This window comes from Dermochelys coriacea, chromosome 18, assembly GCF_009764565.3.
Source record: "Dermochelys coriacea isolate rDerCor1 chromosome 18, rDerCor1.pri.v4, whole genome shotgun sequence".
NCBI lineage: Eukaryota > Metazoa > Chordata > Testudines > Dermochelyidae > Dermochelys > Dermochelys coriacea.
This window is the reverse complement of record NC_050085.1, coordinates 10,357,663-10,429,751: the sequence shown is the minus strand read 5'-3', so window position 1 is coordinate 10,429,751 and position 72,089 is coordinate 10,357,663. Positions and strand designations below refer to the sequence as shown.

The 72,089-nt window shown below is 42.7% G+C and overlaps 1 protein-coding gene and 1 long non-coding RNA gene across 2 annotated transcripts; one reads left to right on the top strand and one right to left on the bottom strand.

The window, feature by feature from the left end:
- Nucleotides 1–25,392: 25,392 nt before the first annotated feature.
- On the top strand, nt 25,393–56,205 carry LOC122457079. The gene is made up of 3 exons (XR_006276397.1): nt 25,393–25,423; nt 29,726–29,728; nt 56,091–56,205. It is a non-coding gene; the product is annotated as an uncharacterized LOC122457079 (long non-coding RNA).
- Nucleotides 25,417–48,770, bottom strand: LRRC38 (leucine rich repeat containing 38). The gene is made up of 2 exons (XM_038376987.2): nt 47,826–48,770; nt 25,417–28,501 (listed from the first exon to the last, which is right to left on the bottom strand). Exons 1-2 carry the CDS (start codon nt 48,448–48,450, stop codon nt 28,251–28,253), a joined length of 876 nt encoding a protein of 291 aa, XP_038232915.2. The 5' UTR covers nt 48,451–48,770; the 3' UTR covers nt 25,417–28,250.
- Nucleotides 56,206–72,089: the final 15,884 nt, after the last annotated feature.

Below are 72,089 nucleotides of genomic sequence, written 5' to 3'. Positions count from 1 at the left end.
CAGAACCAACACCACACTGAAAAATAAAATACATGGGGTAAGAGGGAGTCTCTGAATTCACTTGTTGATAATTCTTTCCTCTTCAGCAAAAAATGGAAATAGGATTTCTATAGTGAAGCTTTGTAGAAAAAAAAAATCTATTTTTGTAAAACACAGGAAAACAATGGAGTCTCCCCTCACCTTGCACAGCAACACCCAGGAAAGTAAAGGACATCTTCAAAATAAATGAGTTTCCAGGCATAAAATGTCACAGAGGTCACAATTTAGCAAACTATCCCAAGTCAGGATACCTGCTCATGGAAGTCAATGGGGCTTAAGCAGATGCTTACAGTTAAGTGTGTGTTTAAGTGCTTTCTTGAATAGGGTTCAGAATCACCAAGTGGAAGTAGTAAGGTGTACGAACAGAACTTTTCCCTAGACTTAGTTTTGAATACAGCCCCTGATCAATGCTGAGATTACTGACCAAGTTGGTAACCAATGCTCACTATGATGTTGCTTTTTGTGATGTGGACAATTGACCTCTAAGAACTAGGTGGAACACATCAACTCATTTCACCCAGGCCACCTAAAGCAATGGTGTTTGGCCAAAAGAAATGATGCACCTAGTTTTGGGGAACCTTGGTTATCTGGCACACATGGTTTACATAAGATTATCTCAGTTCAGGGACATTAAAAATAACCCATAGATGGGAAATGTTCACCCTGAACAGAGATGCGCATTGTGGAGTGTTTGGGCAAAATGCAGATTCAAACCCCATTTTTCCCCCAAGCAGGCGTCATTTACAGTTGTGGCAATGTGTAGCGGACATTGCATGTTCACAAGAGACGATGTCTTTAATTGAAAATTAGGGTTGGCCACCACAGTGGTTTTATGAGGGAAATAAGGAGATGCAATTATCTGAGCTTCATAACACCCTCAAATGGGCATGGAGAAGTTCAGACAAAAATGAGTAAATTGTAAGAGCGTAGAATTCAGTACAAAGCACTGGAAGTGTCTGACTGCAGAACTGTGGTATGTGTGTTGGTGGGAGGGGAAAGGGGAGAAGACAAAGGCCATTTACAGACTTCAGCATCAGGTGCTGTGGGCACCATGCAGGTTGCAAAATGCCAAATCTACATCAGCCCCCGTTACTTCTGCTAGTGTTCTGAGGTGTGATGTACAGACACCGTTGTTCAGATATAGCCCTGCTACCTGTGCATATGACAGCAGAGGTGTTCAAATGCAGCAGATATGCACTACTAGGAAATACCAAAGAGGTTTTCTTTGGAATTTGTCACCCAGTGCAACCCTACCTGCTATGACCTGCTGTAATGCAACATGTTTGCTTAAACAAAGATGAAAGAGGCTAATGGAGTAAAGTAGCAGATACTTAGCAGCTGCATTCAATGAGCAGCAGAGGAGCTGCTAGCTCTGCAGGTGCTTATTACTCATCCATTACAAATGAGCATGTCCACCACCAAACTCGCTTGAATTCAGAACCCAGGACTTGAAAGAACCAAGGTCAGAGAATAATAGCGTTTTACATTTCGAGCACACCTTTTACACTGCAGTAACCCAGAGTGGGTTATAAACTCACATTACACTGGATACATTTTCTGCATCACTTATGGGTGGATCATAGCAACTTTTTAACAGCACTCTCCACTATCTGCTGGCCAGTATTGCCGATTACTGTATCCATGGATCTAGGAAGGCAGAATATGTGTCTGAACTGGAATTTAGCCAAGCTAGAGCTAACCAATAGCCCATCTCTTGTAAAGTATTACAAGCTCTTTAATTACTGCAAGCCCTCTGGACATTGCTTATGTCTCATCTGAGAGAGGGTGGGAGAGTATGAATTCATTTGCTTAGGCAAGAAACTCCAGTCTGGGGATTTACCTGGAGCTATCACAAGTGAAAAGCAGTGCTGCCTAGAAGAAGGCAATTATTATAACTATGGTTTATATAATAAAATATAAAGCCACCTGCATCACGACACTATACACATGCCTAATGAACAACTGGAATCTTACCCTTCCCCTCCCTGCTGTTTGTTACTTTCACTTGTTGCATCATATCTAAAAATGAGACTGAAATCATGGGGACAGGGACAGTGTCTTCCCAGTTCTATATTCTATAAAGTGCCCAGCATGCCATGACAATGGCTCAACAGGTGGGGAGGTATTGCTAGCCCTTATTTTGCAAAACACGCTTCTGTTACTGTCCCTGGTCTTCTCATTCCCTGAATTGTTTCTTCTGCCTATTGCATTCTTGTCATAATCAGGCAATGAGTGTCCTGGGGCAAAGACTGTCCTGTTAACTTGTCTGTGCAGAGTCTAGCACAATGAGGCTCTGATCCTGGACCAGGACTTATTGGGGCCATTGAAGTAATAAAACACCAATCACAATATTAATAGTAAATTGTGCATACATAGATAGGGAGGGAGCTACTAGGGTGAGAGGGCCTCAGTTTGTTGGCTTCTTTGGCAGAATTCTTTAGCAAGCACTTTCCACATGGGAGCACCTCCAGTAAGCCTCAAATAAGATGGCAGATTTTTGCCCGTCCCTAATGGATTCTAGTTTTCCCTGCGGAGAAGAAAGATGCCTGGCCAGGATTTAGGCCCACCAAGGTATTTTATAAATTGGGAAGCTCCCAAGCTGTCTGGAGTAAAGAGCTCTTGATAGTCTGTTCCGATGAGTAAGCATTACTGCTGCGGACATTGAATCTCCTCCTACCCTCGCAATCCCTCCTGAAAGTCACTCCTCAATCAAATGTCCTGGGCTTTCATAATAGTAATTTGCCACACTCAGAAATAGGCTTATCCTGCTGCTATCATGTGAACATCCCTGCCGTCTGTTGTGCCCTTCAGAGGAAAGCCAGAGCTCACATCCTCTGTGTGTGTGTGTGAGTTAAAGGACATTAACTCTGTCTTTCAAAGGGCTGGGACTCCTTCCTCCTTCAGATACACCTAGCATCACCCCCTCTCAGGGCCCCTACCTCAAATAAGGTGACAGGACGTCCTAATGTTCGGGGCTTTGTCTTATATACACACACCCCCAACTACAACACCCAAAAAAAGTGTCCTGATTTTTCACTTGCTGTCTGATCACCCTAACCAGATAGGACTATCATGTGGTTTCACTGCATTAAGAGGATTTGTTATATCCTAGCATGTAGGACGCCAATTCTGAATGCCTGACTGGCTCCCAGATTAGGGGTGTCTCATCATACGTGGCCCTCCAAGCTCTGAACTGTGGTCATAGAATCATAGGACTGGAAGGGACCTCGAGGTCCAGTCCCCCTGGCCCTCAAGGGTGACTGTGTTAAGTGGAAAACATGCCACTGAGTATTAATTGAAGATGTGCTACCCAGGTCACTCCCTTGGCTTTTTAAGCAGAAGTGAATCAGCACCCTCAGTGCAGGGAGACAGCTGGGGGGGGGGTGCTTCTGTGACTGCCTCCCCTGTAGCCTTGGAGCAGCTCTCGCGGGAGCCTGGGAACGCAGCAAATCCAGCTGCTCAGAAAGTGGATTTTTCCCCTCCCACAAAAAAAAAAAAAAAAATGGAGATTGCTCAAAATGATTTAACGCAAACTGGGACAAAAAACATTTCTGAAGTTTTTCACAAAAAAAATTTGTTCGCGCGGGGGGGGGGGGAGAAGACATTTTGGCTCAATTGAATGTTTTGTTTTGATATTGACCTTGGTTTAAAAAAAAACTATATAAAATGAAGTACATTTTGCTGAACTTGACTCACTTCTGTGCAGCGCTCCCGCCATCCTGCAGAGTCCTTGACTTTAAGGGGGCTTCCAAGAACAGCAGCCAGGGAAGCCAGATTAGCACAGTCCCACTTGACCCCGGCTGAGAGGGAGCTGGGGAGAGCAGCAGGAGGAGAGTGGGTGTGCGGCTACCATCCATGCCCACAGAAATGAGGGGGACCCAGGGACTGGCCTACCGGCTATACAGGGGTGAGCCCTGCTGCCTGCGGCTCTCCACTAGGTGGCAGCTCCAGGCAGCATTGTCTGCCTCTCCCGACCCCCACCTGGCTGGCCAGGGGCTCCAGCCCTGGACTCACCTGCACTGACCCCTGCTTTGGCAGCCCAGACCTGCCAGTTTGCAGCACTCAAACAGCGCCCCCTGACCACAGCGCCCTGGGTAGTCACCCACCATAAGGCCAGCCCTGCGTGAACACTTAAATGAACGCTCACAGAAAGCAGCTCACAATCAACCCATAGACTGATAATGTTCATAAAAATTCTCCAGCAAATTGTTTATTTTTTAAAAATCTCAGCCTCTTTACAGGCAGAAGATTGGGCTAACTGCAACTAATTTGATCAGCTCTTTCCAGGAAGCTGAAAACTAGAGTCAAACACCGTTTACTTAGATCCTGCTTGAAATTTTCGGGATTTTTTTTTTGTTAGTCTTGAATTCTGTGGGGCATGCAACGAATGAATTTGTGTGACAAGGAAATCTTTTAGGTGGTTCCATGCCTACTTAGGCCCTGTAACTGGTTTGAGTTACATGACTTATAGAGGTCGTTACTGAGCAGGGTCTGAAAAGAAAGGGGAAAAAACAAGGTCTGTTAAAAAACTGGATAAAAAATATTAGTAATGACTAAAATGTTTCAGGAATTATTTTTATGCAAACTATTTTGCATCAATTTATGTTTTAAAAACAGGAACCAAGATTTTCGAGTGTGACTAATGATTCTGGATGTCTATCTGGACATTCCTTCTAGGCTCCCAATTGCCAGAGTAGGGAAGCTCAGCACTCCCTGAAGATCAAGTCCTTTAAGGGAAACCAGAATTGGTATTTATTTTTGAAATTCTTAACGAAGGATATGTTTTTAAAATGTCTATTATAAATTGTAACAAGGCACCATCAATTCTTTTGGGGGAACCTCACTGGGAATGAATTGGCAGGAGTCAGCACTCACAGTCAAACGGATGCCTTTTATAATGGCAGTAATGCTTTAGGGTACATTTTCTACCTGAATTCTTTCCTTATTGCAGAACAAGCTATCCAGGTTACCAAAAAGTTGAATTCTCCAGGTGACTTTACAAAGGGTAATGAAAATCTTGCTAATTATTTAATTACATATTTGTCTTTCTGTAACCTCTAGGAGCCCTAGTTACTGCAGTGCCTAGGAATCCTAAGTGATCGGCCAGGACCAAATTCTGATCGGCTCAGTCCTAACAGCCAACAGAAAGATGGTCCCTGCCCTAGAGGATTAATGATCCCAGCCAGTGTAATGACTTCATATTATAGCAGGTCTTTAGTCAACCAAACCCAGTTTCCAGTCTCCATGCACATCCTGCTCATCTATGGTTTAAAGGAACTTCCACTTTCCTGCTAAACACAGGTGGTGACATAAGAATTTGCTGTAAAGTGAGGTTCTCAATCAGAAGAGCGACTGCACAAACCACTTCAGAGACCTGCTTCCTGTCTGCACTCAGTCAGGCCTGCTGTGGTTGGTGACAATATCTGTGACACTGGTTGGTCAGGGACAGAGTCTTCCTCTGTACTGCACCTAGCATGATGCCCCCTGAGCACTTATGCAATATAATAATAAAAATATAGTTGTAGTTTGACTGGTTTGAAGACAAAAAGGGTAGCACATGCAAACCTGAGGGCCTAATCTGGCATGTGGAACCTCTGTTCTGCTGCTAATGGGGCAAGGTGGAAAACACAGCTTCACCCTCCGATCCCAGGCTGAGTTTGCAGAGTTGTCAAAAAAAAAAAAAAACAAAAAAAAAAACCCAACACCCTTCTACTTATAAGCAGAGCACAGTTGATAGGAGGTTTGAGAGATGATAAAGATGAAACTTCACAATCCTAGGTGTGCAGTCACTTTTCATAGAAAAACTGCACTTCAAACGTTACACTGCTCTATACACAGTAATTTTATACGCGATTGTGGGTGCTAAAGTACTGACATTGTCAAGTTTGTTTAATGACATTAGGCAAGCTTTGAATAGCATATCACATAACTGGCAATTTGGCCATAACTCATTCTCTGGCTTCTTGGCTGTTACATTTAAGCAATAATATTTTACCCTAAACATAATTCCAGCACTGAATCAATTACTTTATTAGTACAATTAAATACAGTTACAATCCATTTCCAATTTTCTTGGGGGGAAAACACCCAGGAAGGTTGCTGGTCATGTTACATGAACAATCAGCTTGAAATGCAACTTCAAGCCCTTTCACAGAAATTATTCATGATGAGCTCTGCTAAGGTGTAACATTACTTTCTGTTCCCTCTCACATACACAGGAAGTCTGTGTTGTGAATGACGGCCTCCTGTGGTTATAGAGATGCGTTCAGCTAGGTTGTCCATTTCCTGTCTATCCTAGGGTTAAAATTAATTCAAAGGAATGTGTGCCAGGACAGAAGTCTTAGGTTATGTCGACATGTTTTTAGAATTGCATTAACAAGTGGCTCCACATGTATAATTAATAGAGAGGAAGAAACCCTAGATTGTCAGAGAGCTCAGCCTCTATCCCAGCACATCTTCCTTCCCTAGACCATCTTTTCTCTTCTATGTTGTTTCTTAGAATGTGGACAGGGCTTTGCATATTATACAGCGAGAGGAAGAATGTAGACGTGAACAAAGAAAGGTTGCATTATCTGTGGTGCTAAAGAGAGGGCAGTGAAACTATTTTGCAGCGCAGTTAAAGAGCATCTGTTACACTGACAGCTTAAAGTGCCTTACAAAGTTTAATTAAAAATTAAGCCTCACTACACCCATGCCAGATAGGCAAGTAGTCTCATATCCATTGTAGAGATGGTTAAAATGCAGCATAGAAAGGTTAAATGATGTGCCCAAAGTCATACAAGAAGTCAGTTGCAATGCTGGGAAAAGAACCCAGGAATTCTGGCCTCTACTCTACTGTTATGATCATTAGTCTACAATAGAGGAGAGTCACTCTGTCCTGTGAAAATGATTCAGGGGACTGGTTTTTGTATGAGGCGTCTTTCACCACTGATGGTTATTGGTAAGTGGACAGGACAGCTCTTGGGGTTGAAACTGGGATATAGTCACTGGCCTAGATCAGTAGTGAGCAAGAGTCTTATTCTCTGTCTGCAATGTACCAATGCTGTGGCTAGAAAGAGAAGGTCTCCCCCCCATATCTGTGAATCTGGAATCTTTGAAAATAGATCCAAAAGTTCCTGCTTGCTGGTATTGCTGTAAAACATCCAGACCAGGATGCAGCAAAGCCCTTAAGAACACACTTAACTTTAAGCTTCACTTAAGTTCATCTCTATTCAGCAAAGCACCTAAGCACATGCTGTTGATTGGGGACCTCAGGGAGCAATTTCCAGCTCAGACAAGCTCAGCAGCAGCTTGGACTGTACTGTCTCACTCAGAAGGAGACATCCCTTTCCTTAGCTCTCCTGGTAGAGCTGCCTTCTACAGACTACAAGAGTCTAGTTCTAGACTAGGGGCTTGTCTTCATGTATAGCACTACACGGTTGCAGCTATGGTGCTTTAGTGAAGACGCTCCTATGCCGACAGGAGAGCGTCTCCAGTTGGTGTAGCTAATCTGCCTCCCCAAGAAGCAGTAGCTATGTCAATAGGAGAAGCCCTCCTGCCAACATGGCACTTTCTGCCCGGAGCGTTAGGTCGGTATAACTACATCGCTCTGGGGTGTGGATTTTTCTCATCCCCAAGCGACGTAGTTGTATTGAGAAAGGTCTGTAGTGAAGACTTGGCCTAGGCTGGGGTCCTGGTTAGAGGGCAGGCCACACACCCAGGAAATCCAGTCTCTGGATGGGGGATTCTGCTAAGTCTACTCAGCAGCTGGCAGAAACAGCTGCTACCGTTAAAGTTCTGACAGCATTATATGATAAACCCTTATTTTGAAGGTTTCATATCTTGGCCATTTTAAAGTCACATTCATCTGAAGTGCAGCAAGCAGGGAAATCATTGTGTAAAGACTAGCCCAAAACAAAAGCACCATGTCAGTGTTACACGATGCCAGGCTGAGCTGAAACATTTTTTCCTTTTCCATTTAACATTGCTACTTGCCTATTTCTCCAGCACAGTCACAGGGGGGGGGGGGGGGGAAAAAAACCAAGACAAACCCCTGAGAGCCCTGTTTGCTCTATCAGTGATCGTGTAACCCATACACCCCTAGTGTAACCCACACCTCCTCGGTGTGGGGTTCTGTCCCATCTCGTGGCACCCAAACCACTTAGAGAGATAAAATGAGTTTGCTTCACAGCTTTAGCTAAACTTTTAGCTCATGTAGTAGAGGATCATGCACTAAGCTCCAGAGGTCCCTGGTTCAATCCCACTCACTGACGACTGGGGTCTGTTGGCGTTACAATAGCAGCAGCAATGGGGATGGCAGGCAGTTCTGGGTCCCAGCTGTACGTTAGCAAACATCATTCTCTTATTTGCATTAAAAACAAAGCAAGCAAACATAACCAGTGTGAGTTTAGTGCTGCAGAAAGGTGCCAGTCTATTGGAATCCTGAGTCGGTAGGTAGTGTCCACCAAGATAACATGAATAGTCCCCCCCCCCTTCAGATGAGCCACAGAGCCCAGAACTCAACAAAATAGGAGAATACAGTGAATGCAAAAGACAGGGACTAGGTGTAGGTCACAGGGTCAACGCAAAAGATCCAGACAGGGACACCGAGCGGAGAGCTCTGGACAGCAACCTAGGGAGTCCAAGGAGTCAGTGGTTGCTGCCCAAAGGAACTCTGCCTGGACGTGAGCATGGACAAGGGATTGGAGAAAGACCCCACAGTCGCAGAACCCCCCCCCCCAAACCACCTCCACCCAGCTTTGTCCTGTCAGGACTGATAAATGGTTCTCTTAACCGCTGCTGGGAGGTTGTCTTGGGACTTTGTGGGGCAAGGAATGGGAAGCGCATAGAAGAGCAGATGCAGGGAGAAGTGATGAGGAAAGGGGCTCCAGTCTGCTACACTACAGGTAGGCATGAGCCAGGCTCTCCCTCTTGTTGCAGAAGGGAGATGTGTGGGGGCCTTAGTGCACAGGGCTAGAATGACAGTCCTGGAGATAGAACTTCTGCTTGCATCCACCCAGAGCACAGATATAGCAGCAAACCAGCAAACTGTCCCCACACAAATAAAGGGGATAACTCACACCTCCTTAGAAGGATCCCAAGATACTAACAACTGAGTTCCTGGTCCAACAGCCATTGAAGTGAATAGGAGCCTCGCCATAGATCTCAGCAAGCTTTGGAACAGGCCCTAAAGGAGGGAATGGTGGCCAAGCAATCCAAACAGAAAAAATGGAAGTCAGGACTCCCAGACTTATTCCCACCTGTATCACAGTCTTGCTGGTTGACTGGCATGGGGTTCACTCACCACTAGCAGCACCTCCTGCATTGCACTCATGCTCCGGCAGTGTCTTCCCCCATGCTGTCTCACTCCAGGGACTGCAGTCTCCTCTTCAGGGCTTGGCCCTCCAGCCAGGTCACTACAGTCCTCCCCTTCTGGGGAATTCAAAGTCCTCCCAGACCTGCTCTCTGGCTGACAGCTCCAGCACCCTTGACACTTTCCAGTAGCAGATAAGGGAACCCAGGTCCATCCTCTACACTGTGTTCCAGCTCAGAGACCCTATAACAAGCAATCATATTCTCTGCACAGACCTACCACTTGCTGCTATTTCCTGGTGCTTCTTCCTACGTCACAGGCCCCTACCCTCTCTGGGTTTTGTAGCCTCTCAACTCACTACACCTAGGGAGTCACTGCAGTCTATTTCCCTACCGTCTTCCCCAGCAGCAGCACTCTGTCTGCACTGCAGCCAGCTACCTGGCTTTATACAGGTCCTGCCTGTTCCTAATTAGCTGATTCCAACCTAAAGCTCCCCTGTTTGCAGCCTCATTAGTTGATTGGGCCTGCCTGCCCTATTTCAGCTCTTCTTGGGCTAGTGTGGGGAATACACCCCATGACAGTGACCTTGGATGGGATACAGGCATAGCTTCGTGCTTCAGTGTCCTTATTTCTAAAATGGTGAGAGTGATATTTGCCTGCTTCATATGAGTATGGTAAAACTTTCCTAGCTAGGGCCAGGCCTTCCTTCCTTCCACACATAAAGCCATTTGTGTGAGTGAAAGCAGTAAGATTTGGTCCTAAATTTGCAAATTATATTGAGACCCTGAGATGAAAAGTGTTTTGTCAATTCAAAGCATACATGATAATGACAAAATCATTTTATAAAGACATTCACAGGGCATTGTACTAAAGGGTTCTAACCCCGCCACCCCCACAAAACAACCTTAGGCCAATTTATGTTTTCTGACAGCTACCTCAGCTCCCCGGCACTCGGTGAGGGTGTCTGGCTGAAAACAAGATCAGAATAATGGCCTCTTAGCTACAATCATTTTCACATCCATCTATCAAATGAAAGGTCTTTAAAAAAATCAATCAAAAAATCCCTCTGATGCAACATTCAGAGAAGTAATAAATTAAACCAGGATGGCAAAGCTGCTCCTCAGAGAGATTAGGCCAGACAAAACAATGATCTTCTGCTTTTTTTATTTAATCTGAGATCAACCCCACACAGGAATATCCCTCCCTTTCATATGTCGCAGAAGTTGGACAATCCCATAACCTAATACATTCCGTGGCAGGATTAGTGTGTCGTCTGTCTGTGACTTGGCTGAGATTCAGTCATGCTAAAGTTTGGGGCATATGTTCAGTAATACATATTCCAGGGAATTTGCAGTAAAAGAGAATGGGAGTAAAATTGGAAACAGTTATCCACTTTCCCTCTCTGTACATTACATTTGAGGGGCTCTGATAAAAGATCTAGCTAGCTACAACCTTGTAACGCTTGGGAGTCTTTCCATAAATGTCAATGGGCTTTAGATCAGGCCTTTCCCGCACTCTTGCTACCCTTCTATTTGCTTATATGGCCTCTATCCCCAAAGTATCTGACCCACCCCACAGTTATGGTCTTGGTTAGAGACGGGCCTAAAATGTAAAATCCTCAATAAACATATACAAAAGCTCCTAAGCTCCATAAGGGTTTACATTTTCCAGCCTATGTCCTCATCAGCATAGCTCTGTACCACTGAAGTCAACAGATCCATGTTTGTTTATATCAGCTGAAGAATTGGTCCTGTATTTTAGTGTGAGGCCATACAGGGGATATTGGTCTTCAGGAATTTTTAAAAAGTCCTGTTTGAAGTTTAATAGAAACTAATCATCCGATGAAGTGGGCTGTAGCTCACGAAAACTTATGCTCAAATAAATTTGTTAGTCTCTAAGGTGCCACACGTACTCCTGTTCTTTTTGCGAATACAGACTAACACGGCTGCTACTCTGAAAGAAACCAATCAGTTCTTTTTCTTTCTCACCCCCCGTCACACATGCACAAACGTGCACACAGATATACGCACACACCTTCAAACATCAGTAAGTAATGTGTGCTCTGCAACTTTACAAAGAAATCAGTCCCCATGGTATATTTTCTTCTGGAAACAGTAAAAAGCTCTCCGCTTGAAGTATATTGTGCTCTTAGGGGTTGATATTAATTAGACCATGTTAAATTTTATAGTCATTATCTTGTCATATCATAGTTTTATGTTAATCAGACTATGGTTTCCTTTAAACCCTTTCATGCATGAACCAATCTCTCAGGGTGTATTTTCATTCAACGGCTTACAAAAAAAAAAAAAAAAAAAAAAGCCATTCCAGACTGAATAATGCAAACAGCTGCTTTTTCTTGCAGGTCTGGTTTAAAGATTACTTTTTACAGTTTTGAACAATGTTCGTTAAGTTTGGACACTCTCTAACATAACTTCAGCTGTGAAATTTTGTCCGGCAATTGGATTGTGAGAATTTTTGACACCACGTTATACGATGCTAAAACATTTCTGGCACTAGGTTTTAGATGTCACTTTTCTTGTCACATTTGCCAAACGAGCTGTTAGCCAAGGTCAAAAAGTAGCATGGCACTTGGGATCTGCCATAAGAAGAAAAGAATTAATCCAGTTCATGGCAAAGTAACATTCCCTCCCTTCTCTTTTTAAAGAAGCAATGCACATTTTAAAAACAAAAGTTGTGAGTATAATGATCATGAAACCTGAAGGGTGAATTACACCTGTTGAGTGGGAAGACAGCATGGACAGGTGGACAGTTTAGGATTAGGAGTCAAGACACTTGGGTTCTAATCCCAGCTCTGTTACTGCCTTGGCATGTGACTTTGGAGAAATCACTTTGGTCCAATTTTTCAGAAGTGGCCTCTGATTCTGGAGGTTTTAATATTGGCATACGCAAGCTGAGATGCACCCCAAAATCAGGCCACTCAAAAAGACCAGCCAGGTTTGAAAATGTTGGCCATAAATCTATTTGCGCCTCAGTTTCCCCATCTGTAAAATAGGGATAATAATGCGTATGGTACCTACCTTTGTAAAGTGCTTGAGATCTATGGATGGAAAGCCCTATAGGTGTGCTAAGGGCTCAGCGTTGTTGTACACCCTTAATAAAATAATAATAATAATAATGTATAAGAAAAATAGACCACCTAGCTTTTATAGACATGGATTTAGGTGTAAAATTTGACACTTAATAGAGAAATCAAAACATTGTATTATGTTTTTCCTGTCTCAAGTATAAATAATGAATCAGTAAGAAACTAGATAACTTGAAAATGAATATTATTATAGCCTTCCATGGAAATAAATTAAGACATAATTGCTTAAATATGGAACCAGACAAGGTAATTGAAATAGATCGAAATAGACTCCTTGGGGCAGAGACCATGATTTTGTACCTGTTTGTTCAATGCCCCAGTACATTGTGAGCACCACCAGAAATAAAGAATAGTATTTAAACTTTTAAAATGACTTTCCTTATGGATTTTAAATATGCAGTTAATGTGCTGACTCTGTCCCCCAATGCACCGCTTCAAGTAAATGGCAAAATTCTACACTTTTTTGGACAGATTGATGGCTCAGAAGGTAGGTTCAGCCTTTAAGTAACACAGGGTTTTCAAAAACCACCTGAGTCCATATTTATATGAGAGACTGAACAGGTTACAAAGGAGCTCCCCAGCCCGGCAGGTGCAGCGTGTACATTTTTAATAAAGGTCTCAAATGTGTTTGCCCAGCTGATCGAAATGACCTTAAGGGATTTTTAATGATCATTTTCTTCTGTGACCTAAATCCATGTTTGAAGCCAGATCTTCGAAGGATGAAGGGTAATACTTTAACCCGCCACAGATTGTACGACCTAATCTACTCTTGAGAGAATGACAGAGTTACTCAATTTGGGGGGAAATTAGTACGCAAAAATAGATTTCCAAACTGCACATTTCATTCCCTATTAAAGGCTTTTAAGGACTAAACTTCATTTCTTCTGCAAAGCTTTTCAACAATGATCCACTAAAAAGATGTACCTGAACTGTATTGTCTTTATCCAATCGTAAGAGACCAATTGCCTGTAAGCTCTCATACATTGGGCAGTTTTGTTCAGTGCACAGGCATAGCGGGCCAGTGGAAGTTCCCTCCTGCATAGGGGAATCATTGGGTGATGTCCAGCTGCCCTAACAGCTCCTATGTTACCATCCCCTCCCCTGGCAATGGGGCCAGGGGGTGTGACCAGTAAAAAGGAGGTGTGGTTAAGGTGTCTTTATACCTCAATGATTTCTGGTTGTCAGAATGACCCGTGGGGCCCATAGACCATTGATGCAACTTAGAGCAGCCTTCCGGTCTCATATTCTGGGTGGGGATTTGGACTCTTTCATTTCTAGGTTGCTCAGATCTGGAGTTTTGGTACAGCCCATTACAGAGGTAGCATGTCCCATTTCAGTTCCCAATTCAAACTTTCTTGAAGTTGGCAGGTGTTTCAGTTCAGAGTGGTATAAAGCTGAGATTTTAATTCAGGTCTATTTCTACCTGGCCTAGTCTGTGGCTAGTCTAACCTTCAGGATTCACATTTTGTAGCAGGAGGTGCAAGGAAAGGGGCTCAGCAATCAAGCAAAACATGGCCTGTGGGACAACCTTGAATCTACCAAACAGTAGCAGCCCAAGTAGCCCAGTTCATCTCCTGTTTGCTGTTTGTTCCTGCAAACTTTCCTCTTCCCAAGATGCTAAAACTAAAGGTTGCTCTGCAGTGTTTACTCAGATGTTTTTTGACAGCCTGAGAAAAAGCACATTATGCGCTGCTAACCCAATGTTACACATTTCCACGGGCTTCACAGGGCTGGTGGTGGGGAGTGAGTGATGGCTGAAAGTGCACATGAGCCAAGAGAGACTCCAGCTGCAATTCAAACATTCAGCATTGCAACAGGAGGGCTTTCTTGCAGGCTTATACTGTCAGAAAGCTTGAAATACAGTGGGTTTTTCCTCCAAACTCTTTGCAGGTATCAGTTCATGGGCAGTCATTCAGTATAAACAAAATCCTGCTTTATGGGGGAGCCTTTCCTTAGTCTTCTGGTTAATGATTACTATTCCATTTGATTGATCATTTATATCACTGTAGCATTCAGAGGTTTTAACCAGGTTGGGACCCCATTGTACTGGGTGCCGTATAAAAGTATAGTAAACAACAGTCCCAGATGCAAAGACCTTACAGTGTGAAAGATAAGACATAACCAGTAGGTAAAGCAAATAAGTGAGCAAAGGAAGGGAGGATGTTGCAGCACAAATTGGCTGTATGCACAATCTGTAGCTGATCTATAGCAGTGATCATAGTAATCACAATTTGTGATCTGTAACCCCGGTCCTTTCCTCTTCCAGTTAGTAGGGAGCCTCTGACTAAAGCAGTCAAATTGCTCACAGATGATTGACTACAGAAAGGTGGGAAATTTCCACCCTGCTTGCTGATTTTCATGTGTGCCTCTGCACTACATCACAGCTTGTTAAAAGTTCAGGCAACTGAACACACTGGAAGGTAATTACACAAATACATAAGTAAATAATGCTTGGCATTAATCTGCGGCTGAATCTGAAATAGAACCCAGATCTTGTGTCACAATATTCTCGTGCTTGGGGCACAAAACCATCCTTTTCTTTGCACACTTGATAGAATTGCAGGTGGAACCAGGAAGCCTTTGATGGCTTGTGGTCATTACAAAGTGCCTGACACACAGAGCCCATGGCACTTCCTGTTCCGCAAGCAATTTTATTGGTTTATTTGTTTAGCTTTCTCTTTGGAAAGGGAGTATTGGCTTTCAACATGTCAATCTAAAAACAGTATGATGAACCACATCACTCTCACTCCCTAGTAAAGCACTTCTATTGCCACTAGAGGTCACTAAAAACAGGTTCCAGGACAAATGATAACATTTTTACTCAGTGAGAACTCTTGCCAGGAATGTCAGACAAATTTAGGGTGACCAGACAGCAAGTGTGAAAAATTGGGATGGGGGTATGGGGTAATAGGAGCCTATATAAGACAAAGCCCCAAATATCAGGACTGTCCCTATAAAATCGGGACATCTGGTCACCCTAGACAAATTCACATTTAACACGGAAATAAACGTCGGTGTTTTGTTCCTTTATTTGTAGGCATGTGAATTTAGTGCTCAAGAAATATGCCAGATTGGCAGCCCTGGAGACTAATGGTAGACGCCAGGTACAGATCATGGTAAACTTCCCCATGTGGCTCTGCCCATGTGCTCGGGTCCTTGTTTGGAGGCATGAATGGCCATTTCAGGCCCCATGTCCCATTCAGTCTTCAGACATTCTACTGAGACAGACTACAAGGGGGATAATTAGAGGAAGTTCTCTGCCAACTGCAGATGTAATTATTTTAGCCCTCAGGTAGGGTTGTGACTGCAAACCAGCAGCACTTTACTCCAATTTCAAGTCTACAAGATTTTGGGGAAAGACTTTGAGGGTCTTGTAAGTTTGGAAAGCTATTGTGGATACCTCCAGACTTTCCCAGACTTCTGTTCACAGGGCACTTGGCATTCATGCCTAGTTTGTTGGGATACATCACACGGTATTTTTGCTGTGTTCCTGATTTGTTGTTTGATAATTTGTTATCTCAGTAGAGATTCATAGTTGTTAAGGCCAGAAGGGACCTTTAGATCATGTATTGTATTACACAGGCCATTACATTTCACCTAGTAACCCCTGCATTGAGCCCAATAACTAGGGTTTGACTAAAGTAAATCTTCCAGAAAGGCATCCAATCTTGATTCGATGAGAAGAGATGGAAAATCCACCATTTCCTTGTGTAGTTTGTTCCAGTGGTTCCTCACCCCCACTGTTTAAAATTTGTGCCTAGTTCTAATTTGAATTTGTCTGACTTCAACTGCCAGCCATTGGTTCTTGTTCTACCTTTCTCTGCTAGAGTGAAGAGCTCTTTGGTACCAAGTATTTTCTCCCCACGAAGGTACTTACGCATTGTAGTCAAAACACCGCTCAATCTCCTTTTTTGACAAACTGAACAGAATGATCTCTTTAAGTCTCTTTAAATGCTCACTGTAGGGCATTTTCTCTAGCCCTTGAATAATTGTTGTGGCTTTTCTGCACTCAAATTTTTCAACATCATTTTTAACATGTGGCCACCAGAATTGGATGTAATTTTCAAGTAGCAGTCTCACCTATGCTGTAAATAGAGTAAAATCACCTCATATTCCCTACTCCCAGGATCACACCGATCACATCTTTGTTCCAGCATTGCACTGGTTAGTTGCTTGTCCGCCATGATCCCAAGTCCGTTTCAGAGTCACTGCTTTCCAGTAGGCAGTCCTCCATTCTGTAGGCATGGAGGCACCTAAATCCATGTCCCAAAGTAGGACCTTGCATTTGACTGTATTACAACATATTTTGTTTGAATGGGACCAGCTTGCCAAGCAATCCACAACGCTCTGTTTGACTTCCCTGTCCTCATCATTACTTACCACTCTGCTAATCTTTGTGTAATCTGCAAATTTTATCAGTATTGATTTCATATTTACTTCCAGACCACAGATAAAAATATTGAATAGTACTGAGCCTAGTACCGATCCCTGTGGATCCCCACTAGGAATACCTCCATCCAGTGATGATTTCCCATTGACAAATACTTCTGGTCAGTTAGCCAATTCTTAATCAATTTAACATGTTCTTTACTGATATTCTTTTCAGAGTAGCAGCCGTGTTAGTCTGTATTCGCAAAAAGAACAGGAGTACTTGTGGCACCTTTGAGACTTACAAATTTATTTGAGCATAAGCTTTCGTGAGCTACAGCTCACTGTAGCTCACAAAAGTTTATGCTCAAATAAATTTGTTAGTCTCTAAGGTGCCACAAGTACTCCTGTTCTTTTTACTGATATTGTATAGTTATAATTTTTTAGTCAGAATGTCATGCTGTACTAAGTCAAATGCCGTACAAAGGTCTAAATGTATTATATCTACATAGTTCCCTTTGTCAAACAAACTTGCAAATCCATAAATTTGTTTAATAAATCCATGTTGAATGGCACCAGTTAGACTCCCATATTTGAATTCTTTATTGATTGAATCCCATATCATCATGGGATTATTAGTCCTTTACTTTTTCTGGAAATTATTTCCCATATCATTATTCTGTTATATTTTTCAGAACTGATGTCAGACTCACCAACCTATCATTACCCAGGTTATCCTGCTTGTCTTGTTTGACTATTGGCGTGACATTAGCACAGAAGGAGTCTTCCGGAGTTTCCCCCATATTCCAGGATTTATTAAAAATTTTCGTCAGCAGGCAAGAGATCTCTTCAAGCTGAGGTGCACACCAGCTGATTTTAAAATGTTGATCACTAGTAAATGCTGTTTAACATCCTCTTTAGTTACTAGTGGATTGGAACGTACTTCATCATCCTCATGTGATATAAGTACATCATCATTCTTCTTTCCAAATACTGTCCATGGTAATATTGTCCATGAACACTTCAGCCTTTTCTACATCATTATTCACAATTTTATCATCTCTAGCTAGTAATGGGCCTATAGCATTGTTAGGATTTTTTTCAGAGGCTGCATTGTATTGGAGTTCTCTAATCCAGATGGAAAACTGAGGGGGAAAACATTTTCTTTCATTCCTAGCAGCTGGGTCTGTTTGATTCCCTCAGGTAGGGGCCTAGTACATTTAAGGGCTTCATTAATTCCTCTGGGAACTGTCTTATTTTTATTTTATATTTGCCTGGCCATAAACACAGCACCTCCCAGTTATGTAATCTGTTTTACTGGTATCGGCAATTTCTCTTTTGCCATCAGACCAAGACTCTGTGTATTACTCATAAACAGAAGGGGGTGGCAAAAGCTTCAGTGCACTAACATTTTACTAGCTAATGTACAGGTTATCTTTTTTGCACTCTCTCTGTGCTTCACAAGTGCACCAAAACACACACATATGCACAACCTTTTGTATTTGTGTAGATACAAATGCGGATTGTATCAGCTATTCCATGATAGGAAAAGAAAATTCTTTGCACGGGGGTGGCCTAGATCCATTTTTCACTTTGGGTCTCATTACTGAAATTTGACCTATTACACAAATGTGACCTGCGTTTTTTTCGGTGGTATTCTGCTATGGAGAAGACCAGCTTAATAATGCTGCTGCTTCTACCAAGCAACTCTGTTCGTTAGTTTATGCAATTTTCATGTGCTCCTTCTCAGTGCTGTGTCTCTCTCTGGGAACGGTGCACAAGATCAGATTCAGTAGTGTGGGATCTTGCAAACTCAAGTGAACTCACAGGTAATGCCAGAAGTTCTCATCCAGCCACAAATGATGGGAATTTGCATTTATGCAACGCAGACTGGGATTTTGCTTGAGCACAAATATCAGCCATTTGTGAATGCAATTTGCATGTGGACTGGACCAATGACAAAATTCACAGAATTGTGGGAGAGCCAAATTGGAGGATCCACTCAGTACTGATCAGAATCTTGTGTGGTGGCATTTGCGTGGACAGTTGGTCATTGGCAAGTTAACTCAGGCCACGCAATCTGTTGCATATAGGAAACCTCACAGTGGGTAACAAGTTTTTGTTATTACTAGGTGTGTCCTGGGCAGGAGTCAAATTAGCAGCCTAGGACCTACTGGCTGTTGGCTTCAATTAGACTATACGTCTGTGAGTAGCAAGCAGGATTTGGCCTTTACGTTGCCATTTACCAGTTCTCAGGCCCATCCCCTCGACTTGCTTTCCCAAGACATGTTCATGTTGCTCCAAAAACTGGCCCATTCATATCCATCATTGAATATGATCCACAGCAGGGAGAAAGTCAGCTCAAAACACCTTGGCTGATGAAGAATAAAATGCTGGCCTCATATAGTCACTCCAGGTGATATTTTACTTAAATATTCTCTATGTTGAACCAATTTTTTTTAATCAATGTGTATATTTCTAAAAAGCCAGTGCCCATTTCTCACAATTTCATTGCACAGATGTGCTTCCCTGCACAATATTTTGGATCTTTATGCACAGCCCCGTGATGCTCTGACATTTTGTCAAAGAGATATATCCTCAGGCAATTTAACAGCCGCTTCCTGGCTCTTTCAGCTTGCAACATTTTATCTGGGTCACACGAAGTATTGCTTCGTCCCTTGAAGCAGGTAAAACATTTGCTCATTTCAGGTGACAGCAGGAGATAATACTGCGAACTAAAGCCATTTTTACAAGAGAAATTGTAAATTAGGATGCACCCGCTCCACTATTACACAAGTGTTTGTAATAAGCTACCGATAAAGCTTCTTGTGCATTGTTTTGAATTGGTTGCTTAGGGAATGAAAGTTAATGCTTTGGATTGTATTGGTGACATGCTTATTTTAATAGGGTTTAACTCCAGATTAACACTGGTGTAACTGAGAAGAGAGGCCACAATCAGACCCCCTCCACAGGTAAATATCCCACTTCTGCACAGAACGGAAGGGATTAGCCACACCCTATTAGCGGTACAGAGCTAGGGATGGAAAAGGTAATACAGGCTCTTTAATCATGGCCATTCTCTTCATGGTGGGATTCCCTCTTAAAGAGGGGGCAGCCCCCCATGGCCTCTGCTTGTTGTGGGACTCCCCTGCAGCTGTACTACCAGGAAAGGGATGGGAAGGAGTGCCAAGTACCAGGGCAGAGGCTTGGGGTCAGGTGGGCCTGGCCTCTTTCTGATCCCCAATATCTACACAGAGCCCAGAAGACCGACATGATTTGATGGCCGGCTCTGCAGGGTGAGAATTGGTGCTCAAACCCAAAGCTGGCCCTATGGAGTCAGAGCCTCCTTTCATTGTCACTGGTGTAAATCAGAGTACCTCCGCTGTGGATCTTATGGGTATCTAAAAGAAAGTAGGCTAGAGAGAGAGACATGCAGACAGATAGAGCTTAGGGGTTCTCTGCATCGATGCTGAACCCAGTTTCATCCATTATGATGTTGATGTAATTGGTAAGTAAAAACCCCTCACTGACACCCAAGGCTCCCTGATTCTCAAGAATACTACACCCACCACAGTCAATGGAGTTACTCTGGGTTTACACTGGAGTCACTGACAATAGAATATGTCCCATTATCTTTACCTGCGGCCAGAGTGTCTCTCAGTGCACTTCTGCGTGACAATTTTTCCTACCCACTCTCAAATGCCACCAGTCTCCCCTGATTAATAAGCCACTATTCCATGCTTATTTTGTAGTAAGTCAGAGAGAGCATAATCAGTCATTTCAGTTATGGGGAATAAATCAGAGTAATTGGCTGGCAATTAGTACAGCACAAATGATTCTGAAAAAGTGAGTGATGACATAAGAATGGAATGCTTTGGACTTTCACAGCACCTTGCATCCAAGAATTTTAAAGTGATTTACAAACATTTTGTTACATCTCACAACCTCCCTTTGAGGTAGGGAAGTATTCTTCACCCCAGTATGCAGGTGAGAAAACTGAGGAATAGGGACGCTCAATGATTTGTCCAAGTTCCCACTGCAAGTCTGTGAAGAGCTCAGGACCGATTCCCAGTTTCTGACTGCTGGTGTGCCACTGTATCATGCATCTTCCCTTCCAGGTGCAATTTGTAGCACAGGAGGTGATTTCTAGTTAACAGGGGAAAAAATTGCAACTGTACACACACACACACACACACACACACACACACACACACACACACACACACACTCTTATCATTGTGGGTATATGCATTTCCATGACATTAACATGGGTTTCACATATTTTACCAGCTAGTTAATATATGTTATACATACATATGTACAACTGTACATATTTGATTGTAACCCCCTCTCTCCACCTGTTCCTTATCCTCATAAGATCGTAAGATCTTTGGGGCAGGGACCATGTCTTCGTATATGTTTATTTACACCTAGCATAACAAGGCCTGGTTCTAATTGGGACCATGTGCTTCAGCGGTATTATTATTAATGTTATCCTTCCATATTACATTCAGGACATTTTTTAAACAAATAGCCTTCACAATGTACAAGATCTTTAAGTATAAAAAGGAGATCTCTGCTGTCTAAAATTTATCCCCATGAGGCACCAATAAATCCTGATCATGAACTGGCTTTGTAGATTTGAGTAGTCAGGAGTTTTGTTCAACCCTCCACAGAATTCTTGCATTTTAGGGGTTCCTTGACTTTCCTTAAAATTCTCACAGTGCCCAAGTGCGCTGTCTTCCGGTGGTCACCGATCCTGACGTCTTGCTCTCCCAATTAGTTCTTGAGCTGCTCATCCGTATCCTTAGGGATCATTCCAGTTGCTCCAACAGTCACTGGGATTGTCTTTATTCTAGTTTTTCATAATCATTCCACTTGGTGGCAGAGTTATTCATACTTCACTATCTTCTCCTCTTGTTTCTTTTTTTACGTTTCTGTCTGCTGGGATCGCAACATCAATGGACACAGTCTTTTTTGTCTTCTTTTCCTCAACAATGATGTCCAGCCTGTTTGACAGCACCATTCAGTCTGTAACAATTGCCAGATCCCATAAAATCTCAGCCTCCTCGTTCTCTAGAGCAGTTTCAATTAGATGATCATAATACTGCATGGTTCGTTTAAATCCATATTTGCCACAGAGGCTTGAGTGCAGACACTTGGTGACCTCATTGTGTCTGTTCAGATATTCTCCCCCAGGTGCTCGGCACGTACTCCACCATCTCTTCCTTTTCAGAACACAATCTGCAGTTCAGGGAGCAGTGCTATCGGTTAGTTTTGCTTCGAATATAATGAAGCCTGAAGATCTGCTCTTGTGCACTCGTAATGAGGTTCTCTGACTCTCTTTTGAGGCATCCTTCTATAAGCCATGAACAGGTTAGTTTTCGATCACTAATGGGTTCCATCTCTCTCCACCACTGTCTGTACCGTGATTTCTGTGTACATCTTTTGAGTCTTTCTTTGGCAATCTACTTTCTCCTTTCTTTTATGCTTTCTTGGGCTTGGATGCACTCAGTCATCACTTGTTATCGTGACTAGTTGATTTTTTACTCTCTCTTGCTCATAATATATTTTGATCTTATACTTTACATTGTCAGATGCTTCCTCCACAGATAGCAGACCTTTTCTTCCATCAGTTGGTTGGACCTCCACTCCTTGGATACCAGGGCTGTCGAACATCGTTCCCCCATCCATTTGCTGCAGTGCCACACCCCTTCAGGAATTCTAGAGGATTCTGGAAAATGAACATCTTCCCATCCACCAGGACCTTAACAACGTCCCTCACCTCCGCTTGAAGTCACAAACATTGGACCCACACATTTAACCTTCAGCAATGCAACTTCAACCCTGAGGCAGCTTGGAAAGCCAAATGGACTTCACAAAAAGTCACAAATAAACACCTGAAAGACCTGACGCAGTCGTTGGCTTTGATTTCCCACGAAGCTCATGGGCAACCCTAAAACATATCTGCACAAACCATGGCAGATGCAGATACGTGCTGCACAAATGGAAAATTAAAGATTCTCCAGTGTGTGACTGTGGTCACCCAGAACAGACTGTGGAGTGTCTAACAACTCAATGCCCTACTCACAAATACAAAGGAAGCATCACAGCAATAAATTCTGCTATTCCAGATGCAATGATCTGGCTTAACCATCTAAATGTAAAATTTTAATTGTTGCTCCACATCAGTCATATGAAGAAGAAGTTGGGGGTACATCCTGTCAACATCTTGATTGATATTCATTACTCTATGCATCGCCAGGAGCTTTCTTTGGATTCCAAATTTTTTCTTCTCCCCTTGATTACACTTGATCACTACCACAGTGTACTGTACTACAGGTATCACCCACATATTAATAGCTCGGATCAAATTCTTCCAGTTGAGTTTTGTCCTTAGAGTAGGTCTTATTTGTCTGTATCTTTCCTCACCTCTTCATTGACTTCCTTATGTTGTAACTCCGACAGTTCCCTGATTCCAGGGTATTTGTAGGGGCTACTCTGAGAGATATCTTGGATAGCACCTTTGTTAACTTGTATGCCATCTGTCTGTACCAAGAAGAAAAGGAGTACTTGTGGCACCTTAGAGACTAACAAATTTATTTGAGCATAAGCTTTCGTGAGCTACAGCTCACTTCATCGGATGCATTTGATGGAACTGTACCAGTTTGCCCTTCTTTTCAGATGTGGATGCATGTTTAGCCAAGTCAACTTGTAGATTTATATCTTCACCAAATGTATCGACCACATCATCAATTTCTGTATCTCCTTTTGTGATAGTCCATACATCATCCATGTATAACAAATAGTTAACTGATCTTCACCCTTTGCTGATATGGTAACCACAATGGGTCTCACGGGGCATCCATGCCAGCAGCAGCATTGCTACAACAAACAGCATTGGTGATAAGGGATGCCTTTGAAAATTTCCTCTTTTAATTTGGACCTCACCAGTGAGAATTGAGTGTTATTATTAATTATTATTATTATTTATATTACAGCAGCACCCAGGCACCCACTGAAATGGGGTCCCAACATGCCAGGCACTGTACAAACACACACTAATAGACAGTCCTGGCACCAAGAAATTTACAGTCTACACAGACAAGACCAACCAAGGAAATTTGATTATCTACATTTTACAAGTGGGGAACTGAGGCACAGAGAGATTAATTGACTTGTTCACAGTCAAGTCTGTGGCCGAACTGAACCAAGGTCTTCTCTATTCCAGCCCAGTGTTCCTTTCAATATAGATATTAAATAATAATAATAAAAACCCAGTGAGAACTAAGTCCAAGTTCTGACACATTAAATAGCAAGTAAAAATATGTGAAACCCATGTTAATGGCATGTGAGTGCAGATGTTCACAATGCAAAAATGATTCCAAACAGTTGAGTATAATACCAATGTATTATATATTATTCAGCAGTGTACTATATTATGAAATGCTCTTATCTTGAAAATAAAATATTTTGCAAAAATCACTTTAACATGAGACAGTGACAGTGTTATAAACAGAGCTTTGCTAAACTCTACCATTGGGGCTGCAAACTATTTTGGGTTTCAGCTTGGCTTGGTTCTCATCCCCTGAGTTTCAAGTGGGCTTAGGCCCTAGCCAAAACCAGTGTTTCAAAAGACTTTATCTTTACAGTGGGTTGAATCAAAATCTTCAAATGCCAACAGCCCTAAACCTGGGAGCATTCTCAGTCCAGATCTTCCTTTTGCAAAGCCATCTCTAAAAAGTTAGAATGAACCTAGAAATTCAAATCAGAACCCCATCAAAATGGCCAAAGTTTTGCCTAGTTTGGGTCAAAAAGTACACAAAATTGCTGAGCTTCACAGGACATGGAAGAAAAATCATAAATCCCTCCCTTGAATGGTATTATGAATATTATTTATTATTTGCATTACCATAGCACCTATGAACCCTCATCATGGGCAAGGATCCTGCCGAGCCAGGCACTGTACAAACAGAAAAAAAGATGATTCCCATAGGATTTTCCCCCCAAACCTAGTGAAGGGTCACTTGAAAATTTGCCAGAACAAAACATTTGGTGAATCTGGACCAAGCTTTGAAGCCATACTAGAACTTGAAAGCAGAAAAGTGTTACCTTGGTTCATGTGTCACTAAAAGCTGTTTGCACAGCTCTAATTATAAACCTGTTGATGACATATCTGTGTATGCTGCAAATGGCACATTTTTCATTAATTGAGTGTGTAGGACAATGGAGTTGTGTATTTCCACTCATTGTGAAAAGTATCCTTTTAATAAGAACAGAATCAGGTGCTTGTTTGTGGATGGTGGGGGATCATTTTCATGTACAAATAAACAACAGCAGCAATGTATTCATTAGACATATATTTGTGTAATTTGTAACCATGGCACTACATAGTGAAAACCATGTCATTTCATTTTCTTGAAAGAGCAAGAAGAGAGTAAGAGAGAATTGATGCAGCATATTCTTTCACTGGACCACTTAATTTTGTTTCAGTGTATTTCCAGAAAGAATAGTTTTGTGATTACAACTGTAACATTACATCAAGTTGAAGAAGCTGGAGAGATAGGGTGGAATGAGAAACTGAATTACACTAGGCTTGATTCTGTTCTCACCCTGGTGTACATGAGAAGTAACTCCACTGACATCAATGGAATTATACTGATGTAAAATCAGAATTAGACTTACTGTATGTCTTGTGCACCAGCCTAGCTTATGTAATAATAATACCTAGCCCAAGATATAGTGCTTTTCACCCACAGATCTCAAAGCACTTTGTAAAGATAAATAAGTATTAATCCCTCTAGTACAGATAGGGAAACTGAGGCACAGAGATGGAATGAGACCTGTCACAGTCAGAGTTGGAACCTGAACGCAGGTCTCTTGAGTTCCAGTCTTGTTCCCTATCCACTGACCCACACCACCTGTCAAATAGGCAAATTAAATTTCACTCCCATCAGCTTGAGCAATTAGCACACAATATAGATACAAGGGATTTGGGTGATTGCAATAAAAATCAATCTGCATGAATAGTGCAAGGCAAAATCATAGCAAAAAAAAGTTTTACAGAAACAATACAGGTTTTTACAGTAGCTAGATGCTACTTATGGTCACATCTGAGTCTTCTACAATGGAGCATAGTTCTTGGCTTGCTTTGACGTTTTTTGTTCGTTTTTGTTTTTTTGTACTATTTTCAGTCTTCGTAGCTTTTCTAAATAATATTTTCAGTATGTACATTTTTAAAAAAATATTTCCATGACAAATTTTTTAAAAATATACTTGTTCAAAAAAGCTATCCAGTGCTATTCCAAAAATCTCCTGTAATAAATGTTCATTTATCTTTTTAACAAAAATATCTGCCCTTTTATAGATGAAATCAAGTTTTGACAAGACCTATAATACAGTCAGAATTGATACATCCTAGAGCCAGATTCCGCTCTTGTTTGCACTGGTGCCAATCTGGATTAACTCCATTGATTTCACTGGTGTTATTCTGGATTTATACCAGTGCAACTGTGAGCAGAACAGAGCCCTTAGTATTTCAAAACAATAATTTAGAGCCAGATTCTGCAAGCAGACCCTTGCTCCTGCTTGAAGTCCAACTGAAGTCAATAAGGGGTGTGTGAATGCCAGGATTCGCCCGCCTGGATCTGCTTGCAAGATCAGGGCCTTATTGGCCAATAATTTTCATTGATTATGTCATGCTGCCAGAGCAAGAGTAGGAGAAGATCCCCAGTTCTTCTAATATCTCACCCCAGTTCCATGCATTGCAATCATAATTTTTCATCATGTCTATTTATTCAATATTGACTCACTGGAGAAATAAATGATTTAAAACATTCTTTAATAAATGTCAACCCCCTTCCTGAACAAACTCCCTGGTGATCCCTGCCTCATGGAAACATAACATAAACCTTCTATCCAGTGACAACGCTGCTGGGATGATTGGCAGAGAGCAGGGAGAAACCATCTCTGCTATGAGAGTACCTCCTAAGACCCTGATTCATCAAAGCATCCTTATTCAGGACAGCACTTAAGCATGTGCTTCAATTCTACTGAAATCACTGGGGCTTCAGCACATATTTAAATCCTGCCCTGAATTGGTGACTAAATATGGATGGGGATTTGTATTCTGCACCAAGATCCACAGCCACATTTTACCCTTGGCCTCATCTCAATGCTGGGCCAAGCTAAAACCTCCATGCCAAACTCTCCAATATTGTGGGTATTCACAATCCAGATCCAATGATCTCTCAACTTTCCGAGAGTGAACCATTGCATTAAGTATGAATGTTTTAATGGTTTGTTTTGTATTTCATAATGAGAACTTCGTATACTCATACTTGGAACCCACTTCTAGCTAGACCTAGTCTTGAGCTTCAAAACTCAGAGACAGATCTGATCCAGATTGCAAATGCTCCGAGACTGGGGCTTTTTCAGTTCAGTTGAGGGAACCAATTTTAAAAGGCAAGCTCAGAAGAAACATCTCAACCTTTGGGGATGTTCAAATTCAGTGTTCTCCTTCATGCTCAGGTCTCATTGTCATGAACTTGGGTATAATGAAGCTCTGTTTGTAGTGAAGTAGAACAAATGCACCAGAGTATTTCAGTACATTGCTGTATGCAGACTGCAATTCCAGTTAAAGTGGCCCTCTGCTGATTATAGTGAAGATGTTCAAGTGGCTAATGACACTCGGCATTGTTCCAGGATTTGAATGATACATTAGGATAAAGAGCCTGGTACCCAGTACTGCAGTGCTAAGGGTTGTCTTTGCTTCATTGCACACAAAACCAAAAAGGAAATCTATTATTTATATACCCTGGCCAAAAGTATGCTGGGCAGCTGCTTAACGGCAGCTAATGCTTGAGAGGCTTTTTATTGTTGTTGAGACCTAGAACAGTATTGGCTTATTTGAAGTGTTTGTTTGCTTGAATGAGGCCCATAACTCGGATCACTGACTTGTGGAAGAATCTTTACAGAGACACTGTGTGTAAAGAAAATGTCAAACTTCCTATAATGGTTTATACAGCTCCAAGAACAATGTAATTGAATTTGGGAAGTTGAGTTCATTTGCCTGACTCTCCTCCTCCACAGGCAGAGGGAGGAGACCATATGAAATTGCTTCTGTATTTCCAACTGAAAGCTCTGTATCTATGCTACATACAGTGGGCCCTTTTCAGGGTGCAGTTAGAACAATCTATTAAGTACATATGCTATCATGAGGACAATCTTTTTCAAACACTGGGACTTCTTTTGGATTCATTCCCCTCTTTCTTCCTCCCCTAGCCCCACCCTGAGTTTAAATGCAACATTTGACTGAACTCCACAGAAACAGATCCAGTGTCAAGAGATCTAGGTTTGCTTTTCTTTCTTTCTTCTTCTTCTTCTTTGACATTGGCTGTTGACTCAGTAATCTATAAACGAGGGATATTTAAATACAGGAAAGCTTCAGTCCTCGCTGTCTTCTTCGTCGTCGTCATCTTTGCTGGGAGCGCATCTCTGGAAGCAATGCACCAGTGTCGCCAAGAGGAAGCTTGACAGAATGGCGGCGATGGAGACCGCGATTCCAGAGAAGATGATGATCAACAGGTCCGTTAACGACAAACTAAATTTGCATTCACTGAAGCTGACCTCAGATAATTCGTCCAGAAAGATTCTTCTGTTTTCCACAGGCAGGGAACACTGGAGTTCACGTAGACCTGCAAAGAAAAAAAATAAAAGAGGGAGGAGACGAGAAGCGCATTGGCCGACCGTTTACTTGATTCAAGCTGGGACCCAGATAGCTGGGGAGATTTGTATGGGGATCACCTTTAGGTTTGTAAGTTTGTATTCAGCAAGTCCAGGAAGGAAGTGACTAAAAGCTGATATCATCTGATGGCTGTTGTTACGCAGCCTGTGCAAAATAAGGTTTGGGAGTATCTGGACAAGTGTCCACATCCCAAAAATAGAACATTCGTGTTGACCTCAACGAAGAAGGCAAGATTGGAATGGGCCATGGAGGCTGGGTTATGCACTCCTCTTTACCCCTTCAGGCCAGGCTTGAGCCATATTAGTGAGTCAGAGTGGGAAAGCCTGCAACATGCATGTTCTGTAAATAACAACAGGACTTCAGTCTTCAGCACTGTCTGTTTTGGGTATCAGAGTAGCAGCCGTGTTAGTCTGTATTCGCAAAAAGAAAAGGAGTACTTGTGGCACCTTAGAGACTAACAAATTTATTAGAGCATAAGCTTTCGTGAGCTACAGCTCACTTCATCGGATGCATTTATCGGATGCATCCGATGAAATGAGCTGTAGCTCACGAAAGCTTATGCTCTAATAAATTTTTTAGTCTCTAAGGTGCCACAAGTACTCCTTTTCTTGTTTTGGGTATGTTTCTTTGTGCTACAGTCACCTATACAAATAAAACAGTCTTAAATGTAAGCCTCAAACTCCACATCATAGTATTATTTTCATATACCACCCTATAATGCCTGTGCATTCTCCTGTGGGACGTTTTCCCCCTGTGTGCAGCAACACAAACCAACCAGGAGGTTACTTTAGGTAAAATTCCCTTGTGCACAAAGGGTGAGCAATGGTATGCACCAGCTAAATCCCAATTACACTTTATTTTTAGGGTTAAAGTGAGATCTGAATAATGCATAGGTCTTGTGCAGCCCTTTGCATGAGGGTAAATTTCACCCTTGGTAATTATCTTGTTTGAAACAGATTATTGTTCCTTTAAGCCAAAGGACGTGCAGAAAGATGCACAGGGCTACTGCTCTTGGTACTGATGTTGTGAACTTTGCCCTCCCTCCACCCCCGCTTCCTGTGGATAAAACTATAGTGATGTTATTCCTTCTGATCAAGATGACAGATTGGGCTTAACTGATGCTTGATTAACTCTGTGATCTGCTTTCACCTTCTCCTTTACACTTTGTTATAAGATAGTATTCCTCCATGCATTATTGAGGAATGCCTAGAACTGCCTAATAGTTTGCTTTCTCTATGATGAAATTAGGAAATCCAAATTCAGAAATGACTATGAATATAGCTTGATAAAGACAGTGAGGACACCAGTAAAAGTAATCTCCTCCTTTCAGAGCAAGCAGACTAGAGAGAGTATTTCCAGTGGTGCCAAGGAAATGCTTTGATGGACTGATGGGTAAACTGAGTGAACTCTTCAGGGATCATTAGCATGATGGATCTTCTTGGCTGTTGAGGATAGGAATGCAAAAGGGAGATACGAGAAATGTGTATTAATGGCCGGGGAGCCGCTACTGGTCTATTTGATACATTCTTCCCTTTGTCTGCTGGTGAGCACAGAATAGCACAGAGCTGCATGTTCTAAGCCTGGAGTACGGTGGAAATGTGTGCCGGACAGCCACGCAGACTGGTTGGCTAGGTGGACCTTTTGAAACCATCCTGTCTGCATCACTAGCCAGCATCCTATGAAGCTGTGGAAGCCAAAGGTTTCAAATGTCCTCTGAGACCTTCAGCAAATTGGGGCTGCCCTGTATTTAAACAGGTCTGCCAATGTGATATGGCTGTGAAAAAAGCTAATGCAGTTTTGGGATGCATCAGGAGAGGCATTTTCAGTAGGGATAAGGAGGTTTTAGTACCATTATACAAGGCCCTGGTGAGACCTCACCTAGAATACTGTGTGCAGTTCTGGTCTCCCATGTTTAAAAAGGATTAATTCAAACCGGAGCAGGTACAGAGAAGGGCTACTAGGATGATCCGAGGAATGGAAAACTTGTCTTATGAAAGGAGACTTAAGGAGCTTGGCTTGTTTAGCCTAACTAAAAGAAGGTTGAGGGGAGATATGATTGCTCTCTATAAATATATCAGAGGGATAAATACAGGAGAGGGAGAGGAATTATTTCAGCTCAGCACCAATGTGGACACAAGAACAAATGGGTATAAACTGGCCACCAGGAAGTTTAGACTTGAAATCAGACAAAAGTTTTTAACCATCAGAGGAGTGAAGTTTTGGAATAGCCTTCCAAGGGAAGCAGTGGGGGCAAAAGATCTATCTGGTTTTAAGATTCTACTTGATAAGTTTATGGAGGAGATGGTATGATGGGATAATGGGATTTTCGTAAGTAATTGATCTTTAAATATTCAGGGTAAGTAGAACTAATCCCCTGAGATGGGATATTAGATGGATGGGATCTGAGTTACCCAGGAAAGAATTTTCTGTAGTATCTGGCTGGTGAATCTTGCCCATATGCTCAGGGTTTAGCTGATCGCCATATTTGGGGTTGGGAAGGAATTTTCCTCCAGGGCAGATTGGAGAGGCCCTGGAGGTTTTTCGCCTTCCTCTGTAGCATGGGGCATGGTTGACTTGAGGGAGGCTTCTCTGCTCCTTGAAGTCTTTAAACCATGATTTAAGGACTTCAATAGCTCAGACATAGGTGAGGTTTTTCATAGGAGTGGGTGGGTGAGATTCTGTGGCCTGCGCTGTGCAGGAGGTCGGATTAGATGATCAGAATGGTCCCTTCTGACCTTAGTATCTATGAATCTATGTTCTCTAGAACTTGTGCAGGCAGGGTGATGGATCAGTGCACTCAGCTAGTGGGAGGAGGGTACAATTTAATTATAATATCTGTGACTAGTAAGGGCAGCTGGAGGAGGTAAGAGAGAAGGAACTGCCTCTCCATAACTTGCAGGGGTGTTTTCTGTACCCTCCAGGCACCTATGCAGACCTTTCTAATGCACAGCCTGTTCCTGGAGCTTTGCACTGGGTCTAACTAGCATTTGCTCTTAATGATGCACTTGGGATAAACAGTCTAACCTAGTTATTTATCCAGTGGTAACAAGAAGGGCGAAAAGCAAAATAAGATAGGAAGAGAAGCCCCTCCCGTCCCAAGATCCCTGGGAAAGAAACCAGGGTGAAGAGAAAATGTGGAGGTCTTAGCCAGGGAGGCTAAGCCCTAGGATCTCTCTCTCTCTCTCTCTCTCTCTCTCTCTCAATTCTATCAGATGTTAAAGCCGTGAACAGTTATAAAATAACCCATTGCCATTTACACACACAGCTAGTGATTTACATTCTTCTCACCAGATTGTCACAAGTAAGAATTTTAGTTGTACTCAGATCGATAAAATAATTACTACCAATAATATAGCGTATGTAAGCCTCATTTCCATGCAAGAACCACCTAGTTCTCTGGGAAAATGCAGCTAATAAAGTCCCCAATGAAGCACATGAGAGCTGGACACAAGGCATTCGTGGAGAAGAAGGTATGGCTATGGAATGAGCTAACAGAGGGGATTAGACTATGCCAAAATTTGGCCACATTTAGAACAAGTAGCCAGACACAGTTTTTTGCTTAAGCTTTTCTAATGGAACTGGAAAGGTTTTTTTCTATATTGTGAATAAACAATGCACCTGTATACTTCAAACAGGCTTCCTAAAATCTGGGAAAGGAGAAGAGCAGAAGTCAGCTATATATCCTAATTTACCTATGTGATGCTTAGCTAACACAGGACCAGATTTTCAAAAGTGCCCCGCAGAGAGGGTTCTGAGCATGACTGAAAATCAGACCCCAATTTTGGACGATGAACATTTGAAAATCTAACCCTGAGCTGTTTCGAAAGTCTGACAGTGAAGTCCAACCTAGAAAACCCCCAAATAGATTTAATGTTATGCAAGCATCTTAATATGTTTTATGAATATTAACGTTGTGATTTTCAAAAGCATATAAGTGATTTAGGACCACATTTCCCATTGACTTTCAAAGGGCCTTGTGCTCCTAAATTGCTTAAGAGCTTTTGAAAATCTAACCCTAAATTATTAAACTCCTTAATACCCTTGTGAGGCATGTATTATTCCCTTTTAATATATAGGGAAACCGAGGCACCAAGCTTTAAAGAGCACACCACCTCCAGTGCGTCAATAGTAGATGAGAAGTAGATGCCAGTGGCCCTGAAGCCTGCAAAATTTTTGTGCACATTTGGACCTAGAAATTAATTGTCCGCTGCTCGGGTAACTTGCAGAGAAGGCCTCATATGTTATAAATTCAGTTTTGTTCTCTCAGAAGCAAAAGGGCCGCTTCTTTCCTCCCGCTTCTGAGAAATTTCTTTTGCTGTTCAGTTGTATCCTGAAAAATGATTCATGTCAGGCGGCTACAATCACATTTTGTAACATAAAAGGACCTGGCTGGCCAACTGTGCTGGAAAAATCAGACTTTCAACATCTAAACCTTTGAGAAAAATCCTGTCTTTTAAAATTTCTTGGCTGATGTGTCACACTGGGTCAAAAGAGTCAAGTCATGAATCATCAGGTGATATGGCCAGGAAATAACAAAGGGAGAGAAAGAAACTTTCTGAAATGAAACGGAGTGTTGGAGAGTGCTGAAAGAGAACTTCTTTGAACAGTACTGCAAGCTCATAATGGGTGCTGTAGCAAACCAGTGGCGAATCATTTGGAAGGCTAGGAGTTTGAGCCATTATGCATTTCATTACAAATTGAAAGTCAGTCCTGATTCCATTAAATTATCCTGCCAAAATGGGACCATTTTCAGAGCAGAGCAGCGTGTACAATCCCGAAACTGCAGCCCCATTCACACGCTGGTTCTCTGAACCCTAGCTGATTGAAACTCCTGGTTAGCCAAAAGTTGAGTACATTCCCCCATGTTCTGAGGGAAGCTCTGGTTCCTTGCACGTGGCTGAATCACAATTCACTTTTTAATTTGAATTAATATTCACAGATATTCTTTTCCCACGATTTCCTCAGTTTTAACCATTCAGTCTCTGCATCCATTTATGAGGATGTCATCTTGCAGGGTGCTCAGTGCCCTCAATTTGCAGGACTGACCTTTACTCCTGGGCCTCTCTGCTGGGACTGCAGAGCGTTAAAGTAATGGGGAGCAGCAGGGTGGGAAGTATAGCTCCCCTTCTGCTGTTAAAATTAGCAGGAGCTCCCCAACTACTGCTCCCAGATACTGAAGTTACTTCTGAGTTATTGGCCTGAGACCCTCAACTCATCACATATAGCCCATCAAAATAGTAAAAACGTATGGATACTTTTTACATAGACTAGATTGAAACAGGGACCAAGACAGCAAAGGCTACATAAGCAATTCCCCAGAGCCATCCAGTTTCCTTATGATTTATTTAATACAATTTGTACACTAGAAATAATGAAATCTAGTTGCTCTTTGCTTCTCAAACACTAATTATATCTTAACGGTTAAAACACGTTGGAACATAATTAGGGAGCAGCCAGAAACGAATCAGAGTAACATATTGCAAATTAGAATTAACAGGAAGATGTTTGCTATGGGGAGGAGATCAGCACCATGCTGTGACAGAAAAGTCTGCTCCAAGGGGACATAGGAAGATTTCAGTTAAGTACAGCTGAGAAAATGGGGGAAGGGCAGAAGAGGGGAGAGAATCTGCAAATAGTCAAATGTGAAAGCGAATTTCAATTTGAATGTGGTTGTGACCCTTTCTGAGCCTTTGGGCTTTACTAGCATGAACACTCGTGAGCAGCCCATTGTTTAGCTCAAGTGTTTGAATATTCACTGAGGCTGAAACTCACCCCAAATTCAGAGGGCAAGTGTAACCCATGCTTGCTTAGTGTGGTGCTCTGTCCCCCTCTAGTACACCTAGCCCTCTAGGAATTGGAGTCTGCTATAGCTGAAGCTAAGAGACACGTGGCTTTTAGCTCATGCAGTAGAGGCTCATACATAAGCTCTCGAGGTCTCAGGTTCAATCCCACCCGCTGATGATTGGGGTTTGTTAGTATTACACAAGGACCAGCTCTATGCACCCCTCAAATTCCACTGGACTTAAATGCAATTTAAGTAATTGATGAGCTTTGTGCTGGAGCTCTGCACAGGGGTGAATTTCATCCATGGAATACAATTCTGCACTGACTTACTGATATTATTAGTGGTATTCCAGAAGTGCCCAGAGGCCCCAAATCAGAATCAGGGTCTCAATGTGCTAGACATGATACAAAAATGGAATAGAAGTCAAAGTCCCTGCTGCAAGGAGCATACAATCTAACATCTTTGCAGTCCCACTGAAGCCAGTGGTGAGATCAAGGCCATATATGACCTCTCAGGTCAAAACTTGTTAAGAGTATGTTATTTTGAAATGTTTTTCCTGCTTTTTTTCCTGCCTGTTTTTCCTGTTTTCATTTTACAGATACAGCCTTAGCAACAGCGTTATCTCTGGTGCCATGAAATGAGTGTTGTTGTAATTATAATTCTTAGCATATGCACACACCTAGGAAAATCATAAAGTTGGGATGCACATCTAAGTTGTCAGATCCGATGTTCTAGTTTGGGCTGACTATCTATCAGCCTCCATAGCTGTAGTTAGCATGTGAATACCATTCAGAGAAACTAGTTCCAAACGGCTAAGTTTTCCCATACACAAAATTCAAGGCATGTATTTCTCGGCCTCGATTGCAACACTAGCTACTGGAGTCCATGAATATTGACTCCTGTTTGTTGCCAGCATGCCTTTCTGTCATGCCCTGACACAGACAAAGAACAAAAGAAAGAATGAAAGAAAGAACAGCACTAAAATCTCCAAGTGGAGACTGAACACAGTCCTGCCCTCTGGACTAAAATTCAAACCAGCAGCTATCCCATACAGTAGGCAAGGGAACTCCAATCCATTTAAGAGGACAGCATGCAGAAAACAGAATTAAAGCTTTCCTTTTCAATTATAGTAACACAGAGCAAACAGGCAAAAAAATAGGGGCCTGGAGATACAGTGTTATGGCAAGTGGCGCTATAATAAAGAAGTTTCAGAGGGGCAGCCGTATTAGTCTGTATCAACAAAAAGAACTAGGAGTCCTTGTGGCACCTTAGTGTCATTATAGTGGGTATGGCAACACCCATTTTTTCACATTCTCTGTGTGTCTCTCTTCCTACTGTATTTTCCACTGCATGCATCTGATGAAGTGGGTTTTAGCCCATGAAAGCTTATCCTCGTATAATAAAGAGGACTCCGATTTTCTGGTACATCTGAGTTGTAGTCAGCACAAGTCTAGAGGAGGGGTGCAGAAAGTGATTTTAAGCCACCCTTGTGCCCACTAATCCTGGGCTCCAGTGGGGGTACTGATCTGAGCCTCAATTTAGTTTAGAACAGCCTCATTTATACTGTTCTTGGAGGCGCTGTTCCAGCAACCAGAGATCAGCCTGGCAAAAGTACATCCTGGTTGCTCCCCCTAACCTGGTATGTAGCAGTCTTTATACAGAGGGAATCCTTCACTGTCTGGATCCACCAGTATTAGGGCTGTGTTGTGTGCTGGAGTTAGGGTGACCAGATGTCCAGTTTTTATAGGGACAGTCCTGTTTTGGGGGACTTTTTCTTATATAGGCGCCAATTACCCCCCACCCCCCGCCCCTTTTTCACAGTTGCTATCTGGTCACCCTAGCTGGAGTGGCACAAAGCAGCCTCCATGCACAGGCATATTGGAGCCAAGATATACACTGTATTTTCTTGAGAGAAAAAGAAATTGAGAGAAACAGAAGAAAGAAACATTGTTCCTAGGTGCATCACCTCCTGGAGCCTGGGAATAACTCAGCATGGTGGTGCATCTAGTATCTACAAGGCAGATTTTCTTTGTGTGGTTCCGGGAAAGATTGGGGCCCTATCCTGCACAACTGATGTGAATAGTAGTTTTACTGTTGATCTCAATGGGAGCAGGATTGAGCCCACAGAGAATATGTCAGCTCTGTTCCTTTCCCCATGTGACATTCCCTATCTTCACCTTACATCAGGATGTAAAGCATCCAAATCAAAGAGAGTTTGTATTGTACTGAGCCTGGGGGGAATATTTCCTGCTGTGTGTGAACTAGAGTGTGCTGCAGTGATGGAAAGCCTGATTATAAAATGAAACACACACACACACACACACACACAAAGTGCTCCTCTTTGTGTAGCTGTGGGTCCTGGAATCTAGGTCAAACTCTCAAACAAACCAGATGAGATTGGAATTTTCTACTTGTTTTATTCTCACACGCTCCAACATCTAGTTTAGTCTGGAGTTTTCACAGAGTTCTTAGTCATAGAAACTAATAGATGCCATGGGCAAAGCTCGACCTGAGACAAAAGAAGCCTTGCTAGCTCCCAGCTGTGGCTCACTCACACTGTGTATGTGCCTTCCTCTGGGTGAGACCAGGAGAGGAAAAAAAACAGGCTGCTAAAGCTGTTTTGGGAATAACCTAACGTGATTGCATTACTCATTGGGAGTTGGAGTCGGTGGGGATGGGAGAGAGATAAACCATGTATTGTTCCATTCAAATTGGTGAATTAACTTTGTGAGGCTGTTCCAAAGCCCATTAAAGTATGGGAGTTTTCCTGTTGACTTCAAGAGGCTTTGGATCAGGTCCTTTATGTCTAACCGGAATGATAATAATAGCAACATCTCCTGTTGCACAGGGTGCTTCTCCTCCCGAAGGGATGCGTGGAGTCCAATGCAGTACACCAGTGGGTTTTCAACACTTTCATTTGCAGGCCCCTAAAAAATTTTGAATGGAGGTGCAGACGCCTTTGAAAATCTTGTACATAGTGGGTCTGCGGACCACAGGTTGAAAACTACTCCAATACAAATTGCATCATATCTATTGAGTGCTGATTGGAAGTTCTATATACCTGGGCAACACATGATTAATTTAGTAAGATATGGGGACCATAACAATTCCTTTCTTGCCTTTCATAGCTTAGTGTCACACCCTTCACGCTATTTAAATGTGAGTCGTCTTCATCATCATGAAACTTGAGTCCACTATACCGGAAGGACAGATGTTCTGCATTCCAGAAGAGGTCCTATCTCCCATCTAGCAACAGATCCACGTGGTGGATCTTAAATCCACTGGTCTGTCTCCTCTCTACATGGAATTCCCTCCCACAAGTGATCCTGGGGGTTCTGTGAAGGAAGGAAGGGCAAGACAGCCTGCTGCAAAGTGGTCAGCATTAATTACAATAGTTATTTCCCGGCAGGGAGACTGCTGCACAGAGTGGCTTCCCCACCTAGTCCGTATGCTCTCCACCCACCTGGGCCAGAATGACAGAAGAATGATGACATTTAAGCTCCGCTCCTCATCTTCTGACAGATGTATTGTCCATTTGTCTATGATTTATTGCTTCTTTCTTCCTCTCTGCAGTGAAAATCAGCAGGGATGATCTAACCCTTACCCATCTATTATACCATGATAATAGAGAAACACTGAGATACTTTCCGGCAATGGGTCACATAGGTATTAACATCTATTGAGCCACTCTAGCAAAGGCATAAATACACAGTGCATAAGGATTTGGAACTTTTTTTAGACAATCCTTTTGTCACTTAAATGTGCGCGAATCCCAGGGGCTGCAATAACCAGCTGTTGAAAATAAGCACTGCAAAGTGTCCTGGTCTTGACTGAGAACCCCCACACCTTTTATTTAATCATCATGTTTAAAATTTGTTTAACAACAGAGCCCAGAGCTCCAATCAGGATTGGGGACACACCACGCAAACATGTCTGAAGATACAGTCGCCATTCTGAAGGCCTAAAAAATTAACTCAGGGGGAATTTCAGCACATTGACTGGAATGCAAGCACAGAGCGAAAGGAAGGAAAGAGAAGCCGTGCACCACAAGGTAGGGCTGGCTGTGCCTGGCCCTACATGGGTGTGCAAAGGGGGGGGGCTACAGCATGCGGGGCTATTTGCTTGTGCCCCCAATGAATTCCCCCTGAGTGCAGCAGCCTCCCACAATAGAGTCACTTCCACTGGCTCTGTGCTGATCCCACCTCCATGCGCATGAGGCATGGTGTGGGTGGGCTCAACGAGAGGCCGGGCGTGGTCAGTATAGACCTGAGCCCCTGTGGTTCTTCACTCCTGTTGCAATGGTTGAAGACAGGGGTCATTACAACAGGTTAGGGCTGCCCCAGCCTATACCAGATGCTTCACCCTCTGAATGTGGAAGGTGGCAAGCTGACTCTCTTCTGTACCTGTACCTGTGTAGGCACCAGGACAAATCTGCCCCAAGGACTCTCCTAGGTTCCCCAAAGTGATCATTTATAACCACTGAAAATCAGTTAGGGAGTCTGTGAGTGGCCAACACAGTACGCATCTTACCCCAGAAAAGGAGGTCATGCATCACAGGGATTATACCCGACCATATTGTTTTGATAGTAGCCATTCACAGTCTCTACCTTCTGTTTAAATTGGTGCAAATCTTTCACATAGTTCCTCAGCTGCAGCATTTTAGCAAATAAGACCATAAAGCCTTTTGTTCTTATAAAGTGTAGGGGGGACTTTAAATGGGATATGCATTAAATAGCAACAGGATGAGAATGCCCGTACTATTGATGCTAATTTTAGTGGCACAGTGGCTGCTCTTTGCAAGACCAATGCAGCTCACCAGCTTCCTCACCCTTCCTGAAAAGGCTTTTTCCTAAGACACTGAAAGGAGACACCACAGTCACACTTCAAGGACTATTTAAACTCTAATTAAAAGTCATGTTAAAAATGCATTAGCCATTAGTAAACAAGGTCACACTCACGGCTACCCAAGGCATGTCCATGCAAGGTATAAAATAGCAATAGAGACTGCTACAAAGCACTTAATTAAATATGGGCACCCCAGGCTACTTGAATTCCCTTCAGGACTTGCATTTCATCGGAACCCAGCTTTTGCCTGCAAGTGGGGAGAATCAATGGGGTCCTTTTACAGCCTTTAATTTTTAAAATCGTATCTTCCTTCCAAGCTGTGTGCCCAAAAGGCTTTATGGGTTTAAATGATGAAATGGCAGAGTTAGGCCCCAATCCTGCAGTTCACAGCATACCTGCAAGCAGCAAATTGCAGCATCAGGGCCTGCTGTAGTAAATAATACCATTGGAAGAGTGAAATTAAGAAGTTTAGCCCTTTTCAGCTGAGACCAGACATGAGAGAGAGAGCAGATGAAGTCTGGAGATACAGGAAGGTTTTTACTGAAAGCAGGAACAGCAGGGTTGTATTTTCATGGCATTGCTAGCTCTACATGAAGCAGCAAATACCAGAAATCTCATGAGACGGTGGATGAAATCCTGGCCTTACAGAAGTCAAGGACAAAATTTCCTTTGACTTCAGTTGGGTCAAGATTTCATCCAAGATCTCCCTAGACCAGCCCTGCAGACCCAACAGACTTGGGTGGTTTGAATAGGCCTCTGAAAGTTATTCACACCAACCCTTCAAATGCCCTGCGTTAGTTCTCGCTTTTTTAATAGCACATTTCTTACCCTATTTCTGAAAGGTTCCTTAAAGGAGCCCATGTGAGCTCCTTCCCTCTTAAAGTTTCCACTCTGGTGATTCTGGAGCTTGTCAATCAAACCCAGCAAGCAAAAAATGAAATGTGTTATGGAGTCAACAGAACGAAGCCGACGGAATGCCATAATGGTATAGGCCTCAAATGTGCACTTCCCTTGACTCCCTCAGACAACAGGGTCAAATCCTGGCAAAACCAGCTCAGCCCTTGATCCAAATGAGACCTTTAATGAAAGAGACCCTGTCTTCTCTGCATAGATTCTACAGATCTGATGGAAGATTTCTTAAGAGCAGACATTTGCCCTGGTTTTCTCCCTCACTATTCTTAGCATTCTGTGCACCCGTCATCTACCTGGTTGCTGCAATTCAATGGTGCCACATGTATATACAATGAAATTGTGCAGAGAGCCTGCACAAGATTTATACATCAGGCTGAATTTCCTCTATAGTTTGAACAGCACTTTTTGGATCCTTTCAGATAAAAGCTGCTATATACAATCAAAATATTATTATTACACTGACCTTCATTTCTTCTGACAGCTTGATGCATTGCACAAGTTCAGCCTTCACTAAAGCTGGAACCATTTAGATGGGTAAAAATTGCCTTTGTTCTGGATTGTGATGAAAATTCAACATTGTACATTTAAAAAAAAAAAAGTACTTGCCTTCCATAAAACTGGTAAAGTGATCAGCAGCCATTTGTTTTGAGCGTAGAACATTTTATGCAGCTCCTGTCACAAGCCTGCCTGTAACTGAGGGTGCGAGAAGAAGCACTTTTTGCTGAGTTATGCTTTATTTAGAAAGAAAGGTTGGGTGCATAAAGGCTGAGATCTGTAAAAGGAATCAAATGGCAGATGTTTGTGCGACGCAACAGAGCCAGATAGGCAGGAGCAGCATAACTGGGAAGAGACTTTCTGGTCAAACAGTCAAAAACAGAGCAGCAGAAAAAGTAACTTTAGAGGCCTTTTCCAGTCATTGCCCTGCTAATTAGAAATCAGGCACAATGGATGTAGGTTTTGCAAAACGTCAGGGGTTGAATTGTGGTTCATATCCAGGCCACCGATTTACCCAAATATTTGGAGTGTAGGGGGAAGGAGGGTGTTTGAGATGAATTGTTCTGGGGTTTGGCCCTTATCTGCTGCAGCAGAATGGAATTTCTATTCAGATGGGCTACACTGCAAGGTGGTTTGAATTTTTTTCAAACCTCATCAACCAGGGGTTGAACTTCATCAGGTGGGTGTCTGTTTTGCTATGTCCAAACCCAAGGCACTTTTTGGATCAGGATCCCATTTTAAGGAAATGCCCAAATTTCAGGGGTGGGGTAGTTGGTGGACTTAATACACAGTTCCAGTTTGTGTTATTCTCTGCTATACTGGAGAGGCAGGGCACATTAAACTGCATTTTCAACAGTCTCTTTTTAAGCTCACAATCAAGAGTAACTTACAGTCTGACTCTATCCTGAAGTTTCTCTCCCCCAGCCACTTAGTTTCTGTGTCTTTCCACCTGTCTCTGATCCTTACAGGGACCATATTTCACAGCAGTATCTGAAAGCTGCAGTCCTGGGCCCCAGTTCAGTTCCCTAGTGCAGGTTAGGGATACCCCTACGGTTGTTATAGCAGCCACAGAATAGCAGGAGTGTACCTCCTGCCTCTTCTGGCATGCTTTCTCCTCCTCCCATCCACCCTTATGTCCTGAACCAGCTTTGAGCCTGCCAAGGATGTCCACTGAAATGGATGGGGCATTATAGCTGGTGCAAAGAGGCACAGGGCACTGATGAATCAGTCCCTCCCCCCTTAAATTTCCACCTATATTTCAGGAGGGGATGTTTTCCTTTTCTTTTCTTTTTAAACAGGAACTCAGTATTGTTGAATGAAAGGCATCTGAGATTCCAAGGCTCAATAATTTTACAGCACGGTCCCTTGACAATCTGTGTTGTTAATCCTGCAATATATCTAAACAATTTCAAGTGGAGATAGTCACCAGCCAGTTCCCCACATCTCAGCTTTCCCCATGAACGTGTACTGTGATATTCAAACACTGGAATTGCTTTAAATGTGAAAAAGGAACAGTGTGGTGCTGAATTCAGACCTTTATCTTGAAGCCTGCACAATTTGTCCCTGTCTTTCCTTTCTAAACTGTTTCCCGGCATAATGCTGGCTGCCCTACTTATCTTGATGTGCTGACAGCAAGAACACGCCTCTGTGACTCCAGACTTGCAGAAACACATCAGGGAATTCAGTTCGTCTGACTGCCAAATGTCCAGGTGGATTGCTGTTTGCATAGACGCTGACTCTGTGGGTGCTCCAGGGCTGGAGTATCCACAGAAAAAGTGATTGGGTGCTTAGCACCCACAGGCAGCCAGCTTCTCCCCTCCCTCACGACGCCTCCATTCCACCGGTGGCCCCACTGATTAACTCTTTCCCCGCCCTCCCAGCACCTCCCGCCCCTCGCGATCAACTGCTTAGCGGCATGCAAGAGATGCTGGTGGGGAAAGGGAAAAGCGGGGACAGGGCGCACTCGGGGGAGGAGGCGGAACTGGGCAGGAAGAGGTGGGGTCTTGGGGGAAGGGGTGGGACCTGGAGCAGACTGGGGGCAGAGGGCCCAATGATTTTAAAGTATTGTTGAGAAAATCTTACCCTTTGTGGCGAGGTTTTGCCCTCACCTCCTGAGTAATACTTTCCTACGTTTAATGAAATAGACAGCCTGTACTTTTAACAGTAGTAGCTTCGCTGAGGCAATGTGAACTAGGGCTTCAACCCCTTCTGAATGTATGTACTTAAATTCACTTATGTGAACTGTCCCAGTGAAGTCAATGGCACTGCCCTTCAGGCAAGCTAAGCAGGTGTTCACAAAATTGGGGTATAGGGACAGGGAGACCATTTCAGATAAAATAAGAACCTGCCCAAACCTTTGCCCCAAAGTCAAATCAAACTAAATCTTCTGAAAGCTTGAAAAAGTTTAGTGAATTTTTTTCGGTAAGTTGGTGAGCTCCTCTGCTCTGTTGATTCATGAATCATGGAATCATAGAAATGTAGGACTGGAAGGGACCTTGAGAAGTTATTAAGTCCAACTCCCTGTACTCAGGCAGGACCAAGTAAACCTAGACCATCCCTGACAGGTGTTTGTTCAACCTGTTCTTAAAAACCTCCAGGGATGGGTAGTCCACCAGCTTCCTTGGAAGCCTATTCCAGTGCTTAACTGCCCTTATAATTAGAAAGTTTTTCCTAATATCTAACTTAAAACTCCCTTGCTGTAGATTAAGCCCATTACTTCTTGTCCTACTTTCAGCAGATTTGAAGAACATCGATCACTGTCCTCCTTATAACAGCCCTTAACATATTTGAAGACTGTTATCAGGTTCCCCTCAGTTGTCTTATCTCAAGACTAAATGTGCCTTTCCTCATAGGACAGATTTTCTAAACTTTTTATCATTTTTGTTGAAGAGAGTCCAGAGAAGAGTGATTTGTCCACATTTCCTAAAGTGTGGTGCCCAGAATTGGACACAGTACTCCAGCTGAGGCCTCACCAGCCCCAAGAAGAGTGAGACAATTACTTCCCGGATCTTACATACAGCACTCATATTAACACACCCCAGAATGGTATTAGCCTTTTTCGCATTTGCATAACATTGTTGACTTGTATTCTGTTTGTGGTCCGAAACCTTACCAAAATCAAGATATATCACATCTGCAGCTTCTCCCTTATCCACTAGGTCAGTAACCCTATTGAAGAAGGAAATTAGGTTGATTTGGCATGATTTGTTCTTAATAAATCCATGCTGGATATTCTCTTACAACCCTATTATTCTCTAGGAGATTACAAATTGATTGTTTAATAATTTGTTACAGTATCTTTCCATATATTGACATTAAGCTGGCTGGTCTATAATTCCCTGGGTCCTCTTTGTTCTCCTTTTTTAAGATAGATACTATGTTTGCCCCTTTTCTAGTCCTCGGGGACCTCACCCATAGTCCCTGAGTTCTCAAAAATAGCTGAGAATGGTTTCAAGCTTGCTTCAGCTAGTTCCTTAAGAACCCTACAATGAATTTCATCAGTCCCTGCTGACTCAAATACATCTAACTTAGGGCATGGCCACACTTGCAGATGTAGAGAGCTGTGAGTTAAACCAGCCCTCAGAGAGCGCAGTAGGGAAAGCGCTGCAGTGTGTTCACACTGTCAGATTCAAGTGCACTGGCATGGCCCATTAGCAGCTCTTGCAACGCCACAGAAAGCAGTGCATTGTGGTAGCTATCCCAGCGTTCAAGTGGCTGCAACGTGCTTTTCAAATGTCGGGGGGGGGAGTGTGACAGGGAGTGTGTTGTGTGTGGGGAGAGAGAGTTGGTTTTGGGGGGACTGAGAGTGTGTAAGCATGCTATCTTGTAAGTTCAGACAGCAGCAGACCCCCCTCCCTCTCTCTTACATACTCACAGCAAGCAGCAGTCCACAGTAATGGTTGCTTTGTCCCAGAGCAGATAAGCAGCCGGCTGTCAGAAACGGAGCTTTGAAAGGGCATATCCGCATTCCTACAACCCAGTTCAAAACAATGACCAGCGTGGCCACTTGACTTAAGGGGATTATGGGACGTTTCCAGAGGCTGATCACAGGGCAGTAATGCAACACCTCATTCACACTGACACCCGGGCATTTCAGCCGGGGCGCAGCAAGCGTTATGCTTCTCGTGGAGGTGGATTACCAGGAGCGCTCCTGCTGCAGAGTCCAGGCGCTCTATGTGCCTTGCCAGTGTGAACGGGTCGGGAGTTAGGGCGCCTGGGGCTGCTTTAATGAGCTCTAACTTGCAAGTGTAGCCAAGCCCTTATTCTTTAACCTGTTCTTTCCCTATTTTGGCTTTGTTCCTTCCCCCTTGTTATTAATATTAATTATGTTAAGAATCTGGTCACAATTTACCATATTAGTGAAAATTGAAGCAAAATAGGAGCTAAATACTTCAGCCCTCTTGATGTCATTAGCTTTTCTTCCCCATTAAGGAGAGGACCTATACTTTCCTTTGTCTTTCTCTTGCTCCTAATGTATTTACAGAACCTCTTCTTAGTGTCTTTTATGTCCCTTATGTCTCACTTTGTGCCTTAGCCTTTCTAATTTTGTCCCTACATGCTTGTGCTGTTCTTTTGTACTCCTCCCTAGCAATTTGTCCATGTTTCCACTTTTTCTAGAATTCCTTCTTGATTTATAGGCCATTAAAGATGGAGCCATATTCTTTTACTATTCTTCCTGTCTTTCCTTCACATTGGAATAGTTGGCAGTTTTGCCTTTAATATCAACTCCTTGAGAAACTGCCCCGTCTATTTTCCCTTAGATTTTCTTCCCAGGAGATCTTACCTCCCAGTTCTCTTAGTTTGTTAAAGTCTCCTTTTCTGAAGTCCATTATCCTTATTCTGATGATTTCACTCCTTCCTTTCCTTAGAATGATGAAATCTATCATTTCATGATCACTTTCACCCAAAATTCCTTCCACCTTCAGATTTGCTACCAAGACCTCCCTGCTGGTCAGAATCAAGTCTAAAATGGCTACCCCTTGGTTACTTCCTCCACTTTCTGAAACAAAAAAACTATCCCCAACACATTCCAACAGAAATTGTATTTTACTGTATTACTTTTCCAACAGATGTCTGGATAGCTAAAGTCCCACATTACTTCCAGGTCTTGTGGTTTGGATATCTCTGTTATTTGTTCTAGAATTACCTCGTCCACCTCCTCTTCCTGATTTGGTGGTCTATAGTAGACCACTACCATGATGTCACCCCTGTTATTTACCTCTTTTATCTTTACCCAGAGACTTCCAAGTGGTTTTCCTCTTACCTCCTTCTGGAGCTCAGAACAAATATATAAATATTCTTGGTTTCATCTAGGGTTGAAAATGGCTGAAACAAAACACAGTGACAAAGTGTTTCTAGCCTCACTGACCCCCAGGAAGCATGGGGAATCCTGTAAGAAAACTTGATCTCTAGGGATTCTAGGCCAAAGAAACACAGGTAAACTTAGGAACAGGCATAAGAGCAATGGGAGGGTGAAAGTGGAGTGGGGGAAGGTATGCTGGGAAGGGAGGCAGATTGGGGAGGGGAGGGTCTCATTATTTGAATATTTTTGAAGGTGGAACAGATCGGGTTGGGTCGGGGGGATGATGGGAGAAAGATTGACTAAGAAAAAGGGATGGAAATGAGGGATAATGCTGGCTCAGATAAGGAGGTGGGGGGAAACTGATCACAGCTTATGCTCAGTTAAAGGTTAAAACAAAAGAAAATGTAAATGCCATTCAGACAAGGAGTTGGGGGAAATGGGTGAAGGTTCCGTTGGGGCACAGAAGGGCAGATAGATGAAAGTTTGGCTCAGATCTGGGGAAGAGATGGGTCAGAGTTTGGCTCTGATACTGCAGGAGAGGTGGGCCAACACTCAGCTCAGAGACAAACTAAAGGTGGTCCAGGCATCGTGGGGAACGTAGGTCGACATTCAGCTCACGCCTGGCAGGGTGGGGAGATCAACCCTTTGTCTCCCCAAATCACTTCATTCATCTCTAATAGGAACTGGTTCCATGACATCCTTGAGCAGCTAGGGCACACAAGATTAATGTATCAAAAATGCCACCCAAGGTCACGAGCACAGGGAGAGCTCACATACGTGATGACAACCTCTCTGGTGATGAAGAGGAAGGAAAAAGCTACTGAAATCATTTTCTTGGCTCTTTCTGTGTTTTCCTCCCTCTGCCTCTGACACTCAATGAAATACACAGAGATGCTCTTTAGAGAATGGATTCTCCCTCTTTCTCCACCTCCTCCCATTCTCCCTGGCTTTCAAGCCTCAGCCTTTTATTATCCCACCCCCGCCCCCCTTCCCAGTCAAACACAGTTCTGCTCAGAAACAGACTAGGCAGCAGTGACCTCATTAGGGGTGTTACTTTGTGGACCCTCAGTAACACTGTTAGTGCCTATGCTCCTGGCAGTTTGTCTTTCACATGAATCTTGGGGGCTCAGTGGCATGAGTATATGACCCGGTGCTTGTTGGGAACCATGACCTGTGGTTGATCTCCAGCTAAGGCTGGTAAGATTAAGAGGAGCTTTGGGCAGGGAGAGTCTGGATTCCTGCACATGGCTGCTTTAATATTATTTCAATTCACATCTGAAAAATAACCAGCCAAAACCTCAGCACTAAGTGCTTTGCCATTTGAGGTGGTCCAGATCCAAACCTGGATGGCGTTCTAAATTTTTCAGCTTGAGCTCTCATGTAAATTGGCTTCCAAAACTAAAAGCTATGTTATTTGTATGAAAACCAGCAACAACCAAGTTGGAATTGGAGATCCCAATGCAAGCAATCAAAAGCAACTAATTCCAGGAAAGGGTCAACAACCACAGTGTATAAAATGGGATGCATGGACTGAACTATCCTGAGCTGCTTCACAGAAAATCTAGGCAGGGTAAAATAAGGTTCCCCCATGTGATGGCACAAATATTCAGCCATTCAAAGGGCTTATTAAGGAAAATCTATTTGTTTACTTAACAGAAACCAAAGCCTGGAAGAGAATCAGTGCAGGTTACCCTATTTGAAAAGGCTCCTTCTCAACCTGGATAGGTTTAGTCTCAGGACCAAAATATCCCATTTACTGGGAGGGGATGTTGTTACTAAAGGAAACCAGCTTCATTTTAAGGGACTCACTGGTTCAAATGTATAATTGTGGTAGGACCAGAATTCACAGGTTGGATCACTGCAGGCAATACACCCAGACAGACAAGGTGACCAAGCACACACACACTAGCTGCCTTGCAAGTCATTTAGCTTTACCTTTCTGAAGCTTGGATGCATTCTCTTGTATCCAGCTGAAGAGGTTGGCAAAGTCACAGTCACAGACCCATGGGTTGCCCTCTAGACGTATAGTCCGAAGGGATGGAAGTGCATCCAGGGCAGCCACGTTGAGGCTCTGCAAGTTATTGTCATTCAGTTCTAACACTTGGAGCTGTTCCAGGTTCTCAAAAGCAGCCTCGTCCACATCCACTAGGTTATTATTCCCAAGGCTTAATTTTATCAGCTTCTCTGCCGACTTGAAGATCCCAGCATCAAGCTGCGTTAAATTATTGTAGCTTAGGTCTAAAAACACCAGTTTGGTGGAACTGCTGAAAGTTCCCTCTTCTAAGGAGGTGATTGAGTTATTCCTGAAGTCCAAGTAGACTAGATCTCCATAAAATATAAAGAAATCAGCTGGTATAGCCTGAATGTTGTTGTCAGCTATGAGAAGTTTCCGTACATCCAGTGGAAACAGATTAGGAACACTGGGGAGTCCTTGATCCCTGCAGTCTATAGTGTGGGAGTCCATACAGCTACAGAGAGTAGGGCAAAGATGCCCCAAGGGTAAGAAGAGCAGGCAGAAACAGGGAGAAAGTAGAAGGCAGAGGGGAAAGCATGGCCACATTGTCAAGGATTTGAAAGCTATGATGAGCACCACTGCTAGGAGAAAGACATTTTGCTCAGCTGGGTAGCAATGCCTGGTGGTGTGTGTGTGTATGTGTGTGTGTATCCAAGAGATCACATATCATCATAGATCAGATAGCAGCCGACTAGGGAGGAGCGGGAGAGAGAGAGTGTGTGTGACTGAGGGAGAGAGGGAGGGAAGCAAATGCAAGGATTTACACTATCAGGGATTTAGAATGCTGTAGAGTGTAGGGAAGAGAGAGATGACTGAGCGGATGGATGAGCTTTGAAGGACTCCCCTGTTTTTGCAGATTAAAGGAAGCAGGGGAGCCTATCTGCATATTGCTGCTTATTCCAGCAAAAGGGAAATCAGACCTTCTCCTGTGACTCTGTGAGCAGCAGTTAACCGGTAACCAGTTCATGGTTAACTAGCCATGAATGTAATGAAAACTGATGAAGACAGGTTTCATAGTAGCAGCCGTGTTAGTCTGTATTCACAAAAAGAAAAGGAGTACTTGTGGCACCTTAGAGACTAACAAATTTATTAGAGCATGAGCTTTCGTGCATCCGATGAAGTGAGCTGTAGCTCACGAAAGCTTATGCTCTAATAAATTTGTTAGTCTCTAAGGTGCCACAAGTACTCCTTTTCTTTTTGATGAAGACAGTCATTTTATTTCTTTCCTCACCATGCTGTGTTCCTAGTTCTAAGTGCTCCCTGCCCAAAAGACAGCCAGGCAGGGGGAGGGGAGGGAACTAGCCTGGACTGCTGCTAAGGTCTCTTTCTTTTCCATTTGTAAAGCAGGGGGCAAAGACCGCTGGGGCAGTGAACACTGACCTGTGTTTTATCTGAATGCTCTTCCTGAAGTACTGGCTTCTTTTGGTTCGGATCAAGCGTAACATCAGTTAATACATGTCAACCTACCTTCCATGAAGGGATAGAACCCATAATAGCAAGAAGGGGCACTTGATCTGTTAGGCATTTTACATGGCTCCTTTTTTATGATCCACAGCTGCTACTTTTTATGTTGCACTGGCCTGTCCCTAGGAGGCCAGGTACAAACATGTCTTCTGGGCCAGATCCTCTGGTGGAGTAAACTGAAGGCAGTGGAGAGATATGGAGTTACATCAGCTGAAAATTTTGCCTTAGGGGTTTTGAAATATCTGACATTCTCCCCATCCCCACCCCCAGCAGACAAGCCTTTGTACGGAAGCATGTGTGTCTTCGTGACACTCTCTCCAGTATCACTGCCCCAAGGACATACCCTACCCTTCAGCCGCAGGGAGCTGAGTGTGTCCTACAAGCAGGCAGACATGTGGCCTGGACACTAGATCAGCAGTTTAAGGGCTAAGGGGGAGATATTCCAAAAGCACAGTTGATCTTAAGGCAGGGCCGGCTCCAAGCGGCGAAGGGAAAAAAACCAAAAACCCAAGCCTGGTTGAGCTGCTGCCGAAGTGCCAGCCAAGAGGAAGAGAGGGACTGCAGGGCCCGCCGCCGAATTGCCGCCGAAGACTCGGACATGCCGCCCCAATGACGGACAGAGTGCCGCCTCTTTCTATTGGCCGTCCCAGGCACCTGCTTCCTTCGCTGGTGCCCAGAGCCGGCCCTGTCTTTAGGAACCTAACTCCCATGGAAGAGCGATCGGAATTGGGCACCTAAATGCCAGTTTTGCCTTTTCCTAAACTCCCAGGGGAGCTGGCCACGTTGGTTTATTATCACATTAGAGAAAAGTGTTTAGAGTCACTGTTACCCTACTTGTGAAGTGCTTAGAGCTAAATCTGACTAGGGAAAGCAGAGTTTGGGGAAGGAGTGAGGGTAGCAGCATCTGTATTTGCCAGGTCTGTGCTACTTGTCCCATAGAAATAAACACCCCATTATCCTTTCTTTTAAGAAGACTTCTCCGTGTAGGACTGCCTGCAATGGGGACTACTCCATGCACTCTGCTGTTTTAGACTGAGGGCCCTGCTTTACCGTATTATTCATTATTACACTAGTTCTCGTGACTATTGGCGGAAGAGAGTTGGAGTGAAATCGCAAGCAGGTGGGTTCTAAAGTGCCCCGCTCAATCTGCCTTGCTGATACTGCAGGGTAGTTGTGCTTCACGTTATGATTTGAGGTGCTGATGATAACAAAGGGATTAGCCAGGTGCACTGACTTACCGTGGAGGGTTGTCTTGTTTCGTATCACTCTTGCTAGCTCTGGGTTGTTTTCTTTAGCTGTTGTAATGAGGGTGCAGAGCTGGAGTAGAGCGCACCATTGCACAGACTGGTGATGAGACCTAGCTGGGGGAAGTGAGTTTACAGCAGGAATTTGAAGGAGGCCAGGGGAGGGCACTAAGAAGGGCACAAAGCGCCCCTCCCTTGCAAATACCCCAGCAAAGTGGGTTTTTCCAGCAGGCACAAAGACCATTCAGGCAGCTCTGCGCCAATCCCCACATGCACCCATGCAGGAGGTGTGTTGCAGGCGGGAAAGAGTGGGCTGTGGGATAGAGGAGGCATTAGTCAGACATCCCAACACTCCGGCTATTCCCTGATTGCGAACAGCCCAGTGGATATTACAGCTGGGGCACAAGTTAGGTCAGCCCTCTGGACTGCTCTAGCCCACACTAGGGGCCATATTGGCCCCCAGCAGCCCTACGAAGTGGAAGGTGCAAGCCACTCCCCCTCCTTGGGTTCAGCACCAGCACAGACATGCTGTCCCCCCTCAGGGCAGGGGATGGGAAAGGCTGTTGATATGTAAGGGGTCGTATGGAAAGAGACACAACCGCAAGTAGGAAGAGGAGACAAAGGAGGGGCAAGGTGCCATGAACCGCTACCCTGTCCTGCAATGTCCTCTATTATTGCATGTCCTAGGACGCTCTGCCAGTGTAGCGCCCCCTATGCTATTCCATCCCTCATGTCTGACCCTTAGAATTTCCTTTATAAAGCCACCCAGAGTGAAGCGGGCATCGTTATCTCTTTAAAACACAAGGCTAGAGAGAAGTTCAACAAACTGTTACAACTATGATTTTAAAAATTCCATAACCAAATTAACACGCGAATGGACAGCTGTTAACTTACCACAAAATGCACGTCCCTTCTGGCCTGGACTTCCTCCACAATCAGCATCAGAAAGGAACTACAACCAATATTTCTTATGCAGAATTGCAGGCTTTTAACCTTTAAAGGCCTAGTCTTGCAAACAACTGCTACCAGGAAGTAGTCGCACTGGGATTTACAGGTACCTCTCTATATTTAGCCTCACATGTGGGTTTTAGGTCAGAACTGGTGCTGTTCCTGTTTCCTTCAGGTACAAAAGACAGAGCTGTCACAATACCTAGTCATGTAGTCCCTGTAAGCAATAATAAAATAAAATAATAATAGTTAATTAACTTCTTTCATTTACACAGGGCTTCTTCCTATGCTCATTGACGTCAATATTGACTTGCATGGTGCAGAATCAGGACCATAATGCTTTTTATTCAAAAGACGGCTCAGTAATATTACTCCTATTTCACACAGGGGAAATTGAGCTTGGAGACATTAGCCCCTGATTTGCCAGGGATCACGGTATTAGTAGAGGCAGGAACAGACCTCAGTTCTCCTGACTCCTAAGTCCCACCACAGTCCTCTTCCCTAAAGAGACTTCCTTCTTGGTCATTAAATCAGGAACTTTCTTTACTCAGCATAGAAGATGCTGCCCATGGCGAAAGAAGATTTCCTTAGCTTGTGATTTTGTACCTCACGCACATAAATGTGGTGTGAGATTTCCATGTGGCCTGAAGGCAGACTTTACGTCTGAGACATTCCGTATGCAGAGCAAGGCAGGAGCTGAGAGACTGCAATCAAGTTTTGGATCTCATTGTGGTGAGATAGCAGACAAGAGAACACCTGGTTCTTGTGTGGTACAAACATATAGCACACAAGCTCTGACCCAATGAGCTTAGAGCCAAACCAAACAAAGTTTAACAGAGGATGGTTGTGTATAACATTGTTACTCTTTGGCTATACAATAGCAGCTGTTGTGTTTCTTGAGCCCTACCCTGCTACCTCTCCTGTACTATCCTTGATTTCAACTGTTTTCCTCCTGACTTGTTTTTTAATCTATCTGACAGTTCTGTGTCTCTTTGTTTTGCTGCTTTGCTCAGAAATTTCCTTGGCTTTTGCTTGTTTGGGTGTCTCACCCAAAACATTTCCAGAAATCCTGCTATGGGGACAGAGATGCAGCAGAATTATCGAACTAATAATCCAGTAAGACACTGTTACTACAGTGACTGGTCTGGTCCTTTATTTGTATCACACAGACATAGTTGCCCTGTGCTATTTACATAGCCAGTGTTCTGCTAAGTATATAGCACCCTCTTGTTACCTACATGTCAATGGCCATTATATAGTTAATTATATCACTATATTACACCTATTACCGATTCTAATGTGCAGTTTATATTCAGAGCTCCGTTTCTTCCTCCCCCCTTCTGAAAACACACTACAAAATGAAACTACAGGATTTAATTCATGCTGTCTCCCTTTCAGTTGGCTATTTTTAAGGAGGTATAATCAGACTGAAGCATAGACTGAAATAACTATGCTGCCCAAGGGTAATTCCTCCAGCTATGTGGCCTATGCACTGGCCAGATCACACTTACAGACTTGTGCAGAATGGGTGAATAAAGTTCTCCTATATACTACGGCTTCTATTTCCCTGCCAGCAGCCCTGGCTCTAAGTACAAGGAACCAAAATTTAAGCCCACTGTAAAACAATGCAACTCCAGTCCCTGAAGCCAATGGCATTGGAATCACAGTAGGTCTCAGTTTGGCCCACTGTGGGTAGTTCAAAACTCTCTTGGGCATTTCTTCCAGTAATTAGGCGAGCTTAGGTTTTGAACGTCATCTGGCAGATATGGAGATTTCAGGAAAATGTAGAGGCATCTGATGCTGGGTAAAGCAAAACCTCAGCACTTTTCCTTTGGCCCCAGAGACCAAAGAGCTAGAAAACAAAACTGTTCCATCCATGAATATTCCACGATTTTTCAGAGTATACAGTGTTCAGTTATATTTTCCATTTCTTTCGTGCCCATCCAGCACCTCCCAACCGGTAAAGCCACACCTACAGGAATCTCACATTTCTAGGGCCAAACTTACATTCATCCAATTTTGAAAAATCACAACTTTTCCAATTAGGTACATGTCATGCAAGAACCAAAGCTGCTCCCACTCGAGCACATGGTGAGACACTTCTTGCCCAAATCATCTTTCAATCTTCAGCCATAACACCCACTTCCAAGCTCCCCAAAGGCCAGGGGGGAAAGATGGGTTTTGGAGTGTGCCTGGAGGGTTACCACAGTCACAATTTCCTTGTCAATGTCCTATATTTTGAGCTCTCTGAGCCAGGGATCGTCTTTGTTTTACTCATTTGTACAACACTTAGCACAATGATCCCTGGTTGGGACCTCTAAGCACTACTGTTATGTAACTACAGGTTTCAGAGTAGCAGCCGTGTTAGTCTGTATTCGCAAAAAGAAAAGGAGTACTTGTGGCACCTTAGAGACTAACAAATTTATTAGAGCATAAGCTTTCGTGAGCTACAGCTCACTTCATCGGATGCATCCGATGAAGTGAGCTGTAGCTCACGAAAGCTTATGCTCTAATAAATTTGTTAGTCTCTAAGGTGCCACAAGTACTCCTTTTCTTTTTGTTATGTAACTAATCACTGTAAAGCACACCAGCCTATGATAAACCAGCATTGCTCCATGCAAGTATTCCAAAATAACTAAGGGGGATATTGTGCCTAGCCCCTGTGTGGACAAAAGGAAGACATGAAGAGCTCCCCTTACCACCTACTTGCACTGGCTGGGCACAATGGCAGGCCTTGTGCAAGGACTTGAGTGCAAATCTGCTTTCCGTGCAAGGGACTGTCAGCAGCAGCCTATCCCAAACTGAACCAGGGATAGCAAAATCAATAGCAAATATCCATCTGGATACCGCTAATGTTACACCCTTCTTCAGTGGCCACCAGAGAGAGGAGTGGATTCTGCACCCTTGAGGAAGGTGGCCCAATTTCTGTGTTTCTCCTGCTTCACTACCTCCAACAACTGACTATGCCTTAAAGGTACAAGATAACTGCAACCAATTTCAGTAACTAGAAGAGCCGGTGCAGCCATGTCTCGGAAATGCCTGAGGGACACAGATATGTCAACCAAGAGACCATTACGTACAACAGACTGAAGCAAGGAGCTGCCCATCCTAACTGAAGTCTGTGAAAAGTTAACAGAGCAATCTTTTTTAAAAGATGTTGTTATTCCAGGCTTACGCTTTACTGGGTTAAGGTACGGGTTCATGCCCTGGGGCTGCTGTACTAGGTGCATTTGATGATCACCAGCTCCCTTCCTCTTCATTGTCATCCATCAGCAATGTATGCCAGGACCCAAATGTTCAAGCGTGGATGAGCAAAGTTAAGAACCTCACTTAAATCAATTAATTCATTACACACTGAAATGAATGGTATTTGCAAGTGTTCAACGCCTCTGAAAATCTCTTATTTAGTTGCCTAACGTTTTGATGCAGATTCTTTCTTCTGGTGACAAATATTTGCAACCATTATGGGCAGGGATGCTTGATGTTAGTATGAACACGATTGGACAGTTTTTCTTTCACTCTTTCTTAGATGTAAGATCAAAAGAAAAAAAGGGAGAAAAGGGAAACTTCTTTGTCTTGTTTAATTCCTAAGGAATGTTGGGAACTGTGAAGGGAACTGAAGCTTGTGTTATACCTGCTCAGAGTTCTTCATTGCTGCCTGCGACTGCTGCTCCATTGGGAGACAAAACATCTCAGAATTAATCAACTTCACAGTGGCAATGATTGAATTTGAAAACTTTAGACACCACCGTTCAGCAGCCAAATGAGTCCAGCAATCTACATCAGAATGATTCCATCATTTGCTCCACGGGGAATGTGGGTTAGATAGACATATGGTAACGATGTTATTAGCAAGTCCTTTAAAAACAACACAACCATTCATGGACCAAAGGACCTTGTATGTTCTGTTTCCCTACCCCAAAAAGGTGTTGGTACACAACTTCCAACATGTAGTTAGATGCTCAGCCTCTGTCACATGTAGTAGCAGGTAATTTGACATGCTGCCCCAGTATTACCAGGGTGTCAAGGGGAATTATAGGCAACTAAAAATGGCAACTTGCCCACTCATGGGAAACACTGTCTTGTTACCTAACAGGAATGAATGTGTGTCCCCATTGCACTGTGATGAGTGAACTATTGTGTCTCTGGTTACTGGGAGTTCCTTAAATCAGTGAGGTACGGGATTGTGAGCTTTACTGCTCATGATGTGCTACACAGGTGTCCATACAGCACTGCCTAAGCTTCCAAAGTCCAGTCCTGGCATGCCCATAGCTTTATGAAAAACCGGTGTGGGGTCCCCAAACATTGCATGAATTTTAAAGTACTAGTTCTCAAACTGTGGTTCGTGAACCACTAGTGGTTGGAGAAAGCTGATGGGCTTTCTTTCTTTTTTCCAGGTATTCAACTGCATTAGAAGACAGCTAAAAATACATTAAATACTTCCCTACTGTTACTTTTCTCTATAGTTGCCACAGAGACGTTATGCAACTGTGACAGACAGAGGACAGGACCCGCATGATACCAAGTGAGAGGGGAACATAGGTGCTGGAACTTGGGGTGCTACCACACCCCTTAGCTTGAAGTGGTTTCCATCATATACAGGGTTTACAGTTTGGTTCAATGGCTCTCCCTACCCCCACTATACACATTGTTCCAGTACCTGGAGGGGAGGTATCTATGTGACACTTTCTTCCATTAAAAGGTGCTTCCCACTATGAGAAAATTTGAGAATGCCTGCTTTAAAAGGAGTGCTCACTTCCAGGATTGGTTTGGATAAGCAGTTTGGACCATGTCTGCGGTCTGCATAATTGGCCAGGACTCTCACAAGAACATGAGATTTGCAGCACAATGGATCTGGTCAAGCTGGGAATATGGCACTTCTTGGAGGATCATGGTGCATCCCGGTGTAGTCCTGGACATGCAGAGAATCACGATTATTCAACATAATGGAACAAGAAGGGATAAAAGATTAAATATTTTAGAACCTTCAAAAAGGTTTAAGGTTTGGGCTCTGTTCTCAGAACAGCTAAAAGGTTAGAGTGGCAAGGAAGGTCTATTTTGTCTGACCCAACTTCTCCAAATCTCTAGCCAGGTTCATTGAAGGGCTCATAAAGATTTGAAAAATCTGGAGCAAACCTGGGGTCTGAGCTTGCTCCGCAGTCTGGAGATAAATTTTTGAGTAAACTTTATGTGACATTATTATTTTCACTTGAAAACATATGAAACTCACTGGTTTCACAGCATCTTGGGTCGAGTGTTGCTTTGAGTTCTGAGGCTTGCTTGAACCTGAAACTCAAAGTGAAGTCAAGTGGAGAGAGCTCATGGCAAGTAAAATGGAAAAAAAAAAAGTTTGACTGAACCTCTAGGAATTGAAACCACAGAGTTTCTTGCAGCTTTAGTTAAAAGTTACAATAAGAAAGGTGATCTGAACCCATTGTTGCCAATATAAAGATGTCATGTTTGCTCCAAGTAACAGGATTCTAAGGACTTTGTGCAACTGATTTTATCCAAGTGTAACCTCTACCCTCCACATTCATTCTGCCTAACCTTTCTATAGAGAGCAATCTCCAAATACTTTATAGAAGCATTCAGAGTCTGACCGTGTCACTCTGCGATCTGGCTAAGCTGAGAGTAATAGAGTATGACAAATTGTGTATGTTCTGGGAAGTAGAGTGAGCAAAAAAGCTCTTGGAGAAGGGAAAACAAGAAATTAATCTGGAAGATCCGGGAGATTAATTTGTGTTGTTCAAGGGGGTGATATCTCATTTTTATTACCACTCTGAGCAATTTATGAAACATTCTGGATAGGCCCCTGTGCCCTGACTCCATGGGGACTAAGCCCAACCCAGACTGAAATACATAAGCAGCCGAGCAATGGGATTTATTTATTTTGATTTATGGAAAGGTGTTTTTCTGCTAACAGGCACCCATTCCATGCTGCGGAACAACACTGAACATCCACTGACTGCCCCAATAACAACGATGTGGGTGAAACGAGGAATCACTGCACTCACAAAGCAATTCACACAGGAAAATGATGAGACAAAAACCACCCTGTCACCTGTGGATGAACACTTACAAAGCGATTACTTTATATCTGATCTATCAGTTTTCATCCTCAAAGGAAACCTGCACAGCACTTTCAAAAGACAAGCCTGGGAACTTAAATTCATAACTTTGCTAGACACTAAAAATCATTGTCTTAATAAAAGGAGGACTTGTGGCACAAGTCCTCCTTTTCTTTTTGCAGATACAGACTAACACGGCTGTTATTCTGAAACCTGTCTTAATAAAGACATGGGATTTATGGTTTATTACGACAATCTCTAACCCCACTAACCTTCTTTTTTGTCCTGTGACAACAGGGGTGTTAATGGACCACTTCATCTTAAATATGTGCTAACTACTTATGCTAAACTGTTTGACCTCGGATTTAGCTGTGACACTGAGGCCTGGTCTACACTAGATGGTTAGGTCAATGTAAGCTACCTTGTGTTGTCCTGGGTGTGGAAGTATCTTCGCTTAAATATGGCTTGCACATAAGTGCCTCTCAATGCCGATTTAGTAACACCACCTCCCCAAGCGGCGTAGAATCGTGGTTGATGTAATTAGGTCAACGTAGTGTCAGTTTAGACATTGCGTTGCTTATGTCAACTGTTACTGACCTCCAGGAGCCATCCCACAATGCCCCACACTGACAATACAATTAATACAAGAGCTCCTGGTGAGGATGCACACTGCTGACACAAGGAGACAAATGTGCACATGCACAAGCAATTTAATAACTGCGGTGGCTGGATGCTGAGGTAAGTTAGATTGACATAATTTTGTCATGTAGACATGGCCTGAACACCTTCCCCAGACCTGAGGAGGAGCTCTGTGTAGCCCAAAAGCTTGTCTCTCTCTCACCAACACAAGTTGGTCCAAAAAAAGAGATTCCCTCACCCACCTTGTCTCTTTAACATTGAACAGGAACATTCAGCCTCATCCACAAACAGGAAAAGAACAGGCTGCTCATTCCATCCCAGGCAATGAAGCAGCTAACCCTTCCCACCCTAGAGCTCCCCACAGAAAATAAACTTCTCCAGTGCCCACTGCCCCCTCCACATATACCTTGGGGAAAAGACGGGACTTGCAGCATATCCAGAAGTTAACAAATCTTGACCTCTGGAGAGGGGGCTGTGGTGAGCAGTGCACCCTCATGGGAGGTTCTGTTCACCTCCTGTGCATGCAAGGCAGGATTCTCATGGCCCTGAAAAGGCCTACAGAGAGGATAATGTTGGAGACAGACCAACGAGTGGCTAGTGGATCCACAACTATGCAGATCCAGTTGCATAAATGACAAAGGGAGGAGCAATGCAAAATGGTTGCAGTGCAGCCCCCTTCCCCGACCCCGAGTTGAATGGGGATTATGATGTTGTGACTGCTGGGGTTACATGCACGTCCTTTACACTTTGCGATCACCAAGGACACACAGCCCTTTATGTCAACAGATCACTAAGAGAGAAGCTCCCGTTTATTTCCAAAGGGCTTGAATTCACTTTGCCATTAATGCTGTAATTTTAATGGACTGAAATGTCTTGTGGAGACTAAAGGAGATCATGCACTATGGTAGTGGTTTTGTGCATCTGTGTGCCGCATTACATACCGAGCTAAAAAAAAAATTCTTTGCAGGCAAATGAGGACACAGGAAAGTTAATGGGTAGCCCGGGTCTTTATAGCTGTTCCTGGGCATTTCCCTCTACTGCAAGAAAGGGCCTTATTTAACACAAGACCTTCTGAGACGCCACATTTTGCTGTGTTAAATCACCCTATTTGATGTAATACAACCTAATCACAATGAAAGAAAACAGCTTGGTTTTTCTAGTAAATAGAAACCAACACAGCAATCTGTGAGCTTGAGTCTCTTCTCCCATCCACCATCCGGATCACTATTGCATACCCTTCACTGACTCTGTGTGCACAGTGCCTGTTTGTGTCAATGGGGATTCCACGCACGAGATGAGCAAGAGACGGAATGAGAATAATCATCTTACGTTTACGTTTCTCCGGTGTCTTTCACCCAGAGGCATGTCACAAGCTTGTGTGTCTACACTACAAGTGCTACAGTGGCACAGCTGCAGTGCTGCACCTATGCCGCCGTAGTGTAGACACTACCTGCAGTGACAGATGGGTTTTTTCTGTAGTTGTAGTAAATCCACCCCCTCAAAAGGGGGTAGCTTAATCAACAGAACAATTCTTCGGTAGCATTGTCTATACTGGGACTTAGGGTGGCTTAACTCAAGGGCTGATGTTTTAGGTGTAGACCAGGCCTAAGAGAGTATCAAAATGACAGGCCACTTTTGCAAACTTGGTCTCTGAAATTGCACCCTCAGGATTGCACCCTCATCAGTTTGCACACAGCAGTAAGGCAGGCGTACAGTTCCCTCATGGGCATCTGCCACCTCGCAGGTCATTTTTGAAACTTTGGCCCTGTATATAGACAGTAGCTTTGTCCATCACCAAAATGCATCCACGTCTGAAATGGAACACAGCAGCTGTTTAATGGCGCAAAATGACACTGCATAATAATTTAGAGCAGTGTGGTGGAGTATATTCCCCACATATTTCAGAGTAGCAGCCGTGTTAGTCTGTATTCGCAAAAAGAAAAGGAGTACTTGAATCTCCCCTCTGTTTTTTCCACCAAATGCATCCGATGAAGTGAGCTGTAGCTCACGAAAGCTTATGCTCTAACAAATTTGTTAGTCTCTAAGGTGCCACAAGTACTCCTTTTCTTATTCCCCACATAGGCTCCAAAAGGGTTAATATTGGCTTAAGAGGCCAATTAATATACCAGGCTGCACCTGGAGGGGGAGCCAGGGTTGACTGAAGATGAAGCTCATCTGGGGAAGCTCTGGAACAGAACAATTAACAGAGGAAGCTGAGAGCAGAAAGGGGCTGCTCTTCAGTCTAAGTGAACTCCAGATAGTGATAATCAGGCATCAGACAAAGACGAAATGATCAGACACCTAAGTGACGAAAGCCTGAGAGTAATATTAAAATTATACAATAGCATATGGAGAAAGGGGGAAATGCCTAAGGACTGACAACATGTGATTATTGTCCTAAGGAGGAAACCGGGCAAGATTCACTCTAGGTCTGAGGCATACAGACCAATTGCCCTCACACCACGTTTAGGTAAAACTATGGAAAACCTGGTGACAAAGAAGTTAGTAGAACACTTGGAAAGAAACAGCTCATAGATGGAACACAAAGTGGGTTCGGAAGAGGCAGGAGTGTGACTGACCTGACCATGTTCTGTATATATAAAGACAGAAGCACAAAAAAGCTTGACAACCAAAGAACACGTGACAGTAATCTTCTTGGACACAGCAAAAGCCTACAATGTGCTATGGAGAAAGGGACCATTATGTAAAGTGGCAACCATGGATATTTTAGAAAGAATGTGCAGATGAATAAAGGATTTCCTAGGCAAAAGGGTAGGGAAAGCCTCTTTTACCATATAGTCCATTACAAATGGAACTCCCAGGGGGAGTGGCTTTAGCCCAACCATTTTTAACATCATGATGAAATCAACTTCCAAAGGAAATGAATGCAAGAACAGGCATCACATCATTTGCTGATGACTGTTCTATATGGCCCAAAAGCAGAAACCTTGAACGTGCCAACAAAAGAATCACTTCAGAAGAGTACAGAATGAGGAAACAGGTGGAGCTTCAAGTTCCCCATTGACAAAACGAAGGGAATGATCTTCACAACACAGAAAATTCAAAAAAGAGGGAAAACTATATACCTACAAATCTATATATGAACAGCAGATAAGTATAGTGAAAAAGTACAAATTCTTAGGTGTTCTATTTGATAACAAGCTCGCCTGGAGGGACCATATTGAAAATATTGTAGGTAAGTGCAAAGGAAGAATCGTCTGACTCAAGAGTATATCTGGAACCTCCCAGGGAGCGGATAAGAAATGGTGATCTATACAGCGTACTAATCAGATCTTTTATTGAGTTTGGCTGCCAGGCTCTTAGGCCAGTATTGAAAACAAATGTGACAAAATTAGACTGTATCCAAGTACAGGCATTGCATATTGCATGTGGTTCCTTCATTACTATGTGTCTGTCTGAAATGCAGACACCAGCCAGAGAAATGCCTGTCACTCTTCGAATGACCCTCCTAGACTTAGACTTAACTTTTTGGGCCAAAGTACTAGGTAATAGTGAAGATGCTAACATTATGCTAATATAGACTGATTGTTGAAAATTAAGTGGTGACCAGATAGGACAAAAGCTCAAAATTCCTCATGTAATTAGGGTAAAGCAATGGATTAAAGATCTCAATGAAAAGAAAGGCTTAAAAGAGGGAAAGCACTTTATCACTTGAAAACCATCCCCTGTCCCCCCCCCCCCCCCCGAGATAGACATGGAATTATATAATAAAATAAACAAAAGGAGAAGAATGATAAATATATAAGATATAGCAAATCAATATCCCTATGATAAGTGGGGACACTATTACCAAATGTATACTGACATCTCCAAAGAGGAAGGAACAGGTAGAGTGGGAACAGCTTTCTCTGTGCCCTCATTCAGACTCAGGAAAGCCGAAAGACTATCTAACTTTATCTCCACCTTCACAGCTTAGCTAACAGGGATATTGCTGGCACTAACTTCGGCCTTAGATTTGCAGCCAGCTGCTGTGGCCATCCTGTCTGATTCCTTATCAGATCTGCAGGCATTATGCAAAGGCAAGTCTGACAGCAGAAACAATATATTTAAGAAAATATTACTGCCAATAACTGAATTTGCGCAATTGAATGTTGCTGTAGTAATAGCACGGATCCCTGCACATGTAGGGATAGCTGGCAATGCATTGATAGATAGAGAGACAAAAAATGCTCTTAAACACAAACAAGTTGACCTAGCCCCTTAAGCAAACTGGAATTTAAACACTTAATCAAAAGTGAGCTAAGGAAAGAATCGCAAGAACTGCAGGCACATGAAAAGAAGGGGGAAAATTCCATGAAGGTTGCCCAATAGTTGAAAGTGTTGCTATAATCCAAGACCCTGAGAGGAAGAGTGAAGTGGCTCTATTTTGAATTTTAACAGGTTATCATGGATTAAATAGTAATCTATTTCTAATAAACAAACCTAAGGACTGTCATTGGGATTCTGGCTCCTAAATCCCTATTGAAAATGAGATTTAGGATTTTAAATCAGTGGGCCTTTGCAATGCTGAGCACAGCAACCCATAAATGCCTTTAAAAATCTGGGCCTAAGTGTTTTGTCTGCTAACTGTAGGGAGCCCTTTCTGTCATTTGACCCTTCAAACTTTTTAATGCTACTTAGAACATTCTAAAAAATATATCCTCCCCAAAGTTTTACTAAAGACTTTTGTAAACTTGTAAAACCTCTGTTCTTTCACACACACATAATGACCAGAGACCAAAACAAAATGGCTGCATAAAGATCTTGGGGTCAGTGGGTGAAATTCAACCCTGTTTTTTACAATGTTAGTGGGAATTAAGTGATGTCTATGCCTGTGCATTCTACAAAGGGATGAATTTCTCCCCATGGTGAATTAAGGCTGCATTGATTTGATCAGAGGATTTGGGACTGCCAACCTGAGGGGAACTTCCAGGATCACTTATTTTTCAACACTCCCTTCTCTTTGCATCATTTCCTTCAGCATCACACTTTAGGAGCCTAGGAATGCCCAATTTTTTGAGTGATAGATCACTCATAGGACAAGAGTTGGAAGTAAATTTTTGGAAAAAATAGTAAACTTAATTGAAAAAAACTTAATTCAGGCTGAATTCAGCAAATAGCTTCAGCCAAATAAAAAGGTAAGAAAAAACTTCCAAAAAGTCAGAATGTTTTAAAATGAAATGTAGGCTCAAAACGGCATTTTGAAACAAAACGGTTCGTTCTGAAACAAAAATGTCAAAACGGTTCATTTCCAAAAGTCAAAACAAACCAATCATTCGTTTGAGCCGAACAAAACTATCTGCTTTTTTTTCAGTTAGAAAAAGCAGGGGGAAAAATCAGTTTCACTTTGAAACAAACCAAATTTTCGTGTCACCAAACCAAAATCAAAATAAAAAATCAATTAGTCGCTTAGCTCTATATAGGACCTGCTTCTATAAATCTATAGTCACACAAACAGCCTTTACTCACAGGAGTAGAGTCTTATGGAAGCCAATGGGACCATAGCCAGTGTAGGGACAGGGATCTGAGTGTTTGCTGGGTGTGGGCCATATTGATTAATTAGTTCAGTTACTATTCTCTGGGTTAGTTTGAAATTTATCTGCAGTCCTGTGCATGGCATGCACTGGTCACTCAAGTATGTTCACACAAAGATGATCCTTCCATGCTCTGAACAAGTTTCTCAGGCTCCACAAAAATATTGTACCCCTCAGGCAATTCAACATATTTTGACTTAATGTTTTCTGACATTTCACTCGCCTTCTTAATAAGATGGGTGAAATGTCAGGAGAAATTAAATCAGTGAATGCAGCAATCCCCCAAAAGGGGAATATTTGGAGTTCTAATACTTCCTCTGGATTTGCTTTTTAAAACAAGTTGTTACCCATTCATAACTGTTAAAATTATGTTTTCATAATCGTTACAGAAAGTTCTTATCCCAGTATCTAGTAATTAGTGGTAGCACGCTTGTACTCAGTGATTTTACACAATGTCCTCTACAGTAATATTACACATGCACTTGGTGACACTAAATTAGCACTTGTTAGTAGTGCTACTCTAATATTTGTCAGCGGATTTCCCTGATGGACCACGTGCCATAGGTTGACAATCCCTGAGCTAAGTATTATTATTAATAGGCTATTGGGCCCGATTTTGCCCATCTGCCCCACAGAGGTCAGCAGGCAATATGATATTGACATAGGGCCCATGAGCCCTATGACATGAGCCCTAAGTTTAGATGAAACCTGTTTTCATGTAGTTATCAGTATTTCCATTTTGAAATTCATAGACTCAAATATTTACACTTTGTCATTGCAACACTGCCTGGATCTTAAACCGATTTTGTGTGGCATGGCCTATTAAAGCCACACGACTCTCAAAGGGAGCAGCTGATTGGCTCTCCTTAGTGTCCTTGAATTGGTTTCCGCAAGACAGGTCTCGCTTGTAAATACAGAACAAAGCACAAAGCATTTATCCGCTAATTTAAAGCTTGACTTCACTTACCCCATAGCTATAGAAATCCTGCATTTGAACTGCACTCCTATCCCTCCCTCAAGTTACTGCTGACAAGATATTATCTTATTAAATGATCACAGCAAAATACTTTGCTAGTGCAATGAGGTCTCTAGTGAATATGCCATCGAGCCTAATTGTGCCACCCCACATCCACCCTCCACCGAAAGACCGAGTCTCTGCTGCTCTGCACCTTCCATGAGTGCTACGTGGATGTAAAATGCAACAAACAAAAATGATAGCATTTCACACCCACTTTGCACTTATGTTGTACAGGTGCAGATGACGACAGAAGGTGCAAGGTAGTGACCAATCAGGCCCTGACTCTCCAACTTTCACTCTGGCCCTTTCAGAATATTCATTAGATAATGATGTCGTTTGCTATATGTTTACTTATTATGACACAGTGACCGGGGTCCCAGTAGCGGCCAGCTATGATCACTCAATTAGGGTGAACTGCAAAGAACAGGGCAGACAATCCCCAGAAAACTGGTGGATATTCCAATACTTAGATTCACCAAGCCAGCATAAAACAGCTTCTACAATACCTGACTAGTTACTCAGAAGTCCAAACAATGCAGTTCTCTTAAATCAGAGTTCCCTTAAATTGATCCAGCCCCAAAACTCCATCCAGATACCTAAGTCAAATATGATGATTTCTGAAAATTATTTTTCATCATATAAAAGAAAAGGTTCTACCAATCCCAAAGGATTGGACACACTACCTCCCAGGTTAATGAATATTCCAAATCTTACCCAAATACACGCTACAGCCAATTCTTATTAACTAAACTAAAATTTATTTTTTTAAAAAAAGAGAGAGTATGGTTAAAAGATAAATATACATACACACATAAGTTCAATTCTTAAAATTCAGATTCATAGCAGAGATGGTGAGCTTTGTAGTTGCAAAGAATTCTTTCAGAAATAGTTCATAGGTTATAATCCAATGTCCAAATTTCATATTCAGGGCGCACCAGCATAACTGGGACCTCAGTCTTGCGACTTAAACTTCCCCTGATAAAGCCTAAGCAGATCTGAGATGACAGAATCAGGACCCAAGAATGTTTTATACAATTTCATGTCTTCTTTGACAAGTTAGGAGTTCCTCCAGGAACAAAAGGTAATTAGGACTTTGAAGGCCGTCCATCACCGGTACTTAGCTAAAGAATTAACATAAGGCAATTTGCTTGTTCCTCTACCATTCACAGATTATTTGCTATACATTTCAAAGAGAGATGGAGTACTTGTGGCACCTTAGAGACTAACAAATTTATTAGAGCATAAGCTTTCGTGAGCTACAGCTCACTTCATCAGATGCATTTCGATGAAATGCTCTAATGCTTATGCTCTAATAAATTTGTTAGTCTCTAAGGTGCCACAAGTACTCCTTTTCTTTTTGCGAATACAGACTAACACGGCTGCTACTCTGAAACCTGTCAAAGAGAGATGAATACTGAGATATGCCGTGTTTACAATTCATTTAAATCATAGGATCTTCTTTTGATCTCTGAATTATCAGAATGCACCATAGACAGGGACTGTTGATTACATTGTCGACTCTACTCACACATATGTAAATACACAAAAACACAAACATTATCTCCCCTCATGTCTTTTGAGGGTTATTTATTTTGCAGGATGTTTAACCCTTTCTAGCCATGTGTCACAGGTATGTATTGATGCTTTTTTCTCTCCTCTTGTTTTATTTGAAAAATCAAATCAAATTACATTTCAAGAGAAAAGTAAAGTCCAAATCAGAATAATGAAGCATTCACAAATCCCATTAAAAATGAATTATTTGGAAAAAAAAAAAGTCTGATTCTAATATCTTCTCCCAGAGAAAGAACTAGCACTCATGGCTGGAAGCAAGCCCTTAGTGATTTAAAATAACACTACTGTATTTTATTTGATGTGATTAGAAAATTGGGCATATAATTTGTGAATACATCTGGATCTTGCAAATATTGTGATTTGTTGTCGTCGTAATTTTCAAGTTTTCAGGATGGTTTTGGTTTGATTTGAGGCATGCTTTGCCTCTAAAAAATCTTCAGATTGCTATTAACTGTTGAATTTGTTGCAAGGCCCCCATTCACCCAGCATCACTACTGCAGTTGTCATTTCAGAAAAATACAGTTGTTTCCACTGTTGCCTTTTATCTACTTCTCATTGAGGCATGTAGTGTTTCATTCCCATTCCAAAATATTTCTTGGGGGCGGGGGGAACATTGGTGTCTGAAGATGTAGCACAGAAGCTGCAGTCCATGCGTCTGGTTTGTTCAGAGTGTATTTGTCTGCTAGAGTTTCTTGGTGGGAGTTGAGGAAACAGTGGAATCCAACATATAAATAGTGACTGAATTTTAAAAAGTGCAATATCACTAAACATACAACTCCCTCTAGTGGTCACAGAAAGACTGTATAGGCTCCCTTGTTGCTCGAACTCTTTAAAAACGATTTGGAAATATATAACAGCGTCAGTAATATCCTACTGGTATGGAGTGTGTTGCAGAACCAAGGAAAGACACCAGAATTACCAATCTGTGGGCGCCCTTTCTTTACTTTCAAAGCTTTGCAGCTCTTTGGTCCTGCGTACATCTTGGCTGTCATGTTTCAGAGTAGCAGCCGTGTTAGTCTGTATTCGCAAAAAGAAAAGGAGTGCTTGTGGCACTGTAGAGACAAACAAATTTATTTGAGCATAAGCTTTCGTGAGCTACAGCTCACTTCATTGGATGAAGTGAGCTGTAGCTCACGAAAGCTTATGCTCAAATAAATTAGTTAGTCTCTAAGGTGCCACAAGTACTCCTTTTCTCTTGGCTGTCGTGTCATCCTTCCCTCTCACATTTGTTCCAGACACCTTTTACACCTAGTTGCTCCCTTTTCATCCACTTTTCATGTTCATCGTTGCACCTTCTTCTATGCCATCTCTTATCCCTGGAACATTTTCTGTATCCTGGAAGTAGAAGAATCCACCATTTCTGTATCATATTCTGCTTTAGAAACACCAGGCTGAAGCCAATGGGAGTTTTACCATTGCCTTCTGTGCGGCCAGAATTTCACACACACCCGTCTTCTGCCCAAAGAGGCACTAGTGCTTATTTACAAAAAGAAAGCAGTTGCATCAGTATGCACCATTTTACCCCATGCAGAAGAAACAGAAAGAACCTGTGCAGGGGAGATAGTAGAACTTAAATGGTGCATAGGCCTTGTGCTGACTCTGCACAGGGATGAATTTCAACCCCAGTTATTTATATCTGAACGGTTTCCTATTTGCCTCTGTAAATTATAATCTCTGTCGGTATACTGTCAGCGCTCAGCACACACAAATTCATATTCAGGGCGTATGAAATGAAAGCATGAAAATGCCCGAAATCCTAATGATAGATCTTTGCTTTAATACATTCTATTCACTTTAAAACACTGAAACTGCATAAGAACAAGAACAAGCTCAGACAGATCCATTCCATACATCATAGATCTGATGAGGGCGAATACACAGGATGTGTGTCCAGTTTCTTCTTCTTTTTTTGTTCCCTGGCTATATTGCTTTCCATATTTAACTGCCCTAGTTAAATAACCATCTGTGCCCTAAAAGAACCTATGTCAACATTGTAATTTTTGGTTAAATACATGGTGGTCCTCCACAGATTTAAAATTAGCAAAGTAAAGTAAAGAGTGAGCTTTCCATATTTAATTCTGTCACACTATTGTATGTCATGTAAAGCTAACTACTGGCAGACTTTGGAAAGATCCCCCACCCCCGGATAAAGTGGCAAAATCAATTATTGTGCAGCCTAAGCAGCAAGCCCTCCCTCCTGCAAACAGTTGTTACCATATGTCCTCCGATGAAGTGAGCTGTAGCTCACGAAAGCTTATGCTCAAATAAATGTGTTAGTCTCTAAGGTGCCACAAGTCCTCCTGTTCTTTTTGTGGATACAGGCTAACACGACTGCTACTCTGAAGTGTGACTAATGTTTGCAGGAATGAGCCCTAAGAAAGTAGAATAAACATTCTCATAAGCTCTATTTTATTTTCTCTGCTAATGTAAAAAGGGAATTGGGGTAAACAATGAACCATTACATTACATACTGTATTCAATGGGACTCCTTTTGTTAACAATTTGAACCGGGTTTCCTTAACAAAAGATAATCACATCTCATGTATGAGGGTATAAACTGATTGTCACAACTGATCCTTTCTTTTTCCTCAATACAACATTTCATGACTGGTTTGGTACAATAAAATTTTTTCCCTTAATCTAAAATATCAGATATTGGCCACTGTCAGAGCAGGTTATTGGACTGGATGAACTGATGGGTTGATCAACTACAGTAAACCCTCTCTTCCTATAAAAGCTCATTCAAACAGATCCTTTTCTATACAGCGCTTATCATTGTAGCATCTGAATGTAGAATCTGAGAAGTATTTTTGATGATCTACAAGTTTTCTTAATCAAGGTAGTGCAGAATACTTCAAAAGTGTGCATCATATCCCTTCCGCAGAGGCTAGGCCTCACGGGGGTTAACACCCTTCTACTGCTACCAGACAAGTTATCAGTAGTTGGTTCTTAGGCTCAAGAGGTAGTGATCCATTCTTTGGTACAGAAGGGCCCAGAGTCAAACCCTGCCTCTTGCAATGACCCCACAGTAAGAAACAGGAAAACCCATGCTTTGAAATGCCAAAGGTAGGAGATAAAGTCACATTAATGTCATTTGTAATGTAATTTGCTTTTGAAACTCAATATCCGAGACCAGAAACTTTTGACAGGTCAAAAAGCTGCTGGCATTCATCCCCTCCAGACTGGGCTACTGCTGACTGTTGGACAACATGGAAAGTCCAGCTTATTCAGGCTGCAGCCCCTCCCCCCCAACCTCCCTAGTATGAAACTATACAGACACTCATAGCTGAATCCTAGTTCACTCTTGAGTGTCAATTCAAGGCCCCAAGTCCTCACTGGGTTGAACCTGGCTACTTCAGAGATTGCCTCTCCATTAACAACCCACCAAGACTGCTGTTATTCCAGAGACAATGCAGCTGGCAGTGGTCAAATTTAAACTTTTGAAAGACAGATGTAGGACATTTTTGGCCAAAGGCCTTTGACCATAAAACAATGTTCCAGGGAGCTAAGACTGAGTGTGACCATTTTCAGATACATTAAAAGACTTACCTTTTTGCCACAGCTTCCTATGGCAGCTGAAGGTGAGGAAGACAGTTAGTAACAAAGCAGAAAGTATGAGAAGCCAAAGAGAAGAGAAGTGAAGAGCAGGTGGTCATCTCAGTGCAATTGCTAATAACTGTATTTGGCACTTATATTCTGTGGTGAGGGATGCTAAGAAATACCGAAGACAGATAGATCTGGGACCTAGTGGAGGAATTTTGAGCCAAGTCTATTGTAAGATGCAACACCTTGGCTTATGTCACATATCTAGATCAACTGACTGAGCACAAACAGTTGTTTTTATAGCCTCTTTTATATTCTTAAGTAACAGTCAAGTAAATCTAAAAACAGCCTTCAATTGGCTTGACATTAAACCCACGTTGTTTGGAAATTTCCCACGAAGAGTCTCCATCTCTCAGTGTTTCTGCTCTTAAAAAATCTTCTCTCTCTCTCTCAGGGTATGTCTTCACTGCAAAGTTAGCCTGGGTCAGAGCACCTGGGTTATCCTAGCCTGGCTGTGAGCATCCCCACTGCAAAACCTTATCTGTGTTACTTTGTCCCCTCTTTTTCTGCACTCGGCCATGTGGGTCTGGGGGCATGTAGCATTTTGTGTGAGTGCACGGAGAGGCTCTAGGCTTCTTTCCCAGTCAGTTGGGTCAATTGAAGGAGAACCTGTCTGTCTTTCAGGGGGAATTGTGGGAAGGCATTGGAGGACTATCAGAACTTGAGTGATATAGCCTACTTCCTCAGTGCACAGTCGGTAGGTTCCAGCCCGAGTTAAAGCAAAGCATGGGCATAAACCTACAACTTCAGCTGGGAAGGCTAGCCCAGACATCTCCATACCCAAGTAAAAGGTTTTTGTGTGTGGACCATAGAGGGGGTCAGACTAAGTCCTGGGTAAGGGCCCAGGTTAACTCTGAAGTAAAAACATAACCTCAAATGTTTGCTTGAATATAGTCTCATGAATATAGTATCATGTACATTTTCTCGTCACTCTCCTTCCAGTTTACCCTGTTGATTTCCTCTCAACTCATATGTGATACAAGGGGAAAATGTATTACACATCTTGACTTCAGATCAGCGTACATGCTTGCTGTCATATTCTGTGGTCCCTTTGTGGAAGTGATAGGCTGCCCTTTGCTTCTGTCTGAACCCATGAATTTCTCATTTACAGTAGCATGAAATAGTCTTGCTTTCTGTTTTTGTCTATACATCATGGGCCAGCTGGAGCAGATTTGTATAGCTGCCTCGACTTCAACCAGGCAGTGCTGATTTAGATCAGCTGAGGAGCTGGTCCCTAACCTCTAAAACTGAGGAGTAAATTAGGAAAAATAGAGAAATAAAATAGGATTTACTGTTCTAATTTGAGATCTCTATGGCCCAGCACTGATTCAATGTTCTGATTTAATAATCTCTCTGAACTCTACATGTAACAGTCATGGCTGGGCTGACAGGCCTGAATATATTATTTTATGGTCAGGAGTATTAATGTTCAAAGAAGGATATTTGATTGTTTACCTTACCAATTGTCTACATAATATACAGGTTTATGGACATCCGTGAAGTAGAAGAGTCACCAGTCCAAGCCTGTCGGGCACATTTCACATTTCTATGTAGTCAGCTTCATTCGCCTACCTCTTTTATCTTTATCTTTACATTTATCTGCTCCAAATCTGACTTCACATCCAGATGATTATGCTTGTCAATCATGAGCAGATATCTGCTTTGGGGCCATACAATAAAGCTACTGTGAAACAGCAAATGGAAAGAACAGAACACAAGAGTTTTCAGAGCAGACACCTTCACAATCTCCCACTCCCTAATCCCTGCATGATGGAAAGTTTTTTGGACTGATATTCTTACATAAAAAGAAAAGGAGGACTTGTGGCACCTTAGAGACTAAACAAATTTAAACATGCATCCGATGAAGTGAGCTGTAGCTCACGAAAGCTTATGCTCAAATAAATTTGTTAGTCTTTAAAGTGCCACAAGTCCTCCTTTTCTTTTTGCTGATACAGACTAAGACGGCTGCTACTCTGAAACCATTCTTACATAAGTCCATCTAGCCCATCATCCTGTCTTCTGATGGTGGCCAATGACAGGTGATTAAGAGGGAATGAACAGAACAAGCAGCCACCGAGTGATCCATCCCCTGTTG

Coding starts and splice junctions, on each gene's coding strand:
- LRRC38 (XM_038376987.2), bottom strand. CDS start 48,450: ATGTGGCCATGCTTTCCCCTCTGCCTTCTACTTTCTCCCTGTTTCTGC. Junction 28,502..47,825: donor TGCATCCAAGCTTCAGAAAG/GTAAAGCTAAAT, acceptor TTTTCTTTGCAG/GTCTACGTGAACTCCAGTGT.